Source organism: Lycorma delicatula, chromosome 2 (assembly GCF_047948215.1).
Source record: "Lycorma delicatula isolate Av1 chromosome 2, ASM4794821v1, whole genome shotgun sequence".
NCBI classification, from domain to species: Eukaryota; Metazoa; Arthropoda; class Insecta; order Hemiptera; family Fulgoridae; genus Lycorma; species Lycorma delicatula.
The window spans coordinates 148,761,299-148,833,387 of NC_134456.1; the positions used below are offsets into that span (position 1 = coordinate 148,761,299).

Consider the following 72,089-nt stretch of genomic DNA (forward strand, 5'->3'; position numbering starts at 1 on the left):
GTAAATCCTTTTGATGATATTGTAAACTAAAAATTTTGAAAATTATTAAAGAGATAAAGGATAGATGCAATATTAGATGGGTAGATGCTGTATATTGATGAAGTGTATTTCTTCTGATACTGTGTTGAGAATTCAGTTGAGCAATGATCAAAGAAAATTTCCTGTTCTTTATGAAACATATTTTTAATCAAAACATTTTTCTAAAATGCTTCTCTTTTAACTTTTTTTTTATTGATTAAAATTTGATTTTGCTCCATTAGAAACAAACTATTTAGTACTGATGGTCTCTTTATAATCAAAAATTTGGAATTAAAACAATTACAGCCCTTATTTCATTAATATGAGTACTTTATTATTTATTATTAACTTATTTCTTATATTAATCTTTTATACACCTGAATACTGTAAAATACAATAGCATGTGATTTTTTAATTAAAAAATCATATGTAATCTTTATAAATAATTGTGGGTATTGTAATTCACTCATAAATCTTGTACACTTTAAAATTTCTGATGATAAGGGTTTACATTTTCAGGATTTAATTTTGATCTTTTAATTAGTTTATTAACAAACAGATAGGTACATATTTTAATTTTTAATCTTTCATAGTCTCCAAATTGCTAACTAAATTCAAATATTTTTATAAATATGTTGATTTAAACCCATCTTCCAACTTCTTTCTTTTTTTCTAGCATTTCAGGGACAAGTTTCCATCATCATATGAATATATGCAATTCATAATTGTAGATTGTAATGTTGAGGACAAAATATTGAAATATAACGATATACAGAGTGTTTCTAAAATGGTGGTCTGACTATACTTTTTCAGATTCTACTTGCAAAACTAAACAAAAAATATCCTTAAGAAAAATGGCAATTTCTCCTTTGTTCTCCCGCTGTCCGCCATTTTGTTATTTTATATAAAAATTTATATCTCAGGTTCAGGTAGATGAATCACATTAATATTTGGTAAGCGTCTTAGTAATAAAATTTTAAAATTAGCAAAAAATCACGACTTAAATACCTTTGCAATTTACAAAATGGCGGCCATGTTTATTTTTCAATCCATTATATCTACATAAATATTAGTTTTATCAAAATTTATGTTATTGCTAAAGTATTAAGCCTTTTATTTTGAACAAAATGACCTTTTATATTTGAAATCGGGTAACAAATATCCGAGTTATGAGAGAAAATTGATGTAATATGTGTCTGTTTTCGTGTCCACCACTTTACGTTCAGTTCGATAAAATATTTGTTTTTATGTATTTTTAATTCTATTATTGTAAATTAGTATCAAATTAGGTAATAATTTTCTCACAATATAGACCTTATAATTATGACACAAAATTACAACATCAATTTTCTCCCATAACTCGACTATTTGTTAACCGATTTAAAAAAATTAGAAACATGTCATTAAACTGGAGAGAATTGCATGCCAGGTTTAAAACAATGTACTTATAAAAATGTTTAAACATGAATACTGTTATTACATGCAACTCAGTTTTAACATTTTTTAGTGATTTACTTCAATATTATACACTGATGTCTTGTAGGAAATTGAAATAATTTCAAGACCTGTTTTCTAAGAAAACAGATATAAACATGGGCCCAGAAACACTTTGTTTTTGGCAAGTTATAACTTGCCAAAATTTTTATTTCTGCTTGAAGAGTAAAATAAAGAGACACTGAAATTCTTTAATTTTAATTAAGGGGTAAATTTGATCATTTCATATGATTTTTGACCTTATTGGATAAAACAGATTCCAGAATTGTATGTACTATTTTTTTTCTAGAGAATTATGGCAAACAAAAAAATGTATCTCAAAACAGTTTTTTTAAGTTTGGTATGCAATAACTACCATTAATTAAAAGTTTTTTCCAATAAAATCTTTAAAGAATTTAATTATAAGAAAATCTATATAAGTAATATTAACTGAACTTGTAGAATAATTTAATAAATTTAAATTTTTTTTACAAAGTAACTGAAACATGTCAGAAAAATACTGTATTACTATATTAAGAATAGTTTCAATGTCAAAAATCATTTCTAAAAACAGAATCAATTATTAAAAATAATTAAATCAAAACATATTACAATTATTGTTCAAAATGGTCCTCTTTACATTTTATAAAATATTCTACTCAATTTAAAATTCCTTGGTTGGCTCTAATTAATTATCAGGGTTTTTTCATATAATTTCAACAGTGTTGAAAATTCTTGTCTATAATCTTCTTCTTTGGTTATTTTTTGTTCATGTGTTATTAATATTAACTCTTCTTTATTTTCAGTTAACATTACTCGCTTAGATTTTCTCAGAATTAAATTCTCCACAAATTTTATGTTACTACTAATTTAATTAAATTATTAACTGCAAAACTTAAAAAACTGCATTTTGCAACATTAATTTTTTTTGTTTTACAATAAATTTTTCTCTAAAATTACCAGAGATACATTTCAGGGTTCTGCTTTAATCAATTTTTCATGTCAAAAACTGTAATAAACTGTCAAAGTTATTTTTAATTTAACTATGGTTTCCTTTTATCATTAGAATATAAATCAAGATAAAATTTTTTGCTAGCTATAACTCAAAAATGAAACATTTATGGGACTGGTTTTATAAGATTAATTTTACTTACAGAAAATATTTTGAAATTCTATCAGAATCTTCATAAGACATCCTAATATTAAACAACAAAAAAAAACCTAATTTTCAATTAAAATTAATCTTTAATTTGTAAAGTAAATTTAATTGAGTCTTTTTGTATAAATATTGTTTTATAATTAACTATATAAATTATGTTAAATTTTTTTTTCTTCTGTAGAGGAAGGATACAATTTCCATTTTTGAAAGAATAGTGTACATTGCTTAATAGAATTAAAGAGAAAATTGCTCTGTAACTAGTAAATATGCTAATATAAAATTGTTATAGGCTTTATAAAAAATGCGATATTGTTACATTTGAATAGTAATGCTTATAAACAACAGTAACATTGATGAATGGGCATTCTTTCATAGTTTCTGTTTGGTAACTACATTAGTGTATATTTTGCAAAAATAAACATGAATATTTTTGCATTATTATTTATACTTAATAGCCAGTTTTACACTGCAACAGTTCATTTTAGTTTAGTGAATTAATATATAGCATAAAAGGAAGTTGTAGGTAGAGAAAAAATTACGTTTCCTTTTCCAGAATGTTAATGAAGCAGAGATGATCATATGTACAGTGTATTGAATTTTCTACCCAGTTGAGAGTGTGCAGTTGAAATCACATTCACCTTGGCATTGGCTGTCCTCCAAAATTATTAATTGTCTCAATACAAATCTCCCCTCCATTTTGTGGACCTTCTATGATTGTTATTCTTCATTTTAACAGTAGATATGTTATCATGTGTTCGTGTAGATGGTATAAATGTTTTTGGTTGCTAAATCAAAATCTATTTATTTATTTTATTTTGTGTTGAATTCCTCGATATTACTTCATAATTTGATTCTTTTAAATCTTCTTAATCAGTGTAAACATAGCATGAATCAAAACATCTGTTAAAGTAATAGTGTGCTTATTTTTGGGGATTTTCTACATTAAGTTATTCGTCTCAACAAAAAAAACACACCACGTTTTTGTTAAATTTTACATATTATAACGATAATTTATATAAAAGTTTCTTCTGTAACGTAATATTAAGTATAATTCATCACACTGTGAAAACTTAATTTTTTTTCATATTTGTAAATGAAATTAAACTGAGTATATGAAATATACTCAGTAAACTGAGTAAATGAAATTAAAAGAGTATATTTAAACAGAAATAAGAAATAAAGAAAAAAGTGTTGCAAAAAACATTGTCAAAGTAATATTAAATGTTAAAATTCTTCAGAATATTTATTTTTTTAGTCTCCTTTTTTAAAAATTTACCCAAAATAATATTTTACTGTTTTTAAAGATATTACCTTATCAACTTTCCTAAAATTCTTTTTTTTCTTATCATTCTTTTTGGTTTATTTTAACAAATTACATAGCTAAAAGTTTATCTAAAAATCAGCTGCATCTTTTTTTCATTACAAAACATATTAATAATAGTTTTTCTTAATTTTTAATAATAATTTTTTTGAAAACTGTTTCAATTTAATTTTATGGAGGGGTGTGATTTAATTTTCTTCAAATTTTTGGTACTTTAAATAAAAAAAAGTGGTTACCATCAAATTTTTATTTCTTTCAATCTGTAGAAATAACCAACAAACATAAGAATTGCCAGTATTGATTAGTACTTAGTTTATAAAAAAAAATTTGTGAGTACAATTTTTCTTAGACATTTATGAATACATATCCTTTTTGAATCATTCAAGAATTCTTCTAGGTTCTTAAATTATTTAAGTGACCACCTGCTATGGCAGTCAGTTACTAATAAATGTCAGCTGCACATATTGTAATCGCATCTGACTTTGTTTAACTTCTATGATCTTCAAGAATTGCGTAGTGTATTAAATTTGGCTTATGTCAGTGATATTTTATAATAGCTTTGTATTCTTCAGTTGTCAGAATGATACTTTCTACAATATCCTAAATGTTATAGAACCATTCCATCAGATGCAGTTTACCATCTTCTCCAGGACCAATGTTTTATTATTTTTTAACATGTCTTTCATATATTATTCAAATTTTTTACAGTATATATCTTTCTTAATATAAAATATTATATAATTTTATTGGGAATCATCTTTTTCTTTTGTTGTAATTTTGTAATATTGTATTCATATAGATTAATATAATGAAATTTAGTTAAAATATTTAATCTGTTTTCTGTGAGACTTTTGTTACATTATCTTTGATGAAAAAAAACATTCATTATTAGTTTTCTCTTTAGCTGGGAATTAAATAATATATTTTTTTAGTTAATGAAATCGTTCCTTCATTGCTATATGTTGTAACTCAGTTATTTCTAGAGGTGTAGTCAAGAAAAATTTTAGAACCAAATTTTCTCCTATTGTTAATCTTCTTCATTTGCTGATTTTGAATATCTTTGGATATAGTGAAATAATTTTCTGATTTGTCTTCTTTCTTTTCTCTTCCTCCAATATTCTTTCATTAAATTGTTTCTTCTTACTTCTGATCTGGTGTTGTTGGTCTATCTTTTGTTTTCTACTTCGTGAAAACCCTTAAGTTTTTTCCATAATGCCCATTTATTCCATGACTTTTTTTACTTCTTTTATCCATTTTTTGACTATTTTGGATTAAAGTTGAAATGTTCATATAAATTTACTCTTCTTTTTCTAATTGTGTTTGTTAGCTTTTCATTTTCCAAACAAATTTCTTTGTCACATCTCTTTCTATATCCACCTTATTTTTTAGGGCCTATGATCTCTATCAGAACTTTTATTTCTTTTCCAATTCCTCTATTTCTCCTTTGTTAAGGATAAACATTTCGCTGCATGTAGGCATTCCAGTTTGATAACTGTACTGTTATGTCTCATTTTTATTTTTATAGACAATGTTTTTTTTATTGAACATAGGTAACTGAAATACTAATTCCACTTTTCTAGATCTGATATTAGTTTCTTTGTCCACTTTTATAGAATATTTCCTTCAGATATTTAAATTTTTCTTCTCTATTGATCTTTCCATATTTTTTGTTTAAATGTTGGGTGAAGTTTTTATATCTATCATAAATTTTGTATTCTCAATATTTGCAAGCCAGTTTTTATTCCTTTTACTTTTAATAAGTGTATTTGTTTTGTAACTGTTTCTACATTTTCTAAAAAAAATCAGTAAATTATCTATAAACACCAAACAGTTGATCCCTATATCTTTATCCCTATTATTATTCCTCTATCCCTTCAGTTTATTATTTTGTATATTCTTTGTAATGTAAACAGTAATTATGATAAAGTAAAATTCACACACACACACACACACATATATATATATATATATATATATATATATATATATATATATATAATACACTTATATATAATACTTAAGTGTATTATTCAATGTAATTTAAATTCAAAGTAAAGTGTATAATTTACATTACACAGAGCGATATATTGTTCTTTAGTTTGACATTTTTTGTTTACTACCTTTATATTGCAGGCAATATTTATTTTCTTATAAATAATTTATAATATTTTCTAAAACTAATATTGATATATTATTGTTGTATATTGAATATAAATATTAAAAATTGTTGAAATGTTTCTTCAGTTTTTGCACCAAATATTCATTGAAAGTGATATTACTAAAAAAATAATTATAAAACCTGCATGTAACTTTCTTTTTTATAAATTTATTGTACAACATTACTTAAATCATAAACTTACGATATACATTTTTAAAATTTGCATATCATTTTATATGAAAAGTAATAAAAATGATAAATATTTAAAATACTTTTATTTTGAATTACAAAAACCTAACTAGTTATAAAAAGGTTTTTTCCAATTTCCATATTTTGAATTTTGTATTGCATTATTGGTTGTTACTTCTTAAAATTCACTTATTCTGTAATTAAGTTTAAAGTTTTTATTCTAAAAAGGCAATAAATGTAACGTTTGAAATAGAACTCCAATCTCTGTACCAGAAAGGAAGCATCTCAGCTTTTCATTTGATAGTCACTTGGTTCAATATTCTCATATGCAAGCATTAAGACTTCCTGTAGTACTGATTAACAAAACAATTTTTTTTAAATATTGCCTACTCTTTACTCTTCATTAAACACTTGTTTTGTAAGCCTTTACATCAAGCTAAGTTATCATTATTTTTATCAGTCTAATAACATTTTTTAGCAATATTACAATTTAGAGGTACTCCTTCCTAATTTTTTTTAATTTTATGCAATTCATTTCATTCAGGAATTAAAAAAAATTATTAGTGAAAAATAAAATTATTGTTTCATCATGCTATGTTTATACTGAAAGTTTAAGTTTTAAAATTTTATCAGGTTTCCTAAAAATATTTATACAGAGAATGAACATTTTTTTAATAAAAATATTATTTGTGTGATTAAATTTAAGTTATTAAATATAAAATAACATGTTAATTCAGGAAGCTAAGGAAGGGTGAGTTCTACTGTCAGAAATTATAAAGTAAAAAAATTATTTATTGGATATGTGCATGATGGAACTCACAAAATACACTTGCATGACTATATGTTTGGTTCACTTTTATTTATGTAAAAAGAAATAGAAATTTAATTAAATTTCCTTTTATAAATACTCCATTAAGATAAAAACCATAATAATGTAGAATTCTGAACTGTTATTTGTCAGTTATTAATGACCGAGTGAAGCAAGGTCCTGTAAGCTTTTTGCATTTTGTCTATGTGTTTATGAAACAATTGCTGTGAAATTTTGCATTACATTTCTTTCCTATTAGGTGAAACAAAATATATGTAACAATTTTTCAAAAAAATTTTTCTTTTTAAAATAGCAGATTTCTCTTAAATGAAGTAAAGGGAAGGTGCAGAGAAATTTATATCACTAACCCGTTGCTGCTAGACTGAACACATAATCTCTTCTCCACTCTTGATGTCATAACCATTACCAGTCAATATCATAATTTCCTAAGGAATAGATTCTTCAGTATTATATATTTTATTCCATTTTTAAACTTATCGTTTGTTTTTGAAACTATTTTCTAACTTTTATTGTGTTATGCTTTTCACAGTACAATATTAAATACTTAAATCTTGTGTTAGTTTTTGCTAACTTTTTTTAATACAATTTTTCCCTAGAGACCTAATGTAGATAAAAATTAGAAAAATACAAAGAAAAAATCTGTTGATGATGTCAATACCAGACATCACGGACCAATTCTTTTTTGGTGCTTTTCCAATTTTTTAGTGAAGTGCTTATGCTGCTAATACAATAAGATTTATTTCTGGTACTGGCAAGGCTTTTTTTAATCAATTACAGTCAATACCTATTTTTTACACTGTGACTTAATTTTCAGTTTATTAATTTAATTTGTTATAGAGCTCAATTATATAAATTCACTTCAAACAGAGGAAGGTCTAATGTTCACAGAAATATAGTTTTTTTATAATTTTTCTAAGTTCTGTTTCAGGCTAACTTCTTTTAAACTCTTGTTGCTCCTTTTATGATTCAGCATTAAGTAAATTACATTATCTTGGGGTTGGGTGGTCTAAGACGGAACACTATCTACTTCAGAAGTGTTGATCAATTTAGACTGTTAATTGTATTGTAAGAAGGTAAAATCTTAAATAAAAGAAAAATTATACTTTCATATGTAGACTCTTGTATTTCGTGTTTTTATATGAAATGCTATCAGCAGGACATTGACAATGTTATCAGGATTGTCAATTGTGTAAGTAAAATTTGGATCAGATCTGTTTGCAGTACTACAAAAATATGAAAACAAGCCAACTTCAAAAATTACTTTAAAGTGGTACTCTCAGGTAGTGGGTGTTCTCTTATCCACCATCTTGAATTTTTGTTTATGAACTTTTTTGTTGTAAACAATACCCCATATCCATATGCAAAAATTTAACAGTGTTAAATCAGATGTTCTTGGTGACCAGGAGTGTGGCCCGCCACGACCAATCCATCGTTCTGGAAATTGCTCATTTAAATATGCCAATACAGCATGTGAGAAGTGTGGAGGCACACCATCGTGCATAAATTACATGCAGTATCGTGATGGAAGTGGAACATCTAATAGCAACTGCAATTATTCCTTAAGGAATTCCAAGTAAATGTCAGAATTTAGATATGTCCTGAAAGAATGAATGGTGGTTCAATACTCTGATCGTAAACTAGACTACACCACCCATTGATGCTAAATCAAAGTTGGAAATTATGTTCTCTTATCGTGTGTAGATTGACTTGTCCAAGTGTGTTTGTTGCGAAGGTTATTGATTGTTGACGAGTAAACTAGTCAGTAGTAAAATGAATCTGTGCAATCGGCGGTTTTTGTTCAACCAGTTGCAATATTGCAAACGAAAAGTAGAATCTCTTGAAGATGTACTCGTTGATTTCAGTAATTATACAGCTTGTTGTTATGAAGTGCCCTCTGTACCAAAGGCTGGGAAATTCCCCGGGAAAGGCGTTGTGAAATAATATCAGGATTCTGTTGAGTAGCCTCGATAATGGTTTCATCAGTATCGGTATTACGATGGCAAGAACACTCGCGGTGAGTACTAATGATGTAAAATGTAGCGTATGGAAAGTTTCACTAATTGTTTTCGTATTTGGAATTCTGCAGTTAGGAAAATATATTTGATATTCTGCAGCAGCAACGTTGCATTTCCATCACACACCCCAGTACCATGTCGGCGTATCCTCAGTCGTAAATAACAAAGGCATTGCTGCAGTGTGACACCGATAAAACAAACACACTTATTAAATTATTCTGTACTACTACAAATTACTGTAAACACACTTAATAATTATTCCGTAGGCAGAACGTATAGTGCACTGATGAAACGACAAAAATGCATTATTGCCAGCTTATTTCTGTTACCAACTTACGAAATATAATTTCTTAATATAATTTCTGAAATTCAATTTCAGAAATTATATTTCGTATGTTAGTAAAATGACAGTGAATTTTAGAAACATAGATAAACTTTATTTTGTCTGAATAAGATTAGAACTTAATTTTTAATTATATTTTCATCTTTAATACAACACTATTTTTTGTATCATTGCCCTCTGCAGGAACACAATCATGCTTTATACGTGTAATTAATTCGTTTTCCTACGGTTAATGTTAGTAATTAAATCAAATTTCTTGAATTTGTATCAGTTTTTTATCGGGATATTTTACATCAATTTTCTGAAAATTAAATTCTCTACAAGTTTTGGTAATAAATTTTATGCATTTATTAGTCATTTAACAAAAATGTTGTATTACAAACGTAAAAAACATGTTTTTAGAAAACAGATTTTTCTGTTTTACATCGGATATTATGAAAATTACTGGAAATATGGTTCTGGAACCTTTTTATTCAGTTTTTTCGTTTTTTCAAAACGTTAAGAAACCATGAAGTTTACCACTTAATTTGAATTCCAAAGATTTCTTATTTCACTCTTTGCTAGCAATCAGGGCGAAATCTTTCGCTTGCGGTAATTCTATTAACGGAAACGTGATTATAAGAATCTTTTTTTATTATTTTCGCTAGTAGAATGAGCTCAGAAAGCGCCGGTAACATTTTGTGAATCACTGTATATCACATCAGGAATCATACATATGCTACTCACATATTATTGAAAAGGATCTGCCTCGGCCTTTTGACTGGATTAATCAAGGAAAACTGTGGTAAAACTTTGATCTGCGCAGTATCTCAAAGTGTATTTTTATACACTTTGAGATACTAATGTACATTAATTACAAAATAGTACTAATGTACTAATTAATTACAAAATAAAACATAAAAGTGGTTAAAATCTATGCTAATAATTTTAATTATAAATACATGAAATAATATTAAATTAAATTTGTGAAGATAATAATTCACAATTCATTCAACGTTAATGAAAATTATTTGAGCAGATATATTTATGTGCACATTGAATATGACAAAAAAATGTTGGGTTTTTAGAAAGTTATTTATCAGTATTATTTAAAAATTGATCAACAGAGTAATTAATATTGTTTCTGTAAAAGAAAAATTTTTTAACTGTATTTAAAATAAATTGGTGGGAAAATTTATTAAATGGTTTGATAATTTGTTAAAAATGGCAACATTTTTATCAAAAGAAAAATAACAAAACTCTTTCTCATAATCCAAAGTATTATGCTAAGTTACACATAAACAGTTGTCTTATTAGATTAGTAAACAATGTGACATTTTTTTTAAAAAAAGATTGCACATTTCATAGATATAAACAGAAGTATAAATTAAGATTTTCAATTTTCTAAATATTGGTCTACACGATTCATATTATGACCATCAAATGATGATCTGATGACAGCTCAATTTTACATTTTGAAAATCATTTTGACTTTTTTGGGGAGTTCCAAGAAAAGACATTTTACTTCAGCAGGAATGTATGTAAACATAATAAATAGTTAACAATGATGAAAAGCTTAGTGTTTTGCTAAGACGCTTCAAAGTAAAACAGTATGGTTTAAAAATCATCTGGCTCAAGTTCTAATATAGTTCAATCCTAGTATTTTTTCTTCTATCATTTCATTTATCTTATCTTCCTTAGTAAATTAAGTACAAAAAAAGGCGTTTTTGACTATCAAATTAAAATATGTTTAATATTTGATATTTATGGGCATCTACTTCAATTTATTAATATCAACTTGGCTGACAGCTACTAAATTATCATTCATTTCATTTTTAAGTATGACTTCACCCATTCATTCAAAACCGTAGAAGCTTATAACCATGTAGTTCAAATGCGACTCAGTTTGTTATGGAAATACTTTCTCCTGTTGTGTATGCTGATTATTTATTTATTTTAACAAGTGGTATAAAATTAATTGTTTTTAAAAGTAAAAAAATTTAAAAATTACTTTATTCTTAATTTTACTTTTTTAAAAATATTGTTTAGATGAACTATAAAAAATTAATTAATAATATTATTATGCTATTTTAAGACCCAGTAATTTGTTGAGATTTTTATTACTGTTATTTGTAAGTTGGTATCATTGTCATTGAATTCGAGAAAGGTCTTCCCCATTCCCCTCCTTTTTCCTTGTCGCATAAGTGGATGTCTCTTTAAACCATTACACTATTATCTACTACATAGCTTAACAAGTGTGTAAAACAATCCCAACTGCTGTTTCATGATTTGGCAGAGTTAACCGACCACTTAGGGTTTTTTATGTTCTTGTGGCTCACGTTTATTATATAAAACTTTTAATAAATCAATTTAGTGCCAATGTATCCAGTAACACGTGATATTGAAAGGTAATTTAAATACATTTTATTGTGATCAATTTCTTAATCAATGTAATATTTTTTATTACCCATATTATTTATGCCTATTTGTGATCAGATTAATTTATAATTAAACTATTATAAGAAGAGTATTTTGATATATAAAATTTGTTTAAATTAATTAATTAATTTTTTTTTGTATTTTGTATGTGCTATTCCTGTATAAGAATCAAGTCAGTCTAATTTCTTTCTCACACTCTTTGCACAAACTTTCACATTTATCTTTTTCGATATGTTTTTATAAAAAGATGGTGCTTAAATCATGTACATTTGTATTTATTTTTAATCACATACTTGTTTCGATAAACAATCCTTTATATGAAAAAAGTACTTTTTTTGTATTACACGAATAAAGGGGAAAAATATAAGTATGTATGAATTTATAGTAAAAAATATATCACCCGTATTTAATATACCCAAATACTGCTGCCTGTAACAGAAGGGTACATTTGTAGATGTGTTTTTTTTTAATACCATTCTATCCATTTAACAAACTGTCTAGTACAGTCTGTCAACTTTTCAAAATATAAGTGGCCAGACCCATCAAACAAGTGAAGATAGCTATCATGAACAGACAAGAAATTTTGTTCATCAATCTTTAGTTTTTGTTGATAACTGAGAATTTTTAAATAATTGTATCATATATATATATATATATATATATATATAAAGCATACTTTTTTCATTGGTTAGATACATTTTAAATATTTCTTTCATTTTATATATATAAGCTGTGAATTGCATTTCATATCTCCGTGTATCATGTTATTTATTACCAGAAGTGAAAAAAAATACTTTTAAATTCCAAAAAATGATGATCCATATGAAAACTGTTTCATAATTAATTTGCTTTAATTCTTCACCTTTTTCTTCTTCTTCTTCCTCTTCTTCTCCTCCTCCTCCTTCTGAGACCATTTAGTTAAATTTATCCATCTTCAAAATCACAGCCCACTGGGCTGCCCTAGTGGTTAACTCATCATTGCAAATTAGCTGATTTTAAGGTCGAGAGTTCTCAGGTTCAAATCCTAGTGAAGACAGTGATTTTTATTTGGATTTGAATACTAGATTATGGGTACCGACGTTCTTTGGTGGTTGAGTTTCAATTAACCACCCATCTCAGGAATGGTTGACCTGAGACTGTACAAGACCACATTTCATTTACATTCATACATATCATCCTCATTCATCCTCTGAAGTAATACCTTACAGTGGTTCTGGAGGCTAAACAGAAAAAGAGAGAGAGCTTCAAAATCACAATAAACTGTTCCTATGAAATTAGTTAAGGAATCCATTTTGAAATTTCATAAAAGTTTGTAAGATAATTGTAACAATTATATATTTTAACAAGGCTGCTTTTATTTTCATCGTTGAAATCCTTTTTGCTAACATGCATTCTAAGCTTGTAAACTGAAAAAAAAATTGTTTCATCATATGCTGAGAGAGTTTAAATCCACTCAGCACAAAGATTAATCTTTGCCCTGTTACTTTTCTAAAAGTCCATCCTGAATGAATATATACCAAAAATCTCCGACGAATTTTCTATTCTTTGTGATTCTTCTGCCACCTATCTGTTTGAAAGAAGGTTTGTAAATATTTATTCCATCTATTATTTAATTTATTTCACCATCCTTCCGTTTGTTTTCACTTACACTTATTTCTTCAGTAACTAAATTTCTTACTTTTCAGTCTAATCAAAGGTCTTTATTTACTGCTCCTGTAGTTTCATTGCTTTAGTTTTGTACATTTTTGTTCATTTTTCTTTTTTTTTTCAGAAAAGGCGCCAAAATTAAGTTATAAAATAGTTTTTTTTTTTTTTTTTTTTTAAGAATATCTACTCTACAGAAATTTGCACCAGTGTAAAGATTCTAAAATGTATAAAAATTTTCTTAGATATTATTTAGTTTGAATCTATTATTTTAATATCTTTTTTTTGGTTTTTGCCAAAATTAAATTTGAAAGAAATTTGATATACTTCAAAAAGCCATTGATTCCTCTATTATTATTTTTTTAACAGTCATTCTAAAGAAATTTATTACTAATCATGTAAACACCTGTTGAACTATAATATAGTCATCTAACTGAGTGGATGTTAATTGTAAAAATATTAAAATACGATTATTTAAACATTTAAATGATATTTAATATTAAAATCATAAAATTCATTAAAATTGTTTTGCCATTAAAATCTGCTTTTGTATTTGCAAGAGTAGTATTTTTATTAACACATATTTAATTGATTAGATTAAAAGAATAAGCTGTTTGTTTCTGAATTGGGTTTTTTGTACATACACTGGATAGGAAGCAGGCTGACAGGTCTGTAGGCAGAATTTCTCCCAACAAAATAATGAAATATTAATGAATTCAATTAAAAAACAGCTTACCAATATATTATTTGATTTCCTCAAACGTTTTTGGCTATTTTGCCATCTTCAGGAGGATTTTGTAATAATTTAAAATTAAAATATATAAAAAATATAAACCTCACATGATAAAATTAGTGACATAACAATTGATTATCATAAGGTAAATTTTGTAAATGTTAAAATCATAAGTTAAATTAAAATAATTACGTCCGTTTTGTAAGAGTGTCAGAATTGTTATCTACAGTGCCATGTTTGAAAAACTTAATTTAAATATTCCCTTATACTTAAAAAGGATCAATGATAAGAGAAAGATTTTATTTTAAGAGAAAACAACCAGGTGTTATCATTCACTAGTCATTACCAATAAAGTTTTGATATTCAGGAGTTGAAGTGCTTATCAAGTAAATTTTTATAAAATATGTAACAGATGCCATTGTGTTTAATATAGGCTTGTAAAGGAACCTGACAAACAAGGAATAAATCAAATCACAATAGGTGTGTCTGGTAGCAAAATAAAATTACTCCAGAATTAAAACAGATAAGTAATAATGTACCCAACATTTACATACACAGTCACACACATAAACACATTTAATGTTTTTATACCTTATTTTAAAAGTGGTCTAGAGTATACATATTTTTTTCATTTATTCAATTTGAAAAAAAAATAATAAGAAACATACACTCTTAAGATATATTATATAAAAATACATTAATAAAATAGTTAATGTCTACAATATTTACACCTTTTTGACCAGTAAATGCTGTAGAAAAATATTTGAATCATACCAAAATTACATCACAGGATAAATTTAACAGTGGTGGGATATAAAATTAATTGTAATGAATGTAAAGATATATACACTGGTAAAACTAATAGAACCTTTAACCAGAAATTTGTAGAAAATTTGAGTTCACACAGATAAATGAACCAAACAATTTTTTTAAATTATGCTTATCAACTAAACATATAAATAAAGCATATAATAACAAATACAGAAAATAATTACGGAATATTGTAATAATAAATTTGAATATTTAAGAAAACATTGCATTTATAAATATAAACAACAATTGGCTTAAAAATGAAGTGATCAATTTTAAAATTAATGAATTGTTTAAATTTGCATATCTTTCTTGATAGCCAGCTTAATTGTAACCAATTTTATTAAGTTGATCATGATAACTATAAGTTTTATCTTATACAAAGGTAATTAACTATCTGAGATAATATTTAAACAACTGATGAGGAATTAATGAATTTTAAAAGTACTTATTATGTAAATTGTTAAGTTTATATTGAGCTTGCTGTTTTTTTGGTATGTTTATGGTGGTTATTGTTAGTATATTTGCGGGTCATTGGAAGTACAAGCTAGGAGGCTGGTAGCTAGCAAGATTTTCTCTGAACATTTTTTTGAAATTGCAGGTGTTGTTCTTGGTAAAGTCCTGTTGTATTTCTTTCAGCCGATTATTGTCATAATTGCATTTTTCTCGTCGAATAATTTTGGAGGAATTTTCCTTATTTCTACAAATTCTTGCCACTTTCCTGTTGTTTTATGACTGTTGAAATTATTCCAGGCTCAATCCTATCCTTAACAGCTTGATCACACATGAATGTTCCTCTCCACAACTGCGAAGTGCTCTCGGAACAACTAAGGTTTGTAAAACCTACACCAAATCCTGACTCACTTCCATCCATGCACAAAGAAATTGTAAATGTAATCAAATCAACAAGAAAAAAACAAAAAACAAATTGAAAAACAACAAGACTCCTGGCAAAAATGGAATTGTCACAGATTTCTGGAAATTTGACAATAAAAACATAATGCCTAAAATTCACAGAATAATATTGGAAGTCTGAAGAACAGAAATAATCCCAAAAGAATGAAGAATGCCTTGATACACCCACTCCATAAGAAAGGAGACAGGTCAATTCCAAACAATTACAGAGGGATGTCACTTCTCCCAGACATCTATAAGATCCTCTCTAGAACCTTTCTGAACTGACTCAAATACCAAGCGGACCCACAGATTGGCAAGTATCAGGCAGGATTTAGAAAAGGAAGGTCGTGTATCGAACAAATCTGGAACCTCATTACCATACTACACATCAAACAATCTCAGAACACCACAGTCACATTTGTCGACTTTAAAAAAACTACGACTCTGTCAACAGACAAACCTTGTTTAATGCCCTGCAGGAATTGGATTTGATAGAAAGACCAGAGCATCATCCAGGAAACATTATCAGGAACCACCACAAAAGTCAAATTCATGGGGGAAATTTCAAATCCATTTGAACTTCACACAGGAGTTCGACAAGGGGACGGCTTATCACCACTTTTGTTCAGCATCATCTTGGAGAAGGTGATCATCGGCCTTTGCAGTGACCTGGCTATATTAACAAACAACAAAGATGAAGCCAATTTTGCATTTGAGAAACTGCGTGAAACATCCTGTAAAACCAAACTCCAAATTCTTTATGAAAAAACACAATATATGGACACCAAATCATCTGGAAAATTCCCACTGCAGATACAGTACAGCAAAATCTCACAAGCACCCCACTTCAAGTACTTGGGAGAAACCATCCAACCCACAGGACTGAATACAATATCCAACACGGAAAGAATACTCAAACTGTAAAAGACGTACAAACTTACGTGGAATAATTATAACAAAAGGGCAGTGTCGCACAATGCAAAAATATGACATTACAACACAGTTGCCTTGTCGAAGGCCTTATATGCAGCTGAAACCACAGCGATCAGAGGAATGACCAAAATTCATCAAATTGAGAAGCAAGAATGGAAAATCCTCTCTCTCTTTCTCACATACACATACACACACACACTCTCTCTCTCTCTCTCTCTCTCTCTCTCTCTCTCTCTCTCTCTCTCTCTATCTATCTATCTATCTATCTATCTATCTATCTCTGTCTACTATATATGGTGATACAGGATTTTTATATTTTCCAATATTCTTTGAATCATTCTTTCAGTTTTTATCTTTGAAAGAAACTATCTCAATAAAGTAATCTGATACATTGTTTGAAGAATTCCAAAAGTTTACGCATTATGAGTTAATATTTACATTTTTTATGCATATAGTATGATAAAGAAAAACAAAAACTGGTTTGTATGTCAAAGGATCTTTTTTTAATAATTATTTTATAATTTTGTTGTTTAATGAACATTCAAGAACTTCTGTTTTATTATAAGAATAACCTCAGTGTGACTGTTCAAAGCAAAAATTTTATGATCTTTATTATCAGAAAAAATGATTGTAAATATTTTTTTTTCAGCTGGGTTGGTTCTGTGGGAGAGCCGGTACTTCTGCCCTCCCCTGCGAGCCCCAGCGCTGTAATTGTAAGTCCAGAAACCTTATCACATCATTCATCACCTGCCAGACAGCCAACTTCCATTGCTCACACTACCAATGGTCGTGCCTCACGAGCAACTACCTCATCTAACAGAGGTGGCCATGTCCAGCCACTATCAACATCTCATTCTCTTTCTGGGTACATAATTACGCTATTATTAATTATTGTAATTTTATTTGTAGATAAATTGTTTTTGAAAATATTACGTAAGGAAAATCAAAGAAATATTTAACTGTTAAGAACTATCTGGAAAGTAATTTTTGTCTATATTTTTTTCTAATTTATAAATGGTTACAATATTTTTATTGCTTAATCTTAAAGATACAACTGTTACCAATTTCTGGACAGTCTTCAAAAAACTGAGGCACTTTGTAGACTTTTCATAGACTTTTGAATCTAATCATCTTAGAATTCTTTTATCTGTGGTTTCAGCCAATTTTCTACATGGCATTGTAACTTGTAATCATAAAGCATTCAGTTGATAAAGAAACTGTGACATAAATTCAAGGTATAAGGAAGATGATGAAATGCTTTCCTTTTGGACTGTTGCAGCAAAGTGTAAGTATGTTTGACAGTATGCGGATGGGGATTGGCATGCAAAAATATAAAACCACAGCCATATTTATTTTCAAGATCTTAACTTTTTTTACTTCTTTCGGTATACAAGTTCTTTCAGACCTCGTATACTACAGGAAATAAAGGAATGTTTTTCTTTGCCAAAAACTCATTAATTGAGAGTGCAGTATGACAAGGTGCATTGTCATGATGCAGCATGCAGTTGTCTTTGATGGCTGGTCTCACACGGACAACTCTTTTCTGTAGTCTTTCAAGAATTTCTCAATAAACATATTGATTTACAGTCTGTCCTGTAGGTAAAAACTCCTTATGGACAATGCCATTATTATCCAAGAAACAAATTAGCATGGTTTTGATATGCTCATTTTTGCTCTTTTGGGATGTGGTGAGTTTGAAGTGTGCCACTCCTTGCTCTGATGATTTGTTTCTGGGTTGTACTCAAATATCCAAGATTCATCACCAGTAATAACATTTTTTTAGAAAATCAGGATCAGTTTCAATTTGTCCTAAAAGATCGTGGCACACTTCCACCCTGTTGTTTTTCTGTTCAATAGTGAGGTTTTTTGAGACCAATTTTGCATAAACTTTTTTCATGTCCAATTCGTTTGTCAAAATTTGATGGACAATTTGATGGTATGGTTCAAATTCAGTTGTTTTGCAATAATTCTGATAGTTAATCGCCGGTCATACCATATCAAGTCTCTGATTCCCTCAATATTGTCGTCACATTTTGATGTTAACAGTCTTCCAGAGTGTGGATTATCCACAACTGATTCCCGGCCATCTGAATATGCTTTAAACCACCTAAAAACTTGAGATGACAGAGCGTTATCTCCATACGCCCTTTTCAATTTTGAAAAAGTTTCAGTTGCATTCTCACTGAGTTTAACACAAAACTTGATTAAATGTTGCTCATAATTAGTATCACTGTTTTTGTAACACACAAGAAAAACTTGTTTCACAAAGTTTGTTTATGTCTAACGTTGCAACAATAGACTAAAAATATTAATACCTAATATGTCAGCTGTTCATATAACCATACGTTTACTAGTAACTTTACAGTGTTGCCACTTTGGCTGTCAGAAAAAACTAGTCTTATTACTTTATTTACGGACCTTGTACTTTTAAATTTATTGTGGTTCCATATTCTATAAAATCAACCAACAATTTTGATTTTCTTGGCAAAAAAAATTGCTGACAATTTTTTTTTTGTTTTGATGAGAAAGTATGGTACATTATGTTAATTCATTTTTTATCTCTCAGTTTAAATATGAAACCCGTCTCATTTTCCAGAATAATTTTATCAAAAAAAAGTATCACTTTCATCTTTGTAAGACTCAAGAATATTTCATATCAATCCTATCCATTGTACAATAGAAAAGAAGTTTAGGAACCCACCGGACAGAAAAATTGCAATAGCTTAGTGAAACTGTAAGCAATTTACAGATATCTGAGTGAGAGATCTGAGAAAATGGAACAAAAAAATCAAAAACTGCTGAATCAAAGGTTTTCTCAAACCATTGTTTGAGAATTAACAAACTTATAGACTTAAGAAATAAGTATTTTCATAAATATAAAACTCTATACATGATAATAAAAAGTAACTTCTCTCATCCAACTGTAAAATGGCCGCACAAAATTTTGGCCAATAAACAATATATTTTTTGTTTTTATCTTAATGAGACATCAATGTGTGGATCTACCAGAACCTCTCATTTATAAAATGTGGCTTTGGGAGTTGAGATTTTCCTTTATTGCAAACCCTTTGTAAAGCTCTTATAGTTTTCCCAATTTCACAGAGAGGTTTACAGTTGAAATGTGTTTAAATTTATAGATTAGGGTTTTTGATTTGGGAATAAGAAAAGTAAAATGTATTTGAGTATTTTTAGCTAAGAGTAGAAAATATGTACAATGTCACGAAAGAAATAACATTAAAAAATAAACCAAATGTGTGTCTTAGATAATTCATTTCTTTTTTCTTAACTTTTTTCAATTTTTATTTATGAACCTAAAATTTTCATTTCTGAACCTATAAAATTTTTATTTTAAGGATGATTGGGATGGTAAAAATGGGTTGTGAAAAAAATCTAGATCCTATCTGGAAATTGAGTACAATTAAATTTACCAGTTGATGTAAAAACCAGCTCCCAACATTGTACTGACTGGCCATCTAATTACTTGAACTTAGATTTCCAAGAAAGTAAAATGACAAACATTCTTGACCCAACATGTAACAGACAAATGTGTATGAGAGTGGCTGAAATAATTCACAAATGAAAAGAGATAGTGGCATAAACCTGCATTTTATTTTCTACAAAACTGACATTTATTTTTCCATGAAATTAGCATTTACAGCTACATTTCTCCCAACAGTGAAGTAGTTTTCTCATTCTGTCAATGAAGAATTCTGGTAGTCTTTCCTTGATCCACTATCTCACTGCATTCTTCAGGCCATCATTCATATGAAATGAATACCCAATGTGCCAAATTCAGTGAGGATGAGAGTCTAGAATAGATTTAAATTTTGAATTTAAGGCTCTCACAAGAGCCTTGCCAGAGTATCAACTCCATGGACTGTTAAACACGACACACATCTAGATGTTTTAATGCTTCTATGTATCGGACAAATGTACAATTGACCAAGCCTCCAGGTACACATTCCAAAGTTAGTTAGTCATGTACATGTCTGAAATTCCAGAACACTGTCAGAATTTTGTTTTTTTGCAAAGGGTTGTGTTTTGAATATGGCAGATATGGTTGTGTTTTAAATATGTGTGGGTTGATTATGGCAATATGCATAGTGCCACCAGTCTTCTGTGCTCTGCTGTTTTTCTTCTGGGTCATAACGATCGCCCAGTTTCATTTTCGATCACAATATTGAAAAGAAAGTCATCTCCCTTGTCACAATAACATTTCAAAAACTGTTCACTTCATTCCTTTTATTGTTATTCTTTGCTGTCAGTTTGCTTGGCACCTACTGCATACAAATTTTACAGTAGCCCAGTCATGTAATGTGTCCTACTTGTTCTTCTGATATGTCTATCTTCATGTGTTGTGTATGATGCAAAGGTCATTTTGAATCTACTCATTCACCTCATTTTGGTACTTCTCATTAGTCACAGAAACCGGTTCTGATACACAAAATTTTATTTCCCACTTACTCACAGTTTCATTACCATAAATGCATTTTATGACAATGAATGTCACTAGTGTTCACATTTTCTGCTGTTAAAAATTCAATCACTGCACACTGCTTTAAACACATTGATGTTGCAAATACACTTGACTTCATAACAGTGGCAACTGACAAAAAATGAGAGATGTGGGCTAATGAGTTTTTGAAAGTTAGTAGTTAGTGGTATGAAACTACAAGATGGCAGCATTGATTGCTTAGTGCAACATTTTGTTCTCCCATTATGTTCCAGTGTGCATTACAATTCAGCCACACCTCAAACATGAACATAAATGTAAATAAGCATATATTTTCTATAATACTAATAAATATAGTGGTAAGTAAAAAATAATAAAAGAGAGTCCATTATTATATGGATTCATTTATTACAGGATAGCTTCTCCTGGTACCATGTTACTACCAGCTATGATGTACCACCCTACACTACCTCCAGTTAAGAGACCATCTCGTATTGATCAACTACAAGTCAACTGGAGGAAAATGGGAGCGTAAGTAAAATTTTGAAGCAGTTAATTTATGAACATTAAAAAATTTCTTTTTTAAAAATAATATAATAAAAACTTATTGATAATTTAATTAATATTTCTATCCATTCCATAAATTTTGTATTTTACTTTTTTCTTTTTTTTTAGCTAGTTGTAAAGGTGTAACAATTTTTTTTTCTTTTTTAGGCAAGCTTTGGCAACAACACTTTCTGCATTGTATGGAAAGTTATTGGTCGTTATGGGAATTGCTTTTCCAATGGCTGAAGTAATCTCAACTCACATACCCCCTTCCTTTTATGAGGTATAATTTTATTTTGGCTTAATTTTAATAGATAAAATTGTGTGGAAAAAAGTACTGTAAATCAATTATTCAAAAATGTTATCGTTTTGTTTACATATTCAAATGTCTAATGATTCCCGCTAAAGATAAAGAATCATAATAATTATCATCTATTTATTTAATATTTACAATACTTAAGCGTAAATTTCAAATGAGTGTTTCTTGTACTGTATGCTCATGCTTCATAATTTATAAAATACAGTATATTAAAATGTTTTAACAAAGTTTTGTTTCAATAATCAATATTTTGATGAACTATAGACGAGTTATAATGCATTACTAATAGTTGAATATATATATATAAGAGTGAGTATTTTTAAATGTTTGTTGTTATGTACAACTTATTGATTGTTTATCAAACCTAAAGACAATAAGTAATTAGTGATCCATAAAGAATACTTGAATATATTTTCTTTAGGATGGTCATTTTATTTCATATTTAAAACTCATAAATTACCATTTTTAATGAAAATAATGTACTTTGGTGGGAAAAATATGTCATAATATCTTATTAAAGTTACATTACATTTTTATTAACAAAAATTAAAAATAATTTTTTTTTACCTAACTATATTTAGGGTATGCCCAGAATTGATATACAAATAATTATTCACTAGTAAAAAAAATCCATGCATTTATGTTCATAAAGTGAACATATATGGGCAAACATATATAACTTTAAATAACTTTTCAGCCCCTTAAATATAGAAAAATAAAATTTATTAACGTTCTATTCTCAAAACAATCTATTTTTACTTTCATGGCATTATAGCTCTAGAGCTATGCTGCAAGAAGGAAAGTACGGTAATCAGTCAAAAAATGGAGAACAGGTTTTTTTTATTTCTCAATGTTTGATGACCTAGGGACAACAAAAAACAAAAAAAAGGTGCTAATGTTCATACGTATATATGTAAATATGTACATGCATGGCATCAAAAGTTTAATAACTTTTGACTGGATAAAGCTGATTTTGATGAAATTTTGTACGGAGACTTGTGTATATGGGGTAATTTGTTGGTAAAATTTTGGGATCATTATCTCCAAGGGGTGGGGGGTTTAGGGGTAACTTTTCTTAAAATTTTACAAACATAATCCCACTTAATATTAAGTACATGAATGCATGTACACATATTAAGTACTTAATACAGGCTTGCATGCTTATCTTAACTTTTTTTTTTAAATTTTGTCCCAAAATTCCCTCTTCTCCAAAAATTAAAAAACTATCTTTTTATTTTTTTAAACAAGCTATAATGCACATTTTTTAATCAATTTTTTTAATTTCTTCTAGGTGAATTAGTAATGCAAGCAATCCAAAATAAATAGTTTGGGGGCGATACTGAGAGTGGAGAAGCCAATCAAAGTTTAAAAATATCAGTTTTTTAATTTTTCCAAACGTTTTTGGTTTTATTTTAACTTTTAACAGTATTAAAAGCAATAAACTTTTAGTAATAATATACACTACAAATATATATTATAAAATTTCATTATAATCCACCCCTCCCTCCAACCACCAAAAAAGGAAATCTTAGGTAATTTTATATTGGTTGTACATTTTTTATTGTTTTTTTTTTAATTTAAACATTTTTTTGTGTTTATTTAAACATATAAGGATAATTTTAAAATAAAACTTTATTATAAATTATCTCCACCCCAAAAAGAAATCTTAGGTAATTTTTATCATGTATAATTACTTTTCCACTATATAAGAATAAATATCCAATGCCAGAAAAGTATTACAACTTTTTTGCCAGATTTTTTCAGAATAAAACCAAAACACCCAAAGCCACCAGGGAGTATGTCAACAAATTTTAATTGGAAAGGATAAGGTTATGACATATCATTTTAAAGGGCATTGAAAGACAGAAATTTTGAATTAACAAACTTTAGTGTTTGATAATCCTAACCAGAATGATGGCAGTTTAATATTTTTAACAACTCATTTCAAAGATGGTTTACAGTACCTCTTAAATAATTTATCAGCAGTGAAAGAGTTAAAAATAAAATTACCAATTGCTCCTACCTGAAGACAACCTATTTTTCAATATAAGACTGGTTTTTGAAACTAGACCAGTTATGAATCTTGGTTTGGTTTGTCAAATCCTTAACTGTTTTCACTTAAAATAATTACATCTAAAATGATGTGTCATAATTCAATCCTTTCTATTTAATTTTTTTGAGTTGCTTCTTCATGGGGGCCCCCTCAGGAATGAGGTGTTGTGGTCTCTTATCAAAAAATAAATAGTTTTGAGGTATGACCATTTGTTGAATTTAATTTTTCTATGTTTAAGAGTCATGAAGTTATTTAAGGCTTCCCATACTTTGTTTTTATCATGTGTGTACATATGTAAATTATATATATACATATATATATATATGTAAAGAACTAGTAAACGTAGTTAAATCATTGTTTTTGCTGTAAAAATAAATATAACTTGTAAGATTTAACATGCATGTGAATGGTAGAGTATAAAAAAAGCAAATAGTAAACATTTTAATATATAAACTATTGGAATGACAAACTTATTTTGTAATGAAAAATTTTCTTAAAAACTTATGGATAAAATTGCCAACAAAAACACAATTTCAAAAGCTACAAAAAACCAGCAATGACAGACTCTTTCACAACACCTCAAATCATCCAACCTCACGTAAAATTGTCTGCTTTTACAGCCATGATCTATAGACTATTCGATACACTTATGTTGCTTGATGACATCCTAGAAAAATACTAAAAATACCTAGAACACTCATGTGACATAAAATCACATTCCTACACAAAATAAATAAAAATATTAGATTAAACAAAAAATATATCATATGTACAGATAGAATCAGAGAATAACTAGTAGATTTAAATAATCTGGTTACACTGTAGAATTCAGTACAAAAGAAATCATTAGGTATGGATACAATCACAATATGTATTTAGTGTTGATCATTTGAGATGCAGTTTTAAATCAGGATTGTTACAACTGATCTTTCTGATTGCAAATTTGAATAACTCACATTTAATAACATTCAGATTCATGAAAGTAACATCAATTGAAAGAAAAATGTAAAACTTTTGTGGTTGGTACAGTTGTTGTATAGTTACTGATTTCATTTTTAGGGTGACAGGAAAGAGAATGGCTGCCAGTGAAGGCAGGAAGGCTTTTGTGTGCTGGATTTTCACGTCTGCCAGTCTGTTATTGCTGTACAAAGTAATTTTAGAAGAAAGTTTGGTGAAGATTCATCCAGTTGAAATCCATGAATGGAACAGGGTATCCAAGGTTTAATTTTTCAACAGGATGTGGTACCACCCAATTTCCACTTAGATGTCAGATGTAAACTCAATAGACAACTACCAAAGAATTGGGTTGGGAGTGCTGGCTATGAAGTTAGTGAATGTTTGTGTTGGCCTCCATGTTTCCCTGACTTTACTTCCGGTGACTTTTCTCTAAGGTTTTTGTCGTCCAAACATTTATTGCCCACCTTTACCATGTACCATCCATGATCTTCTTGTTTGCAGTATAGAGGCCATTGCATTAGTGCGTGGTCCAATGTTACAATGTGCTACAATGTTATGTTGAATGTGTTGGAATTGGACTACAGGCTCAATGTCTGTCGCATGACTCAGAGTCTTCACCAGATGTAAACCAAATGTAATATAAATTTTTTTGAGTTTCTCTTTCCATTCATATTACTTTCATGTATCTGTGTTTTATTAAATTGAGTTATTCAAGTTTTTAATCGGAAAGATCATTTGTAATAGTCCTGTATAATTAATGTATAAAAATCCAACACGTTGTTATAGAATCAAAAAATTACTATCACTTCATAGACAAAATCCACCAATTTTGACAGTAAGATTAATATACAAAAAAAATCCTTTTGGCACGCCAGAAGGTGGAAGTAGATTTCACTGGGGCAAAACAGGGGTAGGCGAACTCAGATTGTACAAGCTTATATCAAACATTACTTTCCATGTTTTACGGACACAATGTTTTCTCATTAGACTACAAGCTATTGCTAAATTTATCCAGACTTCCTTATGATTTTTCCTGAACTACTTGACAACACACCTATTTGAGGATTAGTGGGAGATTCTTGGTTTGCCTCTTTGTATTTATAAAAAAAGACAATGTTTTCAGAAAGTTTTATTTAAAAAACACATATAAATGTAACAACAGTGATGTTAAGAAGATGATTTGAAAGTACAATAGACTTTCAATATAAAGCCGAATGTCTTTATATTCAAATCTTTGTTAACATTGTCAAATTTTTGTAGCCTGCTCAGTATATTGAGAGATTGACAAAAGAAAATGTTTATATAATTACAATTTATTTGTTTAAAAACGTAAATAAAACAAGGTAAATGATTAATAATGACAATGGTAACAAATAATAAAAAAAGGATGTAATCACAACCACAATAATAATCAGAATAATAATGATAACAGACAATAAAAAAAATCATCTCACAATAATATTTAGAATAATGATTACAATAATCATAAATGTCAGTAATAATAAACAGAGATTACATACAAAATAGAATTTAAAGTAATCGTCAGGTTTTATTCCCAGATAGATAAATAAAGAAAACCAGAATCCAGTCCCATTGACTAAAGTCATTAGCATGACTGCTAGTCTTAATACTTTTAACCACTAGTCTTGTATTAACAACAATAGTTCAATAGATAAAGACAAGTATAAAGTTCTTTTACTGCAAATACCTGTGCTGTTGACAAATAAAACTACCGTAACAGTTTATTAATGAAATGTAGTACATTATCTCTGTTACTTATAGTCTTACAGTAACTCACCAAACCATTACTTGTGACAATCCTTAGTTGTGCCGACTTAGTTCACTTTGAAATTCACTCCTTCACTGACCTCCTTGCTGAATATTTTCGCTGACTGACGTCTCATGGACTGACTCACAGAACTCACATTCCCGACTACATCTCACAGACTCACATCTGCAGACTCTCCTCATGGAACTGACTTTTAACTGGTCTTCCCTGGAGTATTTATATTCTTATCTTCCTTACCTATCAAACCAGACCCAATTCGAAGCATTAGAATAATCGACTGCCCTCTCATTTTCTCATGAAATTCCAAACCTTGGTCTGGTAATTCTTCTCATGAAACAACATGTGTTTATGTGTCAGTAGGCAGTATTACAGAGGACAATTGTTATGCAAATCTGTTACCTTTACTAAAGGGTTTCTTTGAGTCCCTTTCTGGATTCCTCCCATTATTACATTTTCTATTACTTACTTCTTAATTGGTAGGAATCCGTTACTCAGATCCACAGGTCCATTATACCGACCTTGTTACAATGTAATTATGCATTGTTGATCACAGTATGTTAAGTTTATCTGCTCGTTTAAAAATAGATTTAATTGAAGACACTTAATTGAATTGGTGCTGGTGACAATTTTCATTCGTGTCTTCTTTCATATACTACCAAGGCCTTTTTTTAACACTACTCTTGATTAGCATTGTGATAGGTCCTTGTTAAAATATTCACAAAATTTATTCATTATTTGTGGCATTATGTGTCCTGTATATTATCATTTGTGCACCAAATATATGTCATTAATTGCTGCTCACTTCTGTAACTGCATCTCTTCAAATTAGCATGGCTTTGGAACTGAAAAAAGAGAACAAGTGTCCTGTGTGACCTTCAGTGCAGGGATGTCAACCACAATAAAGAAATTATTTCTTAGGGATTGAATACTGCCCAGTTTCCAAAACAGTTGCAATATGTTAATTCCAGAAATAGATTTAGTACAAGCAATGTAAAGCATAAAATTAATACACCCCTTTCTCTTGGAAACAACACATGTACATTGCTTGTACTTAGTAGGAGAACCAACAGCTGGTTACAACTTAACTAGGTACAATCTTAAACTTTAAAGAAGACTTACAATTTTTTTTTAATTTTGTGGTATGTTTTTTAAGTTGTTTTATTTATATTATATTAAAATATTTATTTTTATTTATAATATCAATTGATGTACAAAAAATCCTGCCCATATGATAAAAAGCCATTTAAAAAAAAAAACATAAAAGGCAAAATATGTACATCTTGATAAAAATAAGAAAAGAGAAGCAGAGACAATGTTTAGTAATTATCACTGAGTGTGAGCTAATGCTGTAATATTTGGAAATACATAAGTTAATATAAATTAACTTATTTGGAAATAAATACACATAATAAATTAAGTTTTCCTTTTTTTTTCAGGGTTTTTACTTATATCTGTATTTGGGTAGCATGGCTTTCCTTTTTTATATGTATGCTATGTTACTCAGAAAAGAGCCAAAACCAAAAAGTAATAACAGTACAACAAATGGAAATAGTGATTCTTTAAGTAAGTTTTTTATAATTTTTATTGGAATTATTTTTGTGTTTCATTTTGCTTTCAAAACGTTGTTTTATTGCATCTTTACCGCAGATCAATTATATATATAATTGATCTGCGGTAAATTCTTATAAAAAGAATTTACTATGTCATGACGAAAGTAACTTTTGCATTTATATATTCAATGTCATAATTCTGATATGTTAAGATGGTAATAGTTCCAGTACTATATCAGTGTCTTGTTTCTTTCTTTATTATTATGACTTTAAGTCCTACCATTACCTCCCTATTTTTTACTAGATTATTATAAACTGGAAAGAATCTCTTTATATAGTGAAAAATGTCTGATGTATGAGGTTTTACATGACAGTGCATACTATATGAACAATATATAAAGAAATGTTTTTATCAAATACAGAGGGCCAAATGTATTAAATTATTTAACCTTATTTAGTATTAAATTATTAGAATTAAACAAATAAATTGCCAGTCAGGCATTGCATTTATTCACATGCTACAAAAAATTGTGTTGTTGTCTATCAGCAGCTGTTACAAGGTTCCAGCCAAAATAAAAAATGGAGTTCGGAAGAGTTAATTGCTGTTGGGCTTTCTCTTTTTCAAGTCAATTGTAGACGTTCAACCCAACTATATTCATTGTTTCAAGGGAAGAAATTTAGATATTTAATCATCAAAAATAAAGGGGAAAATTAAATAATTATTTATATAGTAAATATCTTATATTTATTCCTTTATTCTAAATAATTAATTCTTTTCTTTTTTCCATGTTCTAAATAAATTTTTCGCATATTTTGATGTCAGATTTTTATTAAAATTTCTACCAAATTTAATTTTATTGTTATATGTTTTTTTTAAGTTTTTGTATCACTGTAGCTCAAAAATTGTCTGTTGGGTTAATATCTGAGCTACCACCTACCCTGGGAAGAATATTGACATTGCTTTTCAGTAAAGAGATACTAATTTATGAAGTTCCAATTTATTGCGATTATTAGAAAAAACAACGTACAGTCAACAACAAGAAACCCACAATTAGAAGAAAACATTTCAGTTCTCTCTCAAAAGTCATAATTCTTCTGTACAGTAATTCCCACTCCTATACTGCTCAAAAGGCACAGGAAGCTATTCTAAAGTCATACCAAAAGCTATTCAACATTTTACCAAGAGGTGTTACCACAACCATCTTAGACTTCTGATCTTGCACATCAGATTTTCTTTTTGGTCATCTCAAAGAGTTTTTACATGGAACCAAGTATAACAATAATGAGCAAGTCAAGAATGCAGAATAAGAATGGTGCTTACAACACAAAAGAAAACAGTTCTTTATTGTTAAAATGAGGAAGCTCACATAAAGTTGAAATCAGGGCCTAAATGTAGCCAAGGATTATGTTTAAAAGTAACATTAGTTTCATAGTCACTGAATAAATATTACTTTTTCTACAGTCATTAGTCTCTTTAATGTTTAAATGACCATCATAATTATCATTCTTTATTGAGGATTCTATAATTATCATTCTGTAAGTTCTCTACTCTGGAAAATGTATTTTACCTATTTTATTATTTAGCAATCATTTTCCTTATTACATCTCAATTATAAAATAGAACTAATGCAAATAAAAAGATTAAAGCTGAATTTGTGTGAAATTTTTATATTTCATAAAATAAATGTTTTAATTGAAAAAAATTACTATTAACTGGATAGTTTTATGTTTATGTAAATTAGATATAGAACTATCAGTTAAATAAAGCAGACCTATATATAAATAACCTGTGTTAATAAACTTAGGGCTGAACTTTTTTTATAGGTTGATTTACAAAAATAAAATGAATAAGAACTGTTTAAATCTTGGTTCTGAAATTCAGTGTTGGTGTGATTTATACACATTTATAATGATTTTGTGGTTTAGTAAATAATATGAATTTGTTTATTTTAGAGAGGGCAAATAATGAGAATTCTTCAACCAATTCTAGTGATGAATGTGAAAGTGGACGGGATACTCGGCAGAATTATGTTACAGACACTGAAATGAGCACTACAGCAACCGAAAGTCATATTTATAGAGGATATAATAATAATATGAAGCCTACAGCTGTTCCATTTCAGCATTATGGGAGCTTTTATTTGCGTATGGGAGCAGTTGGTATGTTTTTTTCTATAAACTTTCTCATAACATGTGAATGATTAGTTTCTTATTTGAGTAGATGATAATTTAGTGATAGCTTGTAATCTTTTACATTTTTTTTAAAAAATCTGTTTCTTACTTAGACTAAATTTAATTAAAAATTTTTATTAATAAATAAAGTTTTAACTGTACACTTTTCTCCTTAGCCTTTTACAAATATTTATCTCATGCACACACACACACACACACACACACATATTATATATATATATATATATTTGTATATTTTCAAAACCTTAAAAATTTTGTAAAGAAGCATGTAGAAGTAGTAAAGATTTAGATGATGAAGACACTCATGCCCATGAAAAAACTAAAACGTATACATTAAATGCATTAATTAGTTGTAATTTTGTGAAAAAAGTAATTTTATATTTTTTTTAATGAACTAATGGATTAGATCAGTGTTTCCCAAACTTCTACAATGAAGCTTTCACAAATCCTGAAATTTTAATGGAATTGGAATTTTTCTTGATTATCAACTTGGAAGGTTGATATAATTATAAATGATAAGTAAATTAAGTGAGTGAATATAAGCGTTAAGAAAATAATAAAAGATTATTCTAAAATTGTAATTGTTTAAAACAAAACACATAAAAATCATAAAATAAAATAGCAGTGCATTATATAAATTTATATTGTAAAATTACATTCTGAATGAGTTTGAAATTTTTGGGTCTTAGAATTACAGATTCTTTTGATATTGGGCACAGTATTAGAAAGTTGAATCTCATATTCAATATAATGTCTGTTAATCCATATTAAGTCTGTTCTTGGACTTTGATTTGATCCAAGAACCAAATGAGGCAGGAGAATTTCATTGAAGCAGGACTCTACACAAGCCACCAAATGAATTTCTTAAGAGGCCTTAAAGGTATAGCAGAAGATAGAATATCTAATGTGGATATTAGAAGAGATTTCAATACTACTTCCATAATTGATGTAATAAATTATAGAGCAATGGAAGGAACATATAGGAAGAATGGAGGATTCAAGAATTCCCAGACTCTTAACTGTGTTCTGTTATGAAGAAGGGTGAGAGGATGACCGAGGAAGCATTGGAATGTGGGCAAAGGTCTGTATTCTACACTGTGTTTTGGAAATGACTATGATTTTCATTCATTATTACTACAAGAGTAGTGCAACAAGGAAATTTGTGAAAGTCTATAGAACTGGAAAAACTGGAACAAAGAATTTGCATTAAATTTTGCTTTTAGAATGGAATAAAGTGCATCATTGCATTGGAAATGTTGAATGTTGCTTTTGGCAATTCTTCTAAGAATAAAACAAGTGTTTACAAGTGGTACAAATGTTTCCAAGAGGACCATGAAGAAGTTGAAGATGAGCATCCCAGTACATCAGTAACCAGTGACAACGTCAAAAAAAGAAAATGATTATGGAAAATTTCTGAATCACTATCAGAGGGTCATTAAGGATTATTACCTGGAAGTTCATGCTGTTTGCTTCATGCCACGAGAGAAAATGGCCCAATTTGTGGCGAACCAATTCATGGCAATTGCACCACAATAATGCACCTGCTCACACTTCACTGCTTGTTCATAAAATTTTGGCCAAAAATAACACTGTTACAATGTTGCAGCCTCTGTATTCACCGGACATGGCCCCCTGTGACTTCTTCCTACTCCCCAACTCGAAAATAACTATAAAAAGGTGATGTTTGGCCAACATTGAAGAAATAAAAACAGAATATTGCTGAAGGAGTTAAACACCATACCGGATTTTGTGTCCCAAAGGTGCTTTGAAGATTGAAAAAAGCACTGGCACAAATTTATTGTATTTGAAAAGGAGTACTTTGAAGGTGACAAAATCAATATTGATGAGTAAATAAAGATTTTTTGAGAAAAATTAAAATTTAGCATATTTTTTTATCAAACCTTGGCTGTGTGTTTTTATGTTGCTGACCACCTCATTACATGTAATGGACGTAGAATTAAAAATGTAGAAAATAATCTAGATTGTTAGAAATAAATTATAACAAAATTAAATGTTTAGAAAAATATTATACCTAAAAATATAAATGTTATTAATGTATAAGTAAATTTTGAAGATGAACTATCTAATTTGGCACACCTGTTTTAATTATAGTACCAGAACTATAATGAATATTTAATTCAGCCAATCATGACTACTGTCAGATTTTACAAATAAAAATAATAATGCATTATCTGACGGTATTTTGTAATTAAAGATGAATACATGAATTCAAAAAGTTTATTATATAAATTGATAAATTTATATAATGCTCGTTAATTTAGTGTGTTCGTAGGTGATTTTATTATTAATTAATTACAGGAAACTAGACATCATGTTCAATACAGTATTTGTGGTTTCTTTTTGCAGCATTTGGCATTGGTAGTATGATTTACTCAGGACTCGAATTTGGTCAGTATTTTGAACTAGAAAAAGAAACAAAGTGCCATAATATGTTACTTGCGCTTACACCTGCTACACGAATGGCATTTATTTTCATCCAGATGTACTTCATTTTTCTTAATGATGAGGTAAGGTATTGATCAACTTAATTTTCTGGTTGCTAAGCAGTTCTATTTTGAACTGAATAAATTATTATTTAATTCTGTATTTACTATGAACAAAATTTAAATATTTACATTATCAGTGCATTCTAAAATTTAACTTTTAGTGTAAGATTTTGCAGTATATTATTTCAGCGAAGTATTTTCATGTATAATTTATATTTAATATGATGAAAATTAATATGAGATTACTTACATACATATATATTTTAAATAAACTAAATATAATCATATAAATTCATTTGTAATGGTTTCAAAAACCATTACAAACAAATATTTAAAACTAGTGCCAGTTTCAATTGTTGATCATTGTCAGTAGTACAGGGAAATTAGGAAAGATAAATTTAAAAAGAATCTTAAAATAAATGAGTGAAAAAATAATTGACAAAAATTATTTTTCTATTTACTTTTTATAATGTCTGTATCTATTGGTTATGGTTGATTAGAAGATGAGATTCATATGTAGTTTAAAAATGGTTTTTCAGCTATTTTTATTTAGGAATTTATTCCAGTAACTGTTTACCACAACTCTTTCTTTGAATTATTAATTTGTAAAACATGTTGACAAACGAATCTTTATCAAGGTTATTATTATATTTTAATCTTTAATTAACAACAGCTATTTTGACCCAATTACGGTTACTTGATGGCAAGAATAAATTTTTTAGTAAGTGAAAAAATTCCAAGCCTGATTGGAATTCGACCCCATAAACTTTCATATGAAAGGCAGAGATGCCACCACTCCACCACAGAAGTCGATGGAGTGGTATTTAATAGTAATTATTCGTATATTATTAAGAGAACTAGTAAGTTACTTAAAGTAATTAGTAAATTATTAAGAGTTACATATTCACTGTGTAGGCCTGTAATCCATTATTGTTTCCAATGAATCTGAAGTCTAGAAGATAGGGGACAACATTGTCTCTAAATAATACTACACAGAATATGAAAATGTAACATTTTTAATGATATAATAGAAATTATCAATTATCTAGCAGCAAGAGTGCACTAAAAGTTGGGTTAAAATGTATGAATCTTATTTTGGTTATGAAATTTTAAATGAATGAATTTATCAAAACATTTATTAAAGAGAACAAGTATAACTTATAAGGATACACTGATAAGATAATGTCAATGACAAAATTTTTATTAAATATGTAAATGAAGGATTTGTTAACCCTTTAGTGGATGCTCATCATAAAACATGTTGGTGAGTTTCTATAATGTGTATATGTCCTTGAACTAGAACAAAGTTCCTAGGCATAAGTTCTTCCTATTATGAGATATTTTCAACTACATGATGGGCTACCAACAAAGAATCTTTTTAGAGTTGATAGCCATATCTTATTCAGTAGTAATACTCTTTTATCTTTTTTTTATTCAAAAGCTTATGTAATTATTTATTTTCTTACAGCAACAGATGAGAGTAACAAGACATCGTATATTAGCAAGGTTTGGATTAATGCATATGATTGGAACAAATCTTAGTGTCTGGTTAAATGTTTTAGTTCAAGAAACGAAACATGAAATATTAACATTTTATAATCCAGCCAACAATACTATTGAGGTCGCCCACCGTACCACTCATACAAGTTAGTATCATCCAAGAAATACAATGCTCATCAGTTAAAATTTTTCTTACACATTATTTCGTGTAAGTTAAAGTTTTATTTTTTATATGTTTCGATTGAATATCTGTACAATTATTAAAATTGTTTTCTATTACATCAAATAAATTTTTTGAGAAGCAATCTAAATCTTATTTATCTAATTTGATCACTTAGTGTTAATTATTTTAGATTTAATTATATTTTTCAGTTGCAATTATTCTTAGCTAGGATAAGAACTAAGACACAGGTTTTTCTTTTTCTGTGCAAATTCATAACTTTGATATCGTGTCTGTAAAACATCCAAAACTCATTCATATGAGTTTACATATATTTCATTTACATTGTAATAATATCATGAAACAATATTATCTATTTTACTTATGATATGTAGATACATGTTATATGTGTGATATGTATCTCAAGTACAGGTCTTTCAGAAGACACCTTGAAATATTGCTGAACAAGATTAATATCTTACTGATATTTTACATAGGATAAACAGTGCCTAAAGATACATTACGTGATCTGAAAGTTTACCCCTTGCCAACAAGCATTGTCTGCTGATACTCATTTCTTTCTGTTTCTTATGTTTTATACATTATTATACACAATATAAATTTATTAACTCCACATATTAATTTATATGTATTTTATTTTTGTCCTTGTTTTTATTTTAATTATTTTACTTTAACTACAAATAAATGCTAATAAAGCAAAAATATTTATTTTGACTTACCATAATGTAGAAACTGTTACTGTTAAGGTCTTTCTAAATCTTCTCTGCCGAAAACGTTTTCACTTATAGATGAATAATCATTGTCTTTTCCAAATATTCATCATCTACCTCTTTCACATTCCCTCATCGGTGACCAGTCTTCTCTGTTATATTACAAACTATTTCTTCACATAGTGTAACTGTGGCATTTAACTGAACATAACATTTCTTTGGGCCACATATCCTTTTACATTTGCCCATATCATTTCAATGGGTTTTAGATCCTGGTGGTATGGTAGCAGACCAATGACTTTGTGACTGTGAGCTTTCAGAAGGCCATCCAAAATAAATATCTTATGCCATGGTTTGTGCAGGTTAACTAGTTTGTAAAGTTCCTAAGCATTTTAGGATGAAACTGTATTTGCTTCTTCTGTAACCAAGATACCATATCCAATTTCTTAGATTTTGTGGTAGGTGCCTTATTGTATTGATTATTGTGGTACCTAGCACTATGCAACACTACAACTGACCGTGAGGAAAGATTTGGATAGAGTTTGTTTTCTGCCCATTTCATGAAATTTTCAGAGTTCATGTTGCCATGATAATCTCTACTTGACATGCTACTTTTAAATAAACAGAGCATTGTTTATGAATCCCATTTCGCTGTCACCATGCACAATTATCGCTGGGCCTCCTTGGACAATTATATGTTCAATCATATTCTGTTCAGAATCATCCAACCATGTTTTGTTTTTTATGATTTGAGAAGATAAAATCTATGTTTCATCTACATAAAAAATGGGATGTTTTTCTTCTCTGTAACGCTTAATATATCTTAAATAATTTATTCTTTGTTCTCATATTTCATCATTTTCTATGAGAATATTTCTATTATTTTTTTGTTTTTCTCCATCAAAATGGTAAGGATTTCAACATTTCCCTGACATTCCATATACCACCCTGAAAATTAATAGCCTCTTTCAGTTTGTTATGAATACATTTAGCTGTAGGAAGCACTTTTTCTTACAAATAGAAATCGTAAACAATTCGCCTGACTAAACATTTATTGAAATCTTCTAAATTATTAATTCTGTTTTCCCATCTATATTTTTTGGGGGTTTGAAACGAGCATTCATTTACCCTCTGACATCATATTCTTTTCTTTTCTACTTGTTTTAACAGTCCTGGCTGAAATCCCACATGCAGCAGCAGCTCTCTCTATACACTTTTTCACAAGAATAATAAATGGTATGCTTGGAACCACCTGTTCTTGGAACTGTTTGGCCTCTCTTTCTATAAACTGATTAATGTTCCATAAAATTTCCCAAGCTTGATTATGGAGAGTCAAGCTTGGGAAGATCCTCTTAAGTTTTGCTATAACATAGAGAACATTAAAAATATGTAAGAAAATAAAGATCCACTTATATTAGAATATAACTAAAAAAGTATTGTACACAGGATAATGCATTCAACATATGTAAAACCAAAATACAAATGAGTATAAACAAATTACCTTTACGTGGCACGCATTTCTTTACAATTAAACTGTAACAACAAGATTCTTAATGTGTTTGCAATTTATATACAAATTTATCTTGTTATTAGTAATCGGATGATGTCATCTGGTTAGATAATACAATAAACCTTACTCGCCTGTCCTGTTTAACCCAGCTGACAGTTCGGTTGACAAAGACAGAGGCAAACCTTCAGCTCATTTAGTGTTTTTTTTTTTTTTTAATAAATCTCATATTCATTTGCAATACCACTTTATTGTAATTTTAGTGTGAAAATTTATCTGATTATTTTGCTCCTAACAATAGAATAAAGGAATTTCAGTTGTATATTATAACAAATATAATACAACCTACATCTGTACTTCATAGTTGTGTCATTTTTGATGTTCATTTGATATTGTGTGGCTTGTAAATGGTACATGAGGATGTATAAAGATGTAGTAATCAGATTCCAGATGATGTCTTTAGGGTGTCAAAAGTGTATAAATATTATATCTCAAGAATATCCGAACACCCTAATATACCCTGCCCTTATACTGGACATTTATATTCTAAGGATGTCCTCAAAATCATCAGATAGAAGATTGCAGGCTGTTCTCCAAATCCTGCTTAAACATTTATAGATTTTCCTTTTATTGTGAAGGTTAGAGTCTTATATATTCTGTAAATACATATTTTCTTTTTTTTAATTCCAGTCTATCCGTTTACAGCCTTTAATAAATTGTCTACTACTACTACTGCACCAATTTTGCATCGTGTAGCAAGAGGATTAAAGGGACCACATCATATATATGAGTGTCGTCGAACAAATATTATTGGGTCACTTGTGCAAGATGCCAGTCCATTTCTTTTTCCATGTACAATTGAATATAGCTTAATTTGTGCGGCTATATTGTATGTTATGTGGAAAAATATTAGTCGACTGTCATATCCAGTTCATCCTGCAGTTGACCGATATGATAAGGTCAGTAATCAACCATTATTTGTTTTAGATTTTAAATATACTTAAGAAAAATTTTATAATATTAGTTTGTTTTCAATTTATTTATTTTAATTGAAATACTCTCTGAGTAATCATAATTTCACATTTCTTAATTACTTTGTGTTTGCTTTAGATACTGTTTTTGTTTGTAGTTTATGGAAGAGCATGAAATAAAAAAATGTTCTAATAATTCGTTGAACAGCATGACAGAGGGTTTAATGACACTATAAAATTATTAATAATTATAATCGATTCGCTTTCAAATTAATGAAATTTGTTCTTTTATAACTAATTATTAGTATCTTCTTTGTAGGAAATGGTTTCGTTTGTTTTTTTTATTTTAATAGCACTTTTGTTAATAGTGCCTATCTTGAAGAGGTTAGATAACCCTACTATAAAGGAACACAATTAACGTTTGGAAAGTTTTGCAATACGACGTTACAGATCAAGTCTGTGCATATTTAGGTAGGTTCTAACCTGCAGTGTAGCTGCTGTAGTCACTGTCTCACTGTCATTTGCTGTTTAGCTGGTTTATTGAAAAGAAATAGTGATGTCATGGTCAAAAACTGAAAATTGAAAAACTGAAAAGTCAAAAACTATGGGGAAATTTTATGTGTTGATTAAGTATTTAGAGGAAATGACTCCTGTGCTTGGAGAGGATTGCTTCACCGTACAACAGTATTTAGGTGGTACTGAGAATTTGAAAGAGGAAATTTTTGCCTTGAGGATGCTCTAAGATCAAGTCAACTGTCTGTGACAGAGAAATATTGCTACTGCACAAAAAATGTTTGAGTAGAAAGGTGTGTCCTACCACCAAATAGAGGTGTCCTTGGGCATTGATGCACCAGCAGTTCATGCTATTCTGCAAGATCTCCTTCAGGTTAAAAAGTTTTGTACCCTTTGGATGTCACATAACTTGACTGACAATCAGATGGTACATCATTTCTCATGATGTGAAATGCTGAAAAAGTTTTCAAAGATGAAAAGACCTCCATGGTTGTTTGAAAATTTAGATCAGTGAAGAAGAGATGGTAGATGGTGACCATATTCTTTAATGTGTTAACAGTGAATTGTGTTGGAAACTCAGAAAACAGTTAAAGAGAAATGGTATACCAAGGACTGCCTGCCTAAAATTGTCAAAACTCTCAAGAAGCTGCGCCCAAACTCAAGGATGGACACATAGTTTCTTCACCACAATAACACTCCAGCACACCACTCCAAAGTTTGCTTGAGTATTTGGCCAGCACTGGAATAAAACTGTTACAGCACCCTTCCTATACAGTCATCACCTCCATCAATGTGACCAAGCTGTTCCCCCAGGTAAAGAACAGATTAAAGAGTTAGCATTTTACAAGTGATTATCCCCCAAGGGCTTAGGATTATGTTTGTGCTCAGATCTTCAACGAAACATGGCAGGGTATTTTTGAAGGCTAGTTTCAAAGAATGGAGAAGTGTAAAATGGTATGGTGGAAAATATTTTGAAAAATTATAAAAAATAAGGCATATTCTACAATTTTCCTAGTGCTCTTTTATTATGAAACTTGATAATAAATTCAATTTTTTTTTTTTGTGTGTTAATTAAATATGTTCATATTAATGAACATTTTTGTGTAATATATTAAAGAATATGTTACAAAATAAATACAAGATAAGTACTGTAATATATTATTCAGTTACATACTTTAAAACTTAAAGTGGTTTTCTTTTTTAATTTTTTTAAGATGGGCGATATTAATAACAGTGCCACTAGAATGTCCATTAAAGAAAGGACTGATAATTAGTTCTGAAAAAATTTTGAAAAAACAACTACTGTTTTATAATTTTTAATAATTTTATTTTCATAATTTCCTTTTTGATTATTTGTTCTCCATTTTTTCCTTTGCCTATATAATGTTAGATTTTTAAGTTTATACTTCTTCAATCCTGAGTAAATTAAAAAAAAATTCTTATTGGTATTTTTTGGAAATAAGATGATAAAGATGTTAAAGTGGAAATACTTAATAGGTTTATATATAAATTACATTTTCAGGTACATTTTTTGAAATTCATGATTTAGCTAAATATTAACTAAAATTGCTAAATAGTAGTATTGCTAAAATTTTTAAATAAATATTTTATTCAGGTCTAGTACATAATAATACATTAAATCATTTTAGAAATGGGTATATATGCTACTCCATTGATAAGAAAAAAGGAACAGCCCTATTATTGGCCTGTATGTATTAAGGGAAACTGGATGAGCATCATTAAAAAATACACAATTAATTATAAAATAAACAATAGATGTAATTAAAATTCATAATTATTACTTAATATGAATATTAAGTGTGGATATACAACATTAAATGTGGCAAACTTTACCTGTGGAAATATGGAAAATAGAGTTCTCTGGTATTTTGAGCACTGTGTACTCTTTTAACATAGTTAGAAAATTGTTTTAATTTATAAGTTTTTCTACAAAAAAGAAGAGACCAATAATAATTCTGTTTTGTCCAATTGCACATTACACATTAACTTTGGAGATGTTAATAATGTAATGACATGTATACGTTAAATATTTACATGTTATGCCCTTGTACTCATCAATGAATGTATTTATTTCATGTATAAATAAATGTATTTTTAGTTTCTGTGATGAAATCTCTGAAAACAACTTGTTTAAAAACTCTCTGTTATGATCTAACTTATCCAGAATTTCTGTAATGAATTCAAATCATTTAATTTTATCTTGTGGATGTATTCATAACAATTGAATATTAGTGGATATTATTACTGATAAAATATTCAGCTTTTTAAAACATTTTGAACAGTTACGTTTGGACACCTAACTCTGCAGAGCACTTCTGCTCTGATTATTTTTTGTTTTTGTTATTTATGCAGATAAATAGTCCATTCAACAGTTGGCGAACGTTCCCATTGGCGAATGTTATTTTCAAATGGTGGTGATTCTTGACCAAACACACTCTGATTCATTCATGTGTAAATGTGGGGAACTGACTCAAATTTAGTATGCCAAAAAATGCAGTAATCTTTCTTCAACATTGTAGTGACTAACAAGTTTAATATGTTTGAACTTTTAACACAGGGAGCAGCGCTAGTTTTAGTTGTTCATATGTCAATAGCTTGGACATTTCTCTTCATTTTGATATTTACTTCTTGTCTCTGCCATTTTTTGTTCCATTATTGACTGTTAGAAACCCTACCATTATTTTATGGACACATTCCGAAGTAAGAACTTAACCTACTAAAGGGCATTTGTATGTGTCAGAGAACATACTTACTTGATCAAACATACTGCCTATCAAAAAATCATAGATTTTCCTTAAATATTTATAAACCATAAATAACAACAGTAACAATAATTATAAAATAAATTAATAAATGTTACTACCGTAATTCATTCAATCAATATTGTAGCAGATCTTAAAACACAACAATTTTCGATACAAATAAATTGATACTAAAAATACTACCAATTATCCATTTAGAATCGTATATATGATTTTGTTTTTGTTCTTGTAGTTACAATTAAACCAATTAAATATACATATAGGCAAAATATGTGGGTCAAATCAAATCAAATGTGTAAAGGTCAAAATTAGAAGAAACAAGAATGGTCAAAATTAGAAGAATTTTGAATCCTATACATCCTCCTTAGCAATTTATTGATTTTGAAGTCAACTTATCTTTTGTTATTCTGTCAAGGAAGGTTAGTTTTGTATTACGATAATTTGTTTCGTAAATTGAATATTATATATAAATAATAAATTAATTAATTTAATTTATATTTAATCTTCTAGTTCTCGTATTGAGTTAATTTGCATATGGATATTATGGATCTTGATGAAAACGATGAGAGTGTGCAATCTTTAAAAGATGCCTAAACCGATCGTATATTGAAGGAAGTTTGTATGAAGAAGTATTTGGAAAAATAAAGATTATAAAGAGATGGGAGATAGAGCAATTTTATCAGCTTATTATCTGGAAGATAATCATAATGAGAAATTTTTGGCAATGATGGATGAGGAAGAAAAACTTATTTGAATGTAGATTGTGGTGGCGAGAAAGAAAATGTGAATATGAAAGTTTGAAATAAGCGTAATCCAGCTAGTTTGCCTCCTCGTGTTTTGAAGTTAAAGAAGAATTTGATTGTCACGTGTTTAAGAAATTTGAACATAAAAGATTGCTTTTGCACAGGAACAAGACTTATTGTTAGAAGAATGGAGAATGATGTTTTAAAGTGCAAACTTTTGGCTGGAGATAAACAAGGAAAAACAGTTTGTATTTTAATAATAACTTTGATTTTAATAACTTTGATTGATGAGAGTACACAAGGGTTTTCAATGAAGAGACTTCAGTTTCCTGTACAATTAGCTTTTTATATGATGATTAATAAGTCTCAAGGACAAACTTTTGAAGTGGTTGGTATTGATTTGAGAAGAGAAGTTTTTGGGCATGGACAGTTGTACGTTGCATTATCAAGAGTAAAAGCATTGAATGGAATGAAAGTGAAATTGTCTCCAGAGCATAGTGAGAAATGAGTGAAAAATGTTTTTAGAGAAATTTCGGTGGGTCTAGATTGATAAGTGGAACAGTGATTTTTGTTTATTGAAAAGAAGAGTTTAAAAGTGCAAGTAAATATTTTGTTTTGAAGCTATTTTGGTTTTAGAAAACGCAATGATGATAACCTTCCCTAAAACTTATTTCCTAATGATGTGTCATTTTTCCTACTGAACAATGACAAATCCTTTTTTCACTTTTCCTTGATGAATTTTCATCATTCAAAAAAAAAAACCATTTTTACACAAGAGGCAATCAATTTTGGACACCTAATTATAGCATTTCACTCGCCAGGGCAACCTGCCTGGAGGGTCTAGCTGCAGAGGCACGCCCTGCAGCCAGCGTATAATAAAACTCTAAATAATAATTGAGACTAATTAGTTTATTAAATTATTTTTAGATAATTTTAATAAGTGATAATTAACAACTTCTTTGTTTATTATTCTTACAGATAGCGCCTCTTTCTCATTATAAAAGATCACCGCATCACTATTCAGTTGATTGTGCTCAGGCACATAAAGGTCTTTTTGTTGGAATACTCATACTTGTTCTCACAATTATCTCTTTAATACTCTTCTTTGTTCTTATCTCTCGCCCTGAACTCGTAAGTTTTGCTGTAATGGAGCTTACAATTTGTGAATTGTCATTGTATTGTATGACCACCATTGCTACACTTGTTGGCATGATACAGGTTAGTACGATCTTGCTAATACTAATTTTAGAAATATTATTATTAGTAAAATTATAATTTATAAGTATAAATTTAAAAATGCATTCTGCAAATACCTAATATAATTATTATAACCATAATGATTGCAGTCTTTATGTAAAGTTATATGACTGTTTTATGGTCATCATCATCATCATCAACAAATGCAAAATGGTTACCATATAGAAATTGTATCCAACATTGGTTTTACTTCAGTGATGTGTGGGGAATGGTTTATTTAATGACAGTGGTAATTATTTTTTTATTTTACATCCTTTTTCCAAGTATGCTATTCTGTGAAGCATTCTGGATGTTGTCTGGATGAGTTTGAGGCATTTTGGATGATCTTGTCTGGTCTTTATCCAATACAACAGTTTATATTATTTTTTTCATTGATTTAGGTTAATTATATTTAAAAATAAAAAATGGAAAGCTTTTAATTGAAAAAAAAAAAATAAATACAATATGATATTTATATATTATACATCAGTTTCCTCAACAGAAGAATTGAAATCAATTTTTATTCAAAACATTAATTTACTTAAAAAGGAATATAGAGAAAGATAAAACTGCATCTACTTATAACCTGATAATTCTAGAACAGCTGGAAGATCTTGGAGAGTAAAATTTTGGAAAACTATACATTATATTGAAATAGTGTTTTAAAAATAATGGAACAGAATAACATCCAAAAACTGTGAAGGGTTCATTGTTGAAGTGATTCTTAGTGGACACATCTTTCGCCTTTCACTAGTAGCATACACTAAGCTTCAGTCAGACACATTCATAATTCTGTTATTGATTTATGAAAAATGAATGAATGAAAATTTTTTCTGGTGTCAAACATTACTTTTTGAAAGGAAAAACCATAAAGGAAACCAAAGCCAAGCGAGATAAATATTATGATGAGTCAGCTCCATCAACTGGAACAGCTTACAAGCGGATTGGTTATTTTCATTGTGATCATATAAGCACAGATGATGCTTAATGACCAAGACAGCTTGTTGAGATTACAACTGCAGAGAATATTAAAAAAGTCAATGAGATAGTGATGGAGGATAAAAAACTGAAAGTGTATGAGATTTCTAAGGCAATAGCCATCTTAAATGAATGAGTGCATCATATTTTATATGAATATTTACTTATGTGAAAACTGTCTGCAAGATACCTCGTTTGTAATTGATCAAATGCATGAACAAATTAACATTTCTAAGCACAGTTTGGGGTGTTTCAGTGCAATCGAGAGGAATTTCTACGCTATTTAATAACAGTTGATGAAATTTAGGTACATCATTATTGACCTGAAACCAAGGAAGAGTAAAAACAGCAGACTGCAGTCTGTTCCTTGCCAGGAACTTGCTTCACAGAAGATGAAATCTGTTCCATCAGCAGAAAAACCTTATCTTCATTCTGTTTCTGAAAAAGGATAAAACTATAACCAAGCAGTATTAAGAATTTTTACTAGTTCATCTAAGGGGAAATGAAGAAAATCTTCCATATTTGATGAAAAAGAAGGTTTTTTTTCTCCAAGACAGTACACCAGTACCAGCTCATTCTTCTATTACAGCAGTAAAACTGTTTAAATTCTTCCACAAAATTGTACAAAAAAAAATTCTTCTACATCCTCTTCTGAACTCAACAGACTTAGCAGACCTTCAAACTATTATTTATCTCCAAATATGAAGAAGCAGTTTGTTGGAACAAGATTTATGTGAAATGAGGAAGTTTTTGCCAAAACATCAATAAAATGTATCATAAATATTGGATTGAAAAACTTGAGTATCATAGGGCGTAGATTGCAGAATTAAAATTAAATTATATTGAGAAATAAAAAAAAAAAAAACGGTTTCTTAAAAATTGTGTTTATTTTGGCACATCTTTATCAAACATTCCTCATAAAATAAAAGATAAAGTTTTTTTTATTCTCTTTAAATTTAGGCTTTTAGAAGTTTCACACCACATTAAAAACAACCACAAACAATTCTTAATCTGGCACTCACTTAAAAATAATTAAAATCTATTAAACAACTGAAAATATTTTTTGCTTTTTTACTTCTTAAAGCTGTTTTTATAAGTTGGTTTTGTTTTTTTAAAGTTTATTCTATTTAAACTATTTTAAAGCAATAATTTTAATTCTTTTTAAATATAATTTTTGTTAAAACAAAACTTTCACTTAAGTGGATAAAATTTACAATGGAACTACCAAAATAATTTCCATCACAAAATAAAAACAAAATCATCAAAACAAGTCTATTCAATAGAATGAAAAACTTTAATGAGTTTTTAAAAATGTGTTGATTGAGAACTCCTCTTTTTTCATAAAGTTGATTTAAAGAGACAGTTTATATTATTTAGAATTTTTTATTTATAATTTGCGTGAGTTATGTAGTGATAAATATATTTATGTAGTTAAGAATTATGTTTCAGTTACTTGCTTCTAAATTTCACTTTATTTAAATGTAATTTTTTTCATTTTTATCTCTTTAACTTTACATAGGTCCGGCAGTTAAAATATGATGGTGCTCGAAACTTGGAATTGGATAACATTTTGTTGATTGGAGCACAGACAGGCATGTTTATCTACAGTACATTCACAATTATTGGTGGCCACTTTACAATAGAAGAAAACACTCTCTTGGTTTTAATAACTGCTTTAGCATCACTGTTACAAACATTATGTCAAACAATGTTTGTACTCGATGCGTCAAGAAGGTAATCTACTTTTAATTTAAAGATACATACAATTGCACATTACATACAGTTTAAAGACATTTTTTCAGGTTATCTTTCTTTTATACCATCATTATAAAGAAAAATTTTGTAAATTTATTATTTCATTGTATGGTTTCATTAATATACTTTCAGTTTCAGGGAGAAATTTTAAAGTTTAATTTTCAATACCAAAATAAAAGTAGGCTGCTACTTATTATTAACAAATCTTACTCTGATTGGTACATAATAAACAGTTATAAGATAGGTCCCATCAGGGTAGATATGTACCTCTAAAGGCAAAAAAGGGGACTACATCCCCATTGACGGAAACTATGGTAAAATGTTGATTAGAGCAATATTACAATGAATTATAAAATAAAAAAAATAGATGTAATTAAAGCTTTTATTAATTATTATTTAAAATATAAACACACAAAATAATTAAGTTTAATCTATAAAGATACTAAATTTAAAAAATAATTGCAAAGTAGTACGCATTTCAGAAAGCATTAATGAAATTATTTGAGCCAATGTCTATATACATGTTGAACAGGATGAAGAAATCCAGGGTTTTAAAATAGTATTATTTAAAAATTCATTGACTAAGTAATGTTCTTATAAAAGAAAATCGTTTATTATATTCTAAATAAATTAGTTATGATTTTTAAATGGTTCAGTAATTTATGTAAGAAATGGCAGCAGAGGCATAATTAATAGAAGCAAAAGAAACCTTTTTTTCTAAGCCAAAGTATTGTGTAGATTTACACAAAAAAAGAGATCTGTTATTTGGTTTGATAGAAGTGGATAGTATTATTTGTTTTAAGATTAAGTGATTTAAGAGAGTGCGTGATTTATTTAAGTGATTTGTTTTAAGATTAATTGATTTTTTTTAGCAAAAATTCCACATTCATAAATATAAGTACAAAAGTTTGAGCCACGTGAGTTTCAAATGCCTGATGCCAAACCAAACATTGAAGAAGTTAAAACAGCCATCCATGGCTGTTTTATGGAAAAGTACGTGGAGGAGATATGGTCACTGCACAGTCTATCAAGGCTGTGTTGTTCTGCTTCAGTGCACATATGCTCCTTCAAACCATCTGGTGCATGGAAAAGGTACCAGCTACTTGGAAAAAGGCTGTCATCATTCCAACTGCAAGCACTACCATGACATAAGTCTTCTATCAATTGTTGGCAAAGTTTTCATGAGAGTCATCCAGTCATGCCTGCAGAAATTTCATGAGCAAACAAGCTGCAAGAAGCAAGCCGAAGCAGAATGGATGGAAACTGACTACCATACAAACTCCTGTGGCATGAATCCCCCACCCATTGGACAGTTCAATAAACAGCCCCAAAGAAAATGTGGATCAAGCAAATTGATGATAATATAAAAGCCGCAGGCTAAACCTTAATGAGGCCAGGACAGCGGCGATCCATGGTCATACTTAGAAGTATGCACTAATTAGTGAAATCAAACAACCATTGGCACCCACAGCAGCATACAGGCTTAGAACCCAATCCAATCCAAACGCCAGCTAGGGATCAAAAGAAGAAGAAGAATTTTCTAATGATCAGTCTATACATTTCATACTGTGAGTGACAAATAAAACTTTTTTATCTTATAAAGTCATTCTGAGTTTTTAAGTGAATCCTACGAGGTGATATTACATTTTAGATGTGACTATACATAAGCATAATAAATATTTATTAACGATGATAAGCTTGTGGGATACTTTTTGTACCTTTTTTAGCTTACAAGACCACTGTTAAATATTGTTTCAGAGGATGAGATGAAATGATAATTTTGTAGCATGTGACAATGTCATGTCTGACCAGGATTCAAGCCTGGGACCTCCGGATGAAAAGCCAAAATGCTACCACTCATGCCACGGAGAGGTGAGCTTGTGGGATAGCTTATGGGATAACGAGTTATCAGAATACTGTCCTAAAAAGCCATTCCCGTAGGAGATTGGTACAAGCAATTTTAGTGGCTAAAAAACTGTGACTGGAAAGATAAATAACTTTGGTGTTAAAGAAGCAGAATCTAGGGAAGAAATTTGTAGGAACATCACAAAAGTAAAATAAATTAAGACTTTTTGAGACTGCTGTATTATAGATATTTAACTTGTAGATATTTAACTTGATTATAGATATTTAATTTGTAAAATATTCTACTATTTCTATAGTTCCCACTGATTTTGTTTTTACTTTTTATCCATTTTACTTTTTCTATCTTTTTTATAATCTCTATGGTTTTAGTGCCTTTTTCCCTCTACTCAGTCCATAAAACACTATCTAGTTTAATATTAACTAGTTAAATGTTTTTGTTTTTTATACATGGTTGATTTTAGTTAAATTAATCTTATGTTATATTTTAATTAATTTTCTGTTTTAATAGATCATGTGTAACGCCAGAACAGATACGTCGTAAACCTGGTCGTGAAATTGTAACATTTCTTTTGGTAACAAATTTAGCAATGTGGGCTATTAATACACTAGAAAAGTCACGAGCTGAGAGTCATCCAATACAACTTCACTTTTATGGGTTATGGGCGTGGACTATTATAACTCATGTTTCTATGCCATTGGCAATATTTTACCGCTTCCATTCCACTGTCTGCCTTTGTGAAATATGGAAACGAGCATATAAAATGAAACCTGTCTATATGTAGGACAGGGCTACCAATACCCTGGACACACCTCTTCCAAGGTTAGTAACAAATAGGTAAACAAAAAAAATATCTTCTATATTTTTCTCTTTTTCTTTTCTTATAGCAAATTTAGCAATATATACAAATAAAGATGTGTGAAATATTATTGCTGAAATAAACTAGAAAACAATATTATATTCAAAAATAGTTTACAAAAATGTTACATTAAATTCTAAACTTAGATGGCAATTTCAGTGTCAAACAGCCGTCATTAATAGACAATGAGGAAAAGGTATTTTTAAGAAAATAAGTTAATAAATTAATTAAAAAAAGAGAAATAATAATAAAAATTATAAATTGACTAATGAACAGTACTTATAATTCATTATAAAATGAGTTTTTGGCAAAGGTTTTAGAATAAGAATAAAACATTTAAACCGAGTTTTCATTTTGGGCGCTCAATAAAGACATAAATTTAACCAAAAACTTTTAAACCAGTGAAATTTCCAACCTAGATTGACCATTACTACCTAATCTACATCTATTACATATAAGGTGGATATATAAAAATTTCTCTTAGTAAGGTAAAGGCAGCATGATCCTTATACCAATCAAATTTTTCCTCTCTAATGAACAAACTTTAAGGGAGATGATAACTATTATTTGTACTATTATAAATTATAGAAAGAAATGTTTATTTTTAACTATAGATATTCCAAATAAACAAACATGAATTGAGACACCCCATGCAACAAGGGGAACAGTACAAATGTAGAGTTCTTTTAAAAATATTTTTTTAAAGAAAATTAGATGGAGAGTATCTAATGGCAATGTTACTTTTGTTGAGTTTGCTCTTTTTCCTCCAAAACGAGTAGTGTAAATGGTAAGAACATATTATCACTTTAGATCAAGTAAGATGGATGAACTCGGCTATTATCCAACCTTAATGTACTGCATAGCTTCTACTTCCTTATATAAAGTTTCTCTTGTTCAGTTAGATATATGCTGAACGGTAATGGGGATTTTTGTTTTGAAATGAGTCCACTCTTGCTACTGTGTTGTCATTTAATACTTGAAATGAGGGTTTTGTCAAAAGCCTATTTTAGCAAGATCACTCTTGTTGCATGGGAGGACACCCCGAATTGTTTTGTTTGTTTTCTATAGAGATTCATAATAGTAAAAGTATATTTTGTACAGGTGTATTAATATATCTGTTAACAATCATTCCAAAAGTAAAAATGTCCCACTTTTTACCCATGTAATCAAACCAAACATTCTGATAGTAAATATATTTGACAAAAATTTATGACCTTCAAGAAAAAAATATTTTAAACATTGGAAAGCATGTCAAAAGTATAGTGCATTTAAAAAAATAATTATGAGGAATCATCGCACTTGCATGTTACCAGTATACAAATGTTGCAGTAGGCAGATACATTTATGTGTGTCGTAAATTTAGAGGATAAAAGTGAACTAAATCAAATTTGAAATATTATGAGGTTGTTGTTCTTCATATTTTTTATTTTTTTTTGTCTACTCATTTGACTGGTTTGATGCAACTCTCCAAGATTCCCTATCTAGTGCCAGTCATTTCATTTTCGTATACCCCCTACATCCTGCATCCCTAACAATTACTTTTACATATTCCAAATGTTGACTGCCTGCACAATTTTTCCCATCAACTTGTTCCTCCAATACCAAAGAAACTATTCCAGGATGCCTTAATATATGGCCTATAAGTCTGTCTCTTCTTTTAACTATATTTTTCCAAATGCTTCTTTCTTCATCAGTTTGCCGCTACACCTCTTCATTTGTCACTATCCACCCGTCTGGTTTTTAACATTCTCCTATAGCACCACATTTCAAACGATTCTAATTTTTCTTCTAAAGTACTCCGATCGTCCAAGTTTCACTTCCATATAAAGCTGCACTCCAAACATATACCTTCAAATATGTTTTCCTGACATTTAAATTAATTTTTGAACTAAACAAATTATATTTCTGGCTGAAAACTCATTTTACCTGTGCTATTCGGCATTTTATGTTGCTCCTGCTTCGTCCATCTTTAGTAATTCTATTTCCTCTATCTAATTTTATCTTTTTTCTTCCTATTTTTATATTCAGTGGTCCATCTGTTTCTACTACATTTCATTACTTTCCTCTTGTTCATGTTTATTTTCATGCAGTAGTTCTTGCATAGGGCTTCATCCATGTTATTCATTGTTTCTTCTAATCTTTTTTACTCTCAGCTGGAATTACTACATCATCAGCAAATCATAGCATCTTTATCTTCTCACCTTGCTCTGTTACCTTGGCTCCAAATTGTTCTTTAACATCATTAACTGCTAGTTCTATGTAAAGATTAAAAAGTAACAGGGATAGAGAACATCCTTGTTAAACTTCCTTTTTCATTATGGCTTCTTTCTTATGTTCTTCAATTATTAATGTTGCTGTTTGGTTCCTGTAAATGTTAGCAATTGTTCTTCTATCTCTATAAATGAACCCTAATTTTGTTTAAATGCTGAACATTTTATTCCAATCTACGTTATCGAAAGCCTTTTCTAGGTCTATAAATGCCTGTATGTTGGTTTGTTTTTCGTTAATCTTCCTTCTACTATTAATCTGAGCACTAAAATTGCTTCTCTTGTCCCTATACTTTTCCTGAAACCAATTGGTCTTCTCCTAACACTTCTTCCACTCTCAATTTTTCTGTACAGAATTCTAGTTAAGATTTTTGATGCATGAGTAGTTAAGCTAATTAATTGTTCTGCATTCTTCACATTTTTCTGCTCCTGCTTTCTTTGCTTTATCATGACAATAATACTCTTTTTGAAATCTGATGGAACTTTCCCTTTTTGTAAATATTACACACCAGTTTGTATAATCTATCTATTGCTTCCTCACCTGCAGGGTGCAGTTATTTTATAGGTATCCCATCTGTCCCAGGAGCCTTTCTCCCAATCAAATCCTTTAATGTCCTATTAAATTTAGTTCTCAGTATTCTCAGTATTGTATCTCCCTTTTCATCCTCTTCTTCCTCTATAACACTATTTTTAATTAATTTCCTCCATATAAATCTTCAATATATTCAACCCCAAATTCTGTTTCAACTTAATCAGCAACAGTCCTCTCAGAGGAACTGTCAACTTGGGCCTAGGCCTTTTTTTCCTTGGCTTGGAATCCGCTTTCATAGCTCAGCCAACGGGGATGTCTCCAAAGTGGATGGCGCCATTATCTCCTTACTGGGAAGAGATTTTTGTCTCTCCATCTTCTCAGCTTGATCCAATCTTGATCAGACCACCGGATTTTGACACTTCACATGCTATTTTTTAAGGGGCTGGGGGGACTCTTTTTGGCAGGGTAAGTAAAATGTATTTGACCAAAAATGGACTCAAAAATTTTGTGGGTCAAAAGAAGGGAAATGTCAAGTTTTGGCAAGAACCAGAAGGAATTGATTGTGGAAGGAAGGGATGAGTAGAGAGTTGTAGAAAGTTTTAAAGAAGGTTTCCCCATATATTCTGTACAGGACTTAGAAAAATTTATTCATCTGTGAAACAAAGAAATTTTTCTAAGATGTCTTTTGTGTTATGATGTCACTATTTTGTATTTTCTTGTCCAATGATTTAGAAAATTTTCACTTAGGATTATAACCATACCACTGCCTGTACAATAACTTACAGAAAAAAACTTAAGAAACTGTACATTTCGTTATTCAAAAAGCCTAAAAATTCACATGCATGTCCACAAATTACCAACTAACAAATCCTGTATACATAAACGAAAAAACAACCAAGAAAACCAGCCAAAAAATTTTAAAAAACACAGAGCGAAAGAACAACAGGTGTGCACCGATTGACTTCTCCAATTCAACTGAATTTGCAACATTTGATTGAGAGCATCATCACTGCTATAAAAACTGTAATATTTAACATGATTGATTGGATGGAGATAGACTTCAGTGTTTATCAATCAAAAAGTAAAGCTCATGTTGAAATGTGCTAAGGTGTACAATAAATTTACAGTTTTTCTGGACATTTAGATTTATTTTTAGCTGTTTTCATTTGATTATTTAGTCATAAATTCATGGACACCCTTTTCTATTCATCACTTATACAAACAGGAGCCTATTGTACTGCAACACCTTAAGCTAAGTTACAGATTTTTAATAGGTTTGTTCCACAAGTGGAATTTGATAAGTGTGTTCAGAAATAAAAGACATTTTGCAGAAAACATCTTTTCTTTATTTCTCACTGTAATCTCCTTTAGAGTCTAATAATAGCAGTCGAGTACAAAATCTGGCAAGGAGAGTGAAGTAGAAGAGTTTCATTGTACTCGTATAACTCAAATAATTTTGCTGTTGAAACTGCAGAAGAATAAGCTGGTGCACTGTCTTTGTGAAAAAGAACTTTTTTTGTCAAATGTGGTCATTTTTTCTTTATTTCCTCTTTAAACAATTGAGCAAGAATCCATAATATTGCCCAATTAATGTTTTCTTCTTCTCCAGAAAGTCAATGAAAATTATCCTGCAAGAAAAAAGAGAAGTGGCTATCACCTTACCTTTTGATATAATGATTTTCATCTTCTTTGATGCGTTTTTCCTGACTGCAGCCCACTGTTTTGACAGTACCTCAGTTTCAGATCAGTAGTGTGAATCCACATTTCTTCATCTACTATGAAACATCACAAAAATTTTCTCAATTATATTGAAATGGCCCCAAACTGTGGTTAGAAATGTTTACTCATTTATATGTTTGATCAATTTGAGCAATTGTGACACTAATTTTGCTGTCAATTTTGACATTTGTAAAATATGATGCACCCATTTATTTGAGATGCCTAGCGTCTTAACAATTGTATGCACTTTTTATTCCCATTACCATATCATGGCTTTTTGTATTTTTTGCAGTTCTAACCTCAACAGGCTTTCTAGAATGTTGAGCATCGTTTGTGCTCATATGATCTCTCCCTTAAAAAACCAAACCACTTGTAAACTGTTGTAATCAATGGAGCTGATTAACCACAATATTTATCCAGCTTAGCTTTAGTTTCCTGTGTGACTTTGTCTTTTAAAAAGTAATGTTTGATTGACACATGGAATTCTTTTTTGTTTTTTACAAATCATAATAATTGATTCAAATAATTCCTAACAACAGAATTTTGTATATGATCAATTTCATGCAACAAGAAATTATTGGATAATCCCATTTTGCAAAGCTCAACTAATTGCACAGTGCTTTATTGGCAATAGCTGACAAACAATACCGGATTCTTCCATAATAAAAAACATGGTGGCACAAGGAACTGGGAAATTTTCAAAAGAATTTTAATAATTAAAGAATACATTAAAGAATCTATTTTTTAATGAAAAGTATTGTGTATGTTGCCATTAATTAATTACTTATGTATTATTTTTTAAAGATTCCATTTTTAAGGTTTAGTCATTTACCTTTGCACATTCCACCACTCTGGTTTGAATACTCTGCATAGGATGACGTTACACATCAGCTGTACATTAGCGATTTCCTCTTCAATTTGGTTATGGTTGCAGGACCACTGCAATACTCTTGTGAAGTTCCAAAAAAAAAATTCACAAACTGTTCGATCAGGGCCATAAAATGACACCATGTCTTGAAATGATTTAGTTGCCAAACAATCTCCATAAAGCTGACATAAATATCTGGGCTGCACATGACTTAAGTCTGCCCTGTTAAAACCAAGTGTTTTAAGTTTCAATTTTTGAGAATTTTACAGTTTGTGCACTGAAAACTTTCACCATGGTAATGTACCGATCATATGAATACAGTGGTTGCAATAACCATTTCATTTTTAAAAAAGTAAGGGTCTGCAATATCATGTGATGACTCAAAATATCATATTATTACTTTCGCACTGTGAAATCAGAATCGTTGTTCACCTTCACCAACTTTTGCTTACAGAATTGTCAACAAAAGTTCAACATGTGCTATATTCTTTATATACTGTTATGATGTTCTCTAGTGTGTGAGAAGTTTGTTTACCTCATGAGGTTTTTTCTCTTTTTTGGACAAAAATTCAATTACTGTGAGATAGAGCAGAAAATTAATGAACAATGAAAGAAGAACTTTTCTTTATTTTAATAATAATGAGATGTTGTGAAGTTTATAATAATTTTGATTAGATCTAAAAAAAATGTTGATATATCTTGTATATAATATTGTTTTAATATAATATTATTACTGTATTGTGTTAATTTTGTTTACAGTGAACCTGGGTAAATGTGTTTAAATCAGTACTGATGCTATGTCACAGTTCACCGCAGATACTACAATAAAGAATTTAACTAATTTTTATCATTTCTTTTAGTTTAAAGATTTTTTTTCATATTCCTACTGAGAAAAAGCATAATTTAATTTTAATACTGTATATTAAAATTTAATATAAAATCATTATTATTATTATCATTATAATCGTTAGATTCAACTTGAATTTATTATATTTTGTTATTTTTAATAGTGGCCTAAAAATTATGGTATATAATTATTGTTATAATTTATTACTGTTGAGTATTTGTTATTAATTAGTTATTTCAAGTGTTGTCAGGTGAATGTAATATAGAGATTTGTTATTTAAATAGCTTGTTTTGTTTTATGTATAGTACAAATGCGTGTAATTATTATAAGTGCTGTTTATAATTTAGTATTATTAAATATAATTATACATTTTCTTTATTGTTTGTCAAATTTTTTTGTTTATTTGATAATTTTGTAATTTAAGTTATGTTTTAATCGTGCATGTTGTGTTAATTTTATGTTAAAAAAGGTTGTAATTGTATGCATAAAACTTTATAATAAGGATTATGTATTGATTATAAATTTTACGAGTATGTGCAAATTTACTTTGAGGGGGTTTCTACTCTTATTTACTGAAAAAAAAAAAAAAAAAAAAAATAGTAAATGAACTGTATATGTGTGTTTTAAAGCTAAGATGTTGTTTGTTCTATATTATTACAGTATGGAAGGAGTACATTCGTGAAGATTTAGTATCGTTTATCTATATTTAATTTTTTTCTCTGGCTGTATTATTTTTCATTAAATTTATCACATAAAATATTTGGCGTTTATGGTACACAGATTTTTAGGCCACTTGTGACAGTTACGCATTTAGTAAAAAAAAACGATGTATAAGTATATATATGCTCTATTTGAAGGAATTTTTAATAACTTACATTTATTTTGGTATTATTGAATTTCAGTGTAAACTTTTGTTAAAATTCTTATGATATTTTTGTCAAAAAAGAATAAAACATTATTTATTCTATTCAGTTTTCATAAAAAAATAAGGAAAAATAATTTAATCAACATATATTACTACTGAAAAAAAACCATGTTTACAGAATATAACAACAAAAAAAAATTTTATTTTATTTTATTAATTCACTTTTTATCAGCTTTCATATAACAATCATCCCTGGTAACACATTTGAAGTTAGGTGATCTATTGCTCAAATCTAAGCTCCATTTTCAGTTGATGTATAAGATAAAGAGTGTGTAAGTGTATAATCAGTAACTGAACTATTCGTATTTTTAAAAAATTAGACAATTTGTTTAAATAATATTAATCTAAAAAAGATCAATTTCCGTAAAATAATATATATATATAAAATATATTCAAAAGAAATGAATCAAATTTATTGCACTTGTATAACATGAAGTAACAATGAACAATTATTATTAAATATCAGTTACTAATGTAACATATGTACTTATCTATATATCATAACCTATCATTTATTACAACTGATGAGTAAATAGATTTTATATAGTTTAAACTAAATATTGAATAAAGAGTAGATGCTCATGTAGAAGTGTTTATCAGTACCAAATGGTTTAGGTGAACCACACATTAAATGACGAACATAATTTCTTCCTGTCTTCTCACACCATCAGTTATTTCTTTTATGGAGTTTAACAAGCCTTTACGATTAACCTTTTAGTATATTTTTATAACATTTGCATTTGTAGGACTTTCATTTTAGATATTTTCTGCAGTACATTGGAAAATACATTTAGGCAAATCATTATAGATGAAACTTGTTTGTTAAATAAAATCATTCACTTAAAAAAAACTTAACTTAACATTGACTTTAAAAATATATTGCATTAACAAAGTTTACTAGAACATAAAATAGATTTTTAAAGATAGATTTGGAAGGGTTGTGATTAAAATACAAAATTCATTGAATAACTTTGAATGTAAAAGCCAAGTGATCACAATTATGTAGGCAAGTAACAACCTTTATTCTTTTAACAGGTTATTATATACTGGTTAATATATTACAAAATTACCTTTTTGCTACCCTAAAATTTAATATTACAAAAAAAAAGGATTATTGATTTTAATGGTTAAAAAATATATATAAAATTATGACCAGTGATAAAAATCAGCTATAAAGATTTTGAGAAATTCAAATTTAGTTAACTGCAAAGCTAAATATAATCAATAAGTTAAATTGCAGTATACATAGTTATATCAGTACTCTGAATATCCATATTATCTTCAACAGAATCCTTGGTTTATTGGTTTGATACCAGGAGGTGAGTATAAAGTACCAGCTCCTGTTTATATACTACCCTATACCCAATACCCTATATAGAAGTAGTTTATGTATATCATATTCTAATAATATTTGTATTACAATTTAATAACTGTTACACATCTTTTGTTTTAATTAATTATTAATAAAAAATATAAAATTAAAAAGAGCATGTATATATTTCATTATTTACATCAGTTTTACTTGTAATATTTGTTAATTTTTGTACATTAATTGTTCTGTACCATATACATGGTACATTGTATTATAATTTTAAATAATGGATAGCGTTGATTTGTATAATTAAGTAGATTTTATAACAATAGATAGTTAGTAAAAGAAATTGTAGAAGAAAGAGTATTGAGGCTGAACCTGTGATTAATAAAATACTGTATTATAACATGGATACTATAAATTTTATTTTATTAAACAATTTAATTTTTATTTTTTCATTAATTTTTTTTTTTTTTTTTACTTATATATTTTACCAAAAAAGAGTGTTTTGTTAAGTATTATTTTTCAAGTTAAGTTATAAGGTATTACTACTCTTATAATTATTATATATATAATTCTTTTTAATTTTAATACAATATTTGTTGCATATTAATAATGATATCAAGTTATCAACACATCATAGCTATTTCACTGCTTGAACAACATTCGAAACTTTTAATTTTTTTTTTCTCGTTTATATTAATCACTTTGCTCCCATTGGGATGAAGGAAAAAATGTAGCTAACGTCTTAGTTGGCATAAATGATTTAATGTGCTCCTATTTTGGTACACACCTCTGAGAAGATCTTTTCATTGTCAACAAGTTCCTAACATCCTCTTTAGTGTTAAATGTCAAAGAACATAAAATACTTTATTAATTAACTAATAGACATTGGAATTTTTCTTTGCATACCTCAGTGTTGCAGCAAGTGATGAAATATATGGTAAATAACAATAAACACCCAGCCCACCAGTGTGTAATTTATCTTTATTAGCTCCATTACTTGTAAACTTTTATTATAAATATTACTTAATGTTGTAGGAGCTAAGATCAAATCTGATTAAAGTATGATTATTCTTATTTGATTTCTCACTATTATCAGTGAGTTTTAATCGCTAGGATCCATTTAACCTGGTAGAAGGTGCAATTATGTAACATGCTTTAGTAATGTGAAGCCTTTTATACTACTTATCATATTTGATAAAATATTTTCCTTATAATTTTAAGTAGAATATTATTTAAAACAACTCTTATATATTCCTATCCATCTTCTGTGCAGTATTTTTAATTTATTAAATCTGTAAAATGAACTCAATACTAATTTTTTTCAGAAATATTTTATATGAAGATCTTCACTAGTAGTATAACAAGATGTTTTACTATAAATTTTGAAGAATTGCCCAAAGGGGTCCACTAGGCTGTTTATCAATGTAAATGTCTATATTATGTGTGTAATACATTTCAGTATCTATAAAGATAAAGGTTTTTGTTAATATTTTATCTCATACAAACTTAATAAATTAATAAAGTGAATATATTTTATGAAATATTACTAATACTTCATCTATCTTAACGTATTAGAACAGAATGTAACTTACTTTCACAGCATTTTTCTGTTACGTCCCACTTTATATCAGTTTTTTTTTTATTACACAACCTATCAAATTTTATCAAATCGGATGATGTGTAAAAAGTTTTTTTTTAGTGATGTATGCCCATATACTTATATTTTACTTCTCTTAAGCCTTCTTGAATAGTTATCAAATTCTTTTATGTCTATTTTTATTTGAGTAAAAAAAAAAATTTTTACTAAATAAAACATTGCTATGGAATAAATGATAGATAATAATTCAAAATTAAAAAAAGTAACTTCATGAGTTTGAAATCTAACAAAAAATTTCCTCATTTTCTTCTTTTTTGCGTCTTTACCTTTTTAAGTTCTGTTGCAAAGTTCAATAGTATTTTTTCCTTACTTTAGTGGACTTTTTTAAATTTCATAGTATGTATGGAATTAATGTTTATAATGTAATACTGCTATTGAAATGATGAAATTCAATCATCAACAAAAAAAATGATGTATTAAAACAACAATAAATATATATAATAAAACTGGCCTTGTATCAAAAAAATATGCTGATACTTATATGTACATATGTGTATATATATATATTTATATATATTTTTTTTTAATTCGCAATATATTCACTGGAATGTGCATGTGCTGGAAAAGACTGTGTATATAAGAAATATTAAATAGTACACATGGTCTAACACAGAGGTTCCCAAACTTATTTTTCTCAAAGACCACTTTCAAAATTTTGCTGGTTCCGGTGGACCCCCTGCAGCTACATTTCTACCATATTTCCAGTCGACGGAAAATGTGAAGATTAGATCTAACTATGAAAATTTGCGTTACGGCTGAGTTCCACGAACTAACAGCTTCCGAAAAAAAAGTGAGAATTGATTGGTTAATTTTTGATTGATTGTGCTGTGAGTGGATGTCAAAAAAGTTTAGTTGGCCGATCAAAAAAAATGCTTCCATCCAACTTTACATTTTTGACATCTACTCACAGCACAAGAAAGCAATCGATTCTCACATATTTTATTTAGAAAACTTCCCATTCAGAGTGGTAAAAAGCAAAAGAAAAATAGTATATTTTTTGTGTTGCATTTATTCGAATATGTAATCATTACGCTATTAATTATTATTGTTATCATATTGTAATATAATATAATAAAATTGCCGTAATATAATTAAAATGAAACATTAATAACGTAATGTAACTTCTACAATGACAATCACAAAATAGTTACAATTTTAATGGGAGGGATGTACTTGATGGATTGACAGCAAATTATCAATATTTGGCTTCAGTTTTGTTAGGAATAAGCACAAATCTCCCCGTTCTGTGATATTGAATCTGCTCCTTTTTTTTGATAAAAGGTTTGTAACGACACTAAAACTTGTTTAAAATTTAACTTGTTTAGTACACAGCTTCACATAGCAAGCAGTGATGTGAAGCCATGTATTGTAATGCAAAAAAATTATCCCTTTATTAGCATCCCTCACTGTTTATTCTATATCACTCTCCTCAACTTTGTCAATATTTCATAATAAAGGTACGCGGTTATTGTCATCCCAACCTTATAAATTCTACCAACAAATTCTTTGTATGATCCCAAAACACAATAGCCATAATTCTTTTGTTTGAATGTTTTTGGGCTTGTTTGGTGAAAGTTATGTGCATCTATGTTTGGGCTGTTCTTTTGTCTAAATATTGATCGACCAAATCAATATTTAGCATATATTCATAAATTGATGTCCTGCTCTCACTAACAATACTGTCAACAGATTATTTCCTTTATTCTTGAATTGCTATAGAAAAATCAATAGCGATCCCATTCTTTTTGTTTTATGGGCATCTCTAAATTGTTTCAGTATCCATTCTCCACAGTAGTTACAAAAACCCAATCTGATAGTAATGATTCTATAAAGAATGGACCTTAAAATGTAAGGAAAATTTTCATAAGTTCAGTAATTATGAAGCAGTATTTATCGTGAATATGTTCATTGTTTTAAAAAACGTTTATGACTTACAATAGAATATTGCCCTCTTCCTTCTTCATTGTCCATATTAGTTCATCCTTCCCTGAATTCCTACACCATTCTCTCACAGAAACATCATTTGCTAGATTATTACCATAAACTATATACAGCCAACAGGGGATTTCGGCTACAGATGTTTCTTCTCTTTGCAAAAAGAATATGAAACTGCTCACCTCACAATCGGCAGGAGCTCCATATTTTCACTGTTCCATTGGAACAATCACTTCCATATTTCACCATGTACTACTTGAACAATACTAAACAAAACTTCAAGTGACTATATGCTTGGTGATATTTAAACTTGGCTGATGTCTAACGCACTGTTTTTTGTTATGTTGCTGTGGAAACTGGTTTGATTGTATCACCTGACTGGAAGTTAATTTATAAATAACCTATATATTTCAAACATTTTTCTCTTCTCTACTTTGGTAATATCATTGATCAGATAATTTAGCTAACTTGATCAGATTTATTCATGAGAGTCATCCTACCACTGGTTGTTTGTTCAGAAAAAATGCAGTAAGAAACCAAAACATTTTACCCTTCTATCCCAGTGTGAGCATAATGTTCAAAAATAATGTTAAATTTTATAAATGTAAACTATTAAATTTAATTCTATTGTATCATATCCTATATAAATAAATATTGTATTTATTATTGTGATAATAATAAGAATAATTTTTCGTACAAACCAATACAATAAATGATGATAGTTTTTTTTCATAGGCTAGTCAGTTGTATTTATAATATTAGTATTACACTTATCATACAATATAAATGGAATATTTATGTAAATTCTAATATGTAAAACATAATTAAATAAAATGTATGTCCAGTATTTTAAAATTCTTTAAAGTTCTATCTATTTTGATGTTTATAGTATCGTACATTTTTAATCAATGTATTTTATTTATGTATTGTTTATAGATAAATAATTTGGTAGATAGTATACCAAAATATTTTTAAGATTGTATGTTTTAATGTCATAGCATAATTTTAATAATGTAGCTTTTGTACTTTTTCACATTACTATGACCTCTTGGTGATGAGTGATTTGTTAAAATTTTTATATAAATTTAACTAAAAATATCAAATTTTAAAAAATTAGTATATTTCTTTAAAAGAATAATACTAATTATTATTTTAATAAAAAATAAAATGTTTAGGTCTTTAGATAGTGATTTTTATTTAAAATAGGTTACCACCTAGTTAATTAACTTATTTTTTAATTCTGTTGTCTTTGTAATAAAAATGAATAAAATGTAACATTAAAAAAAATTGCTACAAAATCAAATTTTTTAATTGTAATCAATTTTTACTTGTTTATGGCAATGCACCAATCAAAAGACTAATTAAAATAGGAGACAATAAATTGTCAATTGATAGGTTGTCATGATAGAAAATTACATATATTTTTTTATAGCGATGCAAAATAAAATTAAAAGTTGTAATTTAATATTACCTAGTTTGCACTGCCACTAAAACTTTCAAAGAATAGAATTTATAAAAATTACTTTATTTTTTTACGGTATTCCCTGGTGCAAATCAACTTTTGTTACTTAAGAAGTGCATTCATTCATATAGAATACATTTTTGAATGCTGAATGATCTTCAGATCTTTTATTGTGTTGTGGTAATATTTCTTCCTTTCTTCCAGAAGGTTTTGGGTTTGAATTACTTTCATGAATGATATCTCTCATACGTTAAAATATTCATCTATTGATTAAAAAAAAAATAGATTGACTAATTGATGTTGAACTGTCGTTACTAATAAATAAATAATAAACAAGAAAAGATATAGAAAAATCTTTTTTATTGAAATTTTGATATAAATGTTACAAAAATTATTTCAGCTGCATACGCTCTAAATGAATAAAATCACTTTAAACATACATACATATAAAGGTTATTATTAAATAAACTTATTTTTTAATAAGAAAACAAAGTTTTAATGATTGTAGATTGATGTTATCAAATGCAGCTATAAGAGTAACTTTTGTTATAAATTGAACATTTTCTAATTACTACTATAACAGCTGTAAATATATTTAATTAAATATTTTTTATTACCAATTTTTTTATCATTAACTTGCTCTACTTACAGGTTTTCATATTGGCATATCGGACATAGACAACATATGTTTAATGCGATGCACAAAAATTCATAAAAATTTGAACTGAAAAAATGTAATACTACCATAATAACATTTACCTAAATTCATAGAAAATTGCCAGTAATTTAACATTTACGTAAAACAATTACTGCTTTGTTTCCAACACTACAGTTAAAATTCAGACAAAACACAAACTTCTGTAAAAACAAATACTGATAGACAAAGCACCTCCAAAAGTGTATAAATTAAATTATGACCTTACTAAATACTAATCTGAATAAACTTGACATGTAATATAATCATTTGCAGATTACCTTACAGAAGTTAAGCAAACTTACAAAGAGATAAATCATAATATAAAAATTTGATTCATAGTTTGTAAAACCTGTAAATTCATTATATTTGAATGAAATGAAATTTACAAACACATTAAATGAACAAAAACAGTGTATTAATAAATAAAATCAACAAAGATCATATAATTTCTTCAAGGTAAGTGCTATTAATAACCACCCTATCTGAATTACCACTAACTTAAGAACTGTGTATGACAAATATCATTTGAGTATATAATTCCAAGTATTTACGAAGAAGTGGTTTTTTAACATTGATTGTGTTCTGGAACTAAATATCAATTTTTGAATTAGATTTAATAATTTTTAGGAGGATGAGGAAACCTAGCTTTAATGATTGACACTTCAGATGTTAGGCTTACTATATACCCACTAAATAGGAAATAAAGTTGCCAAATCAGAAACTAGGCAACTCTCTACCAAATACTAATGATATCCTGACATCATTACCATAGAGAACTTTAGCAGGCTTTCTCTACTTACAGAATAAGTAATGTAGAATTGATCAAGGTTAAGGATAAACAATGGTTGATAAGAAAGGATCTACTCATAAGGATAGAATAATATAGTTTACATCAAAAACCCAGAACCAATTTAATAGAGTACTAATTTAGGGATTGAAAGCAATGTACCTAACATAGTTATGCTATGATCGCTCAAGTATAATGAAGTAAATAAATAATAACAAATGTTAAAAAACGATTTCGTACACAAAAATTTGTGAACTTACAGAATCAATTACATTTATCTTCTGTTGTACTCAACACCCAGAATATTTATCAAATGTTTTTATAAAAAACATTTTTGATTGGAAAGTTAAATCGAGATTTTACCTTCTCTTTTTGTCATCACAAAGTTTCCAGTAGCTCATTATTTTTTTATTTTTTTGGCTGCTGTCGTCATAAATTTTATGAAGAAAAGACAGACTTATTGAAAAAGCACATCCTTGATCTACTTTATTCGATTTCAAAACGGTAAAATTACCAAAACTCCCATGAATCTTATTTAAGATATTATTAGTTTTTTTTTCCAAATAAATCACTATTTTCACATGCATAGCTGTAATACCGGTTATGTGTGTCCTGTATGAATATTTATAGTGAAGCATCCTACTTTCCTCAATTTCCCACCTGTGCAGCACTGTATTTTTCATCTAATCTTACATTAACCTTTTTAAATCTATTTTTAATGTCATACTGAGTAATTCTAAAGATTAAATTTTCAGGTTAGAAGAATTAAATTCATACCAGACCTGGGTGACTGGTACTCCATTATTTGAATATAAAATCCACAAATAGTTCTATCAATAACTGATTACAGATAGCATTAAAAGAGGTGAAAGCTTAGAAGGTATAGGTGCTCTGAAACTCACCAATGGAAACACAAATTCCAGATTTTGGGGACTTGTAGCACACAAAAACTACATTCATTAAAAAAAATACTGCAGTCAACGTATTAAATAGTATAATAAAGGTAAAAATAGTATTGTTTTTTAATGTATAAAAATTGTACGAAAATAACAATAGATGAAGATTGCTTAGTAAAAACAAATAAAAAGCGTTTACTTTGGAAAATTTACATAATCTTTTAGAAGTTAGTGTTTGAGAGTGATAAAATTCTGTGGAAAACATTTTTGTATTGTTAAGTATGAGAATTATGAACATTTATTAAATACCTCAAAGAAATTAACAGACTGCAATATAATGTAAATGATCAATATTCCTTAGAAGCAGATAATTTTAATTTTGTTCTTTAATGAATTTTTTTAATATTTAAATCGTTTTTTTTTTAACTGACACCTATGCTTATTCTCATCATCATCACCTGGAGGTTTAAGTTTATAATATCAGTAATTCTTTAAAATTTTGATAATTAAAATATTCTATACACATCGCAACTCAAAAATTATGAAGTACATTGGTGCTGAAATTAATTAATTTATACTTATATAGTTAATAAAGAGTAATTATTTTATTATATTTTTTTTCTTTTAATACCTATTTGGGTAAAATGAAGTACTGTTAAGTAAAATATTTTATTAATACTCTTTCAATAATTTTTAAGTAACATAAAACACAACGTAGTTTAAAAATGAAGAAATTGCTACAACAATATTGTTTTGTCTTGTTTTTTATGATCTTATTAAGATTAACATTGTAAAATCTTAAATGTTGCAAATATAGTTGAATTTTGGAAGTAAAGATTATATTTTTTCTTTACTTCCAGTCTACACCTTTTATTTATTAATATTATTTTTATATTGAATTTTCATTATTTTCACAATATGAAACAATCATTTACTATGTTTTTATTAAAAAAATGATAAAAACTTTGTTAGCAACTGTGAATGGTATATAGTTCCTGATCTTCAGTAGTACCAATAGATGTAGTTCTAGAACTACTTTTTTTCCTTAGAGTCATATTGTTGGTAAAGTTGTTTCTTTATATTATTGGTTTTATGAAGAATGCTGTACTTCTGTAAAACATCAATGTGTCAAGACTAAAAGTTTTTTGTTCAGCACGAACTGGAAAAGTCATGTTTTTTTTTTTTTATTAAGAATACAATAAAATGTTTTAAAATCAAATTTACAAAAAATTGAGACCTGTTGTAGGGATATTATTAAGATTTATACTTTTTTAAAAAATGTATAAGGTCATTCATGCAGATAAGGAACTATGTCTGTCATTCATATTTGCTTAAATGTAATAGTATACATCTGCGCTCAGTGTGCTAAAATACGATATTGTAATTTATTACCAAGGAAGTACATTTTTCTATATGTATATATTTTTATTTTAATTGAAAATTTATGAATTTAAAAAATTAATTGTATTTTTATGGATAAAATTTGCAAAAACCAAATAAATAAAACTGCTGTAAATATTATATTCATCCTGCAGTATACTGCAGAGTACCGAAAATTGTTTTAAAAATTATATAATTAAGTAAGTCGTTAGAAAGTATACCTCATAATGCTGCCATACTAATGTAAATTTATAGATAGCATATCATAAATATTTTCTTAAATCTTTTCATATCTCTAAGTACAGTAATATAGATTGATATTTTGTGTGTTGGTTGTTGTAGTGTAATGCTGTATATTTTGAGGGAAATTTTTTTCATAAATATTAGTGAAATATTTAGTGATTTTGATAAATTAGAAATATGCATTAAAACTGAAATATTATCTTTTTTATTATCTGTTTATTGTTATAAATGAACTGTGGCATTAATTGTATCTGCTAATGTTTTTTTCAAACATCTTTTTAAAAAGCTTCTGTAGTGTATGTATATAATACATGTATTATATGTATTATAAGATACATGATTATTCCAGGTTGTTCTGTTACCCTTCGGCATCTTCTCAGATACAATTTCACATTCTGTTACTTGGTTGTTCATATACATAACTATTCCCTTGTACTCAGAGGAAGTGGTAGAGTCGGAGTGTTTGTTGAAGATGATCAGCTGGGCTGAGCGTCAAAGTAGCAATCCTTAGTAAGTTGTACTAGTTTTGTTACCCCCAAATATTCATTATTTATTCGTCATCACTGTTATGTTCATTATTGGGCCATTGCAGCATCCTCAGAAACAAACGGGCTGATGAGGCTGCCAAGAGAGCGGCAAGAAATGGCCTCAGATTAGAATTAACATGTGAGAGCAACTTCATGAACAGAGCCCATGTCTAACTATGCACTCATTGGAATAAGTTCTAGCTGCTAAGTCCTCCCACAGCCGTACATGGCATCCAGGAAAACGTGTTCAAGAAACCTTTTATCCCACACAACAGAATAGACCAAGTGATCATAACTCAGCTGAGGATTGACCATACAAAGCTAACCCAAGCCCATCTATTTGGCTCTCCTCAGCAGAACTGTAAGGCATGCAATGTAAAATTGTCTGTAAACCACTTTCTTATAGATTGTCCAATATTCAAATCTATCCAACAACAATTTAACCTGACTTCAGATGTGAAGTGTTTACTCAATCAGAAGAAATACATCAAAAGACTGTTGCAGTTTCTTTCTGATAGTGAGATGAAGAACTTAATTTACCAGTTTTGCTTATGTGAGATCCCTTAAGGAATATTGTATGCGCAGTGAAAATAGATTAATGGTGATGTTACAATATTTATTATCCATTTATTGTTTTTGTTCTAGTTTGTATTTATTGTTTAATTATTTATGATCATTAGTTATATTTAAGTCGCTAATGACTATTATTGCTGATGCAACTATAAATAAACTATGAAAAAAAAAATTCTATTGTACATTCTCAATAACCAGCTGGTAAAAAATTACAAAATAACACATTAAATAATCAGCCGCTAAATAAACCAACAGATTCTCCAGACTTATGAAAAATAAATTAAAGAAAAAATGTGTGATGTATTTTCTTTTACTTTCCACTTTAGTTTATTATATTCAAAAATTAATGCAAACAAAAAGTACAATATTTTTGTTATATTAAAGTGACACTATTATAAAGGATCTCCAAGAAGTCAGAGTTGCAGAAAAATTTATTTTAAAAACAGATCTTTTTAGAAAATTAATCATGAGTTTCAAGAAATAGAAAAAGAAGTCAATAGTGGAAAGAACTTGACCAAAGAAAATTATTATTCAAATTATGACTCAAAACATGAAAAAAGTACTTGTTTCTTTTCTGTTTAGCTTCCGGAATCGTTGTAAGGTATTACGTCAGAGGATGATATATATGAATGTGAATGAAAAATACTGTTACAAATTATCTTAATGTGATCTATAGGTATCTAAATGAAAAAAAAAAAACACACAATAAGAAGCAATTTCAGGTATTAATTGGTAGCATTCTGAATCCTACTAGACTAAATTCAATACAAATACATAAGGACAAGTGTTATTTTATTCCTTCATTATTCTGATGGATAAAAAAAGTTTTGAAATTAACAAAATGAGAACTTTTTAATGAGAAATAGATAATAGTTTTAAAATAAAATAGGTTCATATACAGAATCTTGGCTGCCAAGTAAATAAGAAAATACAAAAAACTCAATTTTGTAAACTTTTGGATAAGATGATAGCTTTGCAACTCATCTCCATGAATCAGTGGATAATAACATATTACATAATAGATCATGTCAAGATTGGACAGGTATACTATTGATAAAAAATGGAACTTGGTTAAGGGTAGTCCAAACTACCTTTTAATACAGGAACTTTTAAATGGGTAGTCCAAACAGTACCAAATCAAGTTTGCATTGTTCACACATGATCTAGTTCTCTTTTTCAACAACACTTTATTTTCGTCCCCTGAATTTGGTTCTAAACATTTCAAATATTATTAAAAACAATCGGATATTATTGTGTCAGTACAACATTCAAGCTGTATTTTAATTTTTAATATTATTGTTTCGAAATTGAAAGTTCACAGCAAGTTGAATTAAACTGATATTTTTAGATAAAAATAAATATAATTGTCAGATTTGATAGATTTTTTAAAAATTCTAATAGTTTTTAATTATTAAATTAAACTAATAATTTTTAGATGAGTACTGAAGAGATGTATGAGACACTGGTGTAAAAACTACATTCACATGAAGAAGAATAGAAATTTATTTGCTCACAAACAGTCCCTCTACGTGTTGGTCATTCATTCATTTATCTCATTCCTTTAACATTTATTCCTTCCTACTTCATTGGATATGTATATGGGAACTGTGTTGGCCACTATTCTTACTAAATATTATATTATATCTTTTACCTTCTAGAACCCAGTGAGGCAGTCAGTAACTTTTTTCAGCTAAATTGACTAGTGCTGGCAACTCTCCCTACAAATTTTCCTAGAATTTTCCATCTAAAGATCACAAAAAAAATCACAATTGTGTCGTGTGTTTATTAAGTAATGCTGAACTTCTTACAATTCCTAAAATCTAAACTATAATATTTAAAACGTTTTCAATTTGTTTAATAAAATTGAAATGTTAACCTGTTGAATACAGTTGAAGGTGATTAATATTAAACTTATATTGATAGTGGTGACAACTGATATTAGATAACATTGGTAGGCTGACTTAGAATAAAATGTTACATAAAATTGTAATTCATATATAATATAAAATACTGGCTGGCTATTATCAGAACTTATGAACTATTGTTTATCAGTTTTTCTTCAGAACAGTGTGTCTACCTCTCAGGTAGTCTTTAACTCTATCTGGTTCACCTTTTTATATGTTATGATAATATCTCTTTTCTTTTGTTTGTTTTTTTTTTTAGTATGAATACTGTGCATTTACTATTATATTTCAAATTTTTTAAATATATATTTGATAAAATTATTTTAAAAATGTTCTGATGGTTATTTATGGTTATTTATAGTACTAGGATAGTACTTTGTAATAAGGTTTTTGTTTAGGAAAAAACTAATATTTCTGTGGAAAACATTATTCAGTAAAATAAATCCTGTCACTGAAATTATTTCAAAGAAATTTTGTTTTAGTATCTTCAGAAAACTTTCTTCACAGTTTTTCAGTTTAGTATTGACATTTGATAGTTTGTAATTTTTTAAACAGAATAGAAATGTTGCATAATTTTTTTTTGAGATTAAACTGATTTTTCTACTTCCAGGTTACATACTTAATTATTACATTACCCCCCCCCCCAAAAAAAACAAAAAAAAAACAGCTGAATATTTCCCTCAAATTATAAACATGCATTAAATTTTATTAATATTAAATTGAAATTTTTTGTGGACCAATGTCTATGTATTTGTGATTTGTGGTATCAGACTGTATAAATTATATTAAAACTGTAAGTATGCTTTTAATATTTACTATTTATTTCTTGTATATTAAATATACACAAATAATAATATTTAGGATTATAAAAATCCTAATAATAATCTTTTAACGTTTTAATTAAACATACATATATTTTACAACATCATTTATATCATATATTATAAAAATAATCTTTCTGATCAAATAATTCCAAAATCATATTTGGTGTGGTAATGATATGTTTTTTTTATTGCTTAGTAATAATTTTTTTTTTTTTGAGAAGAATATAGCTAGTAAAATAAGATTATAATTGCACAATGGCTAGGATGAGATCAACAACAAAAAAAAAATCGTCTGGAAATTAAGTGAGAAATAAAATTTTATAATCATGTTTGAAAATTTTCAGTGCATTAGTACCAGTTAAAGTAATGGTATTGAAAATTAAAATTTTACTTGAGAAATTAATTAATGAAGTAGTATAATTGAAGAGGATTTCAATGAACTTCTTCCATATCATTCCAACATTTTTGTTTATTAGTTTTTCTAGCATATCGTAAATTACATTCTCCAGTATCATCAAATAGTTTAATTTTGTTTTGTCATAATATTTTCTTTGAGCGCTTTAGTTTTGTCGATATGAATAAGATATATATATATTTTTTATTATTTTAAAAATGTAAAATAAAAAAATTTTAACATTTTTGAAATCTTAAACAAAATATATAGTATTTTATACAGTATTTATTATGCAGAAGTATGTTTTTTTTATTTTATCATAATTAGTATGATTACCATTCCGTCGATCTCTGTAGTAGAATTGTAGCATTTCTCCTTTTATCCAATGGTTCCAGATTCAAGTCACAGACAGATATAGCATTCTCACATGCCAAAAAGATGTATTATCATCCATCAACAGCTGTTGATAGGTATCTATAAAAGTAAATAAATAAAATATGAAACTACATTCAAATAACCACATAGTGTATTGATAAGCTTTTCAAAACATAAAATTTAAATCCTTATTAACTTAGTCAATAAATACTTTTTTTTAAAGATAAAATCATTAGAGAAATTTTAAAACATTGTCATGATTGTCAACTGAATGTTTACAATAGTAACTGCCATAACAGAAAAATTTGCCTTTAGAATTAATACACGAGACATCATGAGCGTTACTGATGAATTGGTTGGGAATGTGGAATCCCCCACTCCTAATGACCCCAACCAAGCATAATAGAAGTGCGGGCCCACTCCTACCAACTGTAGATGCTCAGAAACAAAAATCTCATATATATTTGATTTACCCTCATGTTATGAATCATTCACTGGAAAAATTAAATTTTATACCATGTTACACCTGGTTCTTTTCTTCATTATTTTTTACATTTTCAATTTATTTAAAGAAGACCTTTTGGATTTAAGGCAAATTATTCATAGGAAGAACTCTTAAGTTTTTGTAGTTGTGCAACTTTAATATTCCTTAATTTAGTTAATAATATTTAGTTAATAATCACTGTTTAAGTATATTGAAGAACAGAATTATTAATCTGTCATTTAAGTATTTAAAAAAAAAAATTTCATTGGTTGGTACATCAATTTTACGAGTCTTTATTTGCTGTTTTGGACTTCATTAAAGGAAGAAAATTTATTTTGCTCTCAACTATATGTTTTTACAACACCATTGCAATGTATCTATAATTTCATTCAACAATATAATGGAAAAGTGTTGTGAAGGAAAGGATTTCTGTTTAAATGGATGGGAACCTCTACCATTATTTGGAAAGCGTACAATTACTGCATGTAAGCATGAAAATACAATGCAGTCCATATCATGTACTTCTCTCCACAAAAACTGTTTTATTGTGAAACAATATGAGGAGACT

The 72,089-nt window shown here is 28.3% G+C and overlaps 1 protein-coding gene across 1 annotated transcript; it reads left to right on the forward strand.

Annotated features, from left to right (window-relative positions):
- Positions 1-6,930: 6,930 nt before the first annotated feature.
- On the forward strand, positions 6,931-55,991 carry LOC142319312 (proton channel OtopLc-like). Its single transcript, XM_075356447.1, has 13 exons — positions 6,931-7,069; positions 17,590-17,805; positions 21,808-21,924; positions 22,108-22,222; positions 28,494-28,620; positions 30,561-30,767; positions 33,168-33,328; positions 34,776-34,953; positions 37,896-38,164; positions 43,194-43,433; positions 45,949-46,163; positions 48,559-48,870; positions 55,053-55,991. Exons 1-12 carry the CDS (start codon positions 7,044-7,046, stop codon positions 48,830-48,832), a joined length of 2,145 nt encoding a protein of 714 aa, XP_075212562.1. The 5' UTR covers positions 6,931-7,043; the 3' UTR covers positions 48,833-48,870; positions 55,053-55,991.
- The last annotated feature ends 16,098 nt before the right edge of the window (positions 55,992-72,089 follow it).

Coding starts and splice junctions, on each gene's coding strand:
- LOC142319312 (XM_075356447.1), top strand. CDS start 7,044: ATGTTAATTCAGGAAGCTAAGGAAGG. Junction 17,806..21,807: donor ACATCTCATTCTCTTTCTGG/GTACATAATTAC, acceptor CATTTATTACAG/GATAGCTTCTCCTGGTACCA. Junction 46,164..48,558: donor GTACTCGATGCGTCAAGAAG/GTAATCTACTTT, acceptor CTGTTTTAATAG/ATCATGTGTAACGCCAGAAC.